General features: G+C 39.8%; 1 protein-coding gene and 1 pseudogene across 1 annotated transcript; both read right to left on the bottom strand.

The window, feature by feature from the left end:
• Positions 1–18042: 18042 nt before the first annotated feature.
• Positions 18043–18764, bottom strand: LOC130882411 (peptidyl-prolyl cis-trans isomerase A-like). The gene has a single exon (XM_057782446.1). It carries the CDS (start codon positions 18735–18737, stop codon positions 18243–18245), a length of 495 nt encoding a protein of 164 aa, XP_057638429.1. The 5' UTR covers positions 18738–18764; the 3' UTR covers positions 18043–18242.
• Positions 18765–20096: 1332 nt separating this feature from the next.
• On the bottom strand, positions 20097–23184 carry LOC130882412 (antigen-presenting glycoprotein CD1d-like; annotated as a pseudogene).
• Positions 23185–72089: the final 48905 nt, after the last annotated feature.

The following is a 72089-nucleotide window of genomic DNA, read 5'->3' on the forward strand; positions in this document are numbered from 1 at the left end:
CTATAGTAAAATCCTATTTCTCTTTATTCAGACTTCACAATTAGCCTAATTGGCAAAAAAAAAAAATCAGACTCCCTACTCTCATTTGTAGAGAGTTAACAGTTAACTAAGAGTGACTTGAGTCCATCCATTTGTGTTGATCTTTCTTGGCTCCTTCTATCTTCTATCTAACTTGATGGGTCTCAAATATTGTTAGGATTTGCATACAAAGCCATGTGTCTAGTACTAGGTAAGTGTGTTAGCTTTTTCTGGAAATATGTGAACAAACATCTAGTCATCCTAGATCAGGGACTAGTGACAGACCAAAGTCTACCCAAGTCCAGCTTGTCGAACAATGAGTTACTGGTCTTATTTATGAGAGCATGGGTGAGGGGTTCTTTACAGAAGTTTGGGTGACTACAAAGAGTCAAAACACACAAGAGATATTTGTCTTAAGTGTCATTTTTTCATCTTAGGGGAAGGTATGAAAAGAAGGGGTTCAAGGGAGGAAGAAGAAGAAACAAAGTTAGGAACTTTTGTTGTTCCTGCTTGCCTACTCATAGAATAAGAACATCTGAAGTGCTGGTCCTGTATTGTCACTGTTATTTCTTGATGGAAAATTCTGCTGATCTGAAGTTCAACACGCAGTTTAGAAGCAGTTGCCTTTAATATAAACCTATCATTTGGTTAAACTTTAAAATTATTCCTGATTCCACCCAGCAGACAAAACTTGGAACAATCTTTATTTTTTTATTTTTATTTTTTATTTTTTATGATTTATTTATCTTTATTTTATGTGCATTGGTGTGAAGGTGTCAGATCCCCTGGAACTGGATTTTCAGACAGTTGTGAGCTGCCATGTGGGTGCTAGGAATGAACCTGGGTCCTCTGGAAGAGCAGTCAGTGCTCTTAACTGCTGAGTCATTTCTCCAGCCCCTGGAACAATCTTTATAGATTAATAAATGTAATGGTCTAATATATATTTTCCCAATGCTGAATGAATATATAACTATCTGAATCTATTAATCATTGACTACAGGCTGTCCAGGTCAGGAAAAGGAATGCAGATGGTGTGATCTCTGAGGTGGGAAATTCCCATCAGCCTGAGGACACCAACAGCACTAACCACCAGGGACTTGAAGAACCACATATCTATATTAAAGTGAAACAACTAGGGACTGGAGAGGTGGGTCCGTGTGTAAGAGCACATAACACTTTTGCAGAGGATTGGAGTTTCATCCTAACACTCATATCATGCAACTCCTCACAACCATCCATGACTCCAACTTCAGAAGAATTTGATACCTCTGGCTTTCACAAGCTCCTGGATTCATATGCACAGGCCTACATACATAAATAATTTAAAAATAAACAAATAACATTTTAACTTAAAAATAAAGGAATTGTTATCATTCAGTCCAATGGGTTGATATTTGAAGCCATGGGCTACTGGAACTACCTACCTTCTGAATAGTGGTTTCCTAAGTATTCAGGGCTGGCTCAGTTACTTGAGAGCCCAAGACAAAAGCAGCAGGAGTGCCTGCCATCTTGGTCCTGTGTTGTAATAAGAGCGGCAGGGCTGCGTCCCCGGCACCCAGCCGCCCGCATGGCTAGCTTATGCCCCGAAATAATTACACGGAAACTGTATTCTTTTAATCACTGCCTTGCCCATTAGTTCCAGCCTCTTATTGGCTAGCTCTTACATATTGATCTAACCCATTTCTAATATTCTGTGTAGTACCACGAGCTGGCTTACCAGGAAAGATCTTAACCTGCGTCTGTCTGGAATGGGAGAATCATGGCGACTCCTCACTCGGCTTCTTTCTCCCAGCATTCTGTCTGTTTACTCCACCCACCTAAGGGCTGGCCTATAAATGGGCCAAGGCAGTTTCTTTATTAAATGAAAGTAACTCCTCCATCAGTCCTGAAAATCTCCTTGTGGGTCACAGTACACAACTTATGTACTAAATGGAGCTCAGAAATTCTGCATCCTCAGCTACCTGGAGATGGGTTGGTTTCTTGTTTATTTGTTGTGGTATTACTGAATCAATCATATAAAATGTTTGTCTATATACCTGAGACTACTCAGCCAAAAGTAAAGGAAAATCTACTACTCCTTGAATCAACAAAAGGCAATGGGACTCAAAGTCTCAGAAACCCTGACTGCTCAGAAAATGTGGACATCTGCCCAATTTCTATTTCCTGCTACCTTTAGAATTAGAAAGGAAAGTCATTTGGTTTCAGTCTTTGAAGGGAATTACTATAAAACCTACTGGTCTGCTTAACTACCTTAGACACTACCAGAGAATAAACATAACTGATTCTTTTGGTAAGGATAAAAATCTCCTTAAGGCCTCAACATGGTACACTGAGGCCCAGTCACACTGCCTTAGCACATAGGAAGGGGTACAGAACTTTGAACAAATTGTACACCAATCTGCATTTTAAACCACTTAAAATCAAAATGATAGATTCTTTTGTGGAATTATTTTTGTGCTTTTCCCCCATAAAGACGCGTTTCTTAAAAGCTTTTCAGTGGGCTTCCTCCCCATAGATCAGCTGCCAAATAAGCTCAAAGGTTGTCTGAGCAACATACCTGTTGAAAACCCCAAGGCCATCACGTCCACCCCTTAAAGAAAAGGATGTGTAGGAAGGAAGTTAGATGCAAGCCTGATGTTAGGGGCACAGTTTTTCCATGTATTGTTTATTTAAAGCACCTTGTTTGGATCTCTGGGAAATGCATTGTTTTCTAATTGAGTTCTAGTATAAGATAATTTTTAGTTGCTTAGCACTATTCTAAGTTTTGTGAAATGAATTCTCTACAGGCCCATGGAAATTACATAGAGGAAATTTTGCTCAGCTCTAGGCCATGTGAGATGTATGACCTTTCAACTGACTTTACCAATTCCAGGGCCTCTGGGCAGAGAAACTGTTCTCCCTAACACTAGCAATGCTGCCTCTTCAGCCCAGGTCAAACTTATTGTTCCCATGCTCTGGCAATAATGAAATGCTCAAGGTTATATCACCAAAGTGGGTGTGAGTAAGAAAACTAAGAGCTCAGAAGTCGTAAGAAGTTTAAATCTGAAAACAAGGAAAATTTCAACATAATTCAGACTGACAAGTATGGTGAGTTGAACTTACTCCTGTAGCTACTTGTTGAAGGAGCTGCGGGCTGTGTTCCTGCAGCCCCAGCTCCTGGTCGCCTGGCTAGCTTATGCCCCGAAATAACAACACACAAACTGTATTCATATAAACACTGCTTGGCCCATTAGCTCTAGCCCTTACTGGCTAATCTCATATCCCGATTAACCCATCTCTAATAATCTGTGTAGCACCAGTCTTACCAGGAAAGATTCAGCATGTCTGACCTGGCGGCTTGCTTCATCGCATCTGGCTCAGAGAGGAGAGCTATGGAGTCTTAGCTCACTTCCTCTTCCTCCCAGCATTCTGTTCTGTTTACTCCACCCACCTATGTTCTAACCTATGAGGGCCAAGCAGTTTATTTTTTAACCAATGACCTTACTCCATCAGCTACTAGTCTAAGTAACTTCTGTGTGACTTACACCTCTCACCAGTTGTCTAAGAAAGAGACACAGAGCTAAGCATGTTGTTCAGAAGCTGCACATCCAGACAGACCTGTGGATCACCCACTATGAGACCCCATTGTGTAATCCATTGGCCATGACTGCCTCTTTGAAGATGTGATGCATTTTGTTAGGAATCATAAGTCTCCTGCTGCTCTTCTGGGCAGATCTGGGACAAGTTTATTTATATATGGAATTGATCTAACATCACTGAGCTATAGTATTAAACAAGACTTTTTATTTCTTTTAAGGCATTAAAGCAAGCTACTCAAAATTAAACTGATTATACAGACCTCTTACAGGGTTGGTTTTCTTTGGCAGACTCTATCTGAAATATTTATTGGAACCATCAGTAATTTTACTCAGCATAATTTATTTAGGAGCTACAGTAGTAAAGACACTATTTGTGATAATAGAGACAGCATTAACTAAAGTCCTTGTTAAGCTTAAATTCTAACTTTGGGGATGGTAGTTGATCTGTATAATATAATCACAAATACTGATACAGATTTAGGAAACAGGGCTGATGATGAAGTTAGTGGTAGGGTGCTTGCCTAGCATGGACAAAACTCTGTATTTAAGTCTCAGTGCAACCCCCCCCCATATAACTACACACACACACACACACAAGATTTAGGAAGTGTATATAATAAGGTGAAGTATGGAGTGTGGCAGAAGGCCATGGGGTGGATAGGTGTCATCATTTTAGACAGGCTCTTTAAGGGGTTGCCCTTTAAATGGGAATATGAAAGAAGGATGAGCAAGAGAAAGGAGCGAAATTGAGGTGGAGATCAACTTGTGCCAAGACTCTACAGTAGGAAGACTCTATATTGGAGAAGAGCAAGAATCAAATGTGACTAGAGATCAGTGAACAAAGCTATGGCTGATGAGAATAAAGGCAAAGCAGCCTGTGATGGAAACAGAAGACCCTAATGCCCAGTTTACATGCAAACATGGTGCTTATATGAATATCTGGTATGAGTCAGCAAAACTATGACTGACAGTAGACATGGGCAGGGTGTGACCGGATAGGGAAATCTGTAAATCAGCACAACATGACTGATACCTGATATCTGGATGCTGTGGGACAATGGTCTGTACCCTGTCACTTGTATTTTAAATAAACGCTGACTGGCCAGTAGGCAGGCAGGAAGTATAGGCTGGGCAACCAGGCGGGAAGTAGAGGTGTGGCAGCGAAAATTTAGGGAAGAGGAAACAGTCATTCTGCAGTCCTCATCCAGACACAGAGGAAGCCAGACACAGAGCAAGCAAGATGTGACTGCCTTTCTGAATAAGCTACCAAGCCATGTGGCTAGCATAGACAAGAATTTGTGTGATTCTACATGAATATGGTCTTGCTATTGGAGGCCAGAGCCTTTCCCTTTGCCAGCCTGCCTATGTGAGTTTGTCTGTATGCCTGTAAGTCTGCTACTGTGGAGCCTGTGAGTCACTGGCCCTGTGCAGCCCATATGAACTGGCATGTATCTGGATGCTTGCCAGTGGCCTTCTATCTGGCAGCCTTGATCTGGAGTGGATAAAGTCTCCTTGAGCTCTCTTCAACCTTCTAGCCATTGATGACTCTATTTCTTTCCTAGCATCTGAGCATGGATTTCATACCACAGTCAGACCATGCCTGGGCCTGGAAACCACAGTTGGAACATACCATCAATGTTCAGTATCCACCTAAGAGCAGTGTGTTTTCTGGTACAGAGGGTTGCAGGAAACAGTCACTTCCTGGAGGCTTTATGGAAATCTGAGTTTTCCCAGTGCTAGTCAGCAGCTGAGAAGTCTATCAATGGGTGCTTTGGAAATCTTGTGGAGCAATTGGGGAATTTAAGAAAAGCCACAACTGGACACATTCATTAAGCAAGCCTAAATGGCAGGCCTGCCTCTTAGCCTGTCTGGATACCTGGCCTAAACAATAATCCTTCTAGTTGACTAATAAGGACCTTTAGGACTGCAGGACAGGAGACTGAGCTCCACTGCTGTGTGATGAACAAATGCTTTTCCTAAGTTTACAAGAGTGTCATAATGATGTTTTAGAAGCTTTCCCACCAAATAAAACTATAAAATCTGAGAGGAAAAGAATAATCGAGGCAGATAAACCTGGACCTAAGTAGTTCATTGATTTCTTGCCAAATATCCTTTTTATCATCTAAGGAAAATGATTCTAACCCAAAAAGAATACTTCAGAATGTCTGCCTCTTAAATAAGAATTTGAGTATTATTTTTCATGTTTATGATTTTTTTGTTCATATTTTACTTTGCTATTGTATTTAAGAACCTATAGATGGAAAAAGTAATATCCTGTTATTTCCTCTGCTTTTTTTACTTTTTAGCCAGATTGAAAGATTAAATGGAGTGGGGGATAGCTTGTTTTTCAAATCAGCTCAGAGTCTTCATTTTTTATTTTAATGATGTTTTCCAGAAGAAACAGAACAGTTTGTCTTGTGGCTCCTAAGCCACACAACCAAGAATGGGATTAGAAGTTTCAGGTCAGAAAGAGAAAAGATATCTGAAAACAGTATTCCTTTCTAGTTTTTCACTTGTTCATATTTTAGTAAGATTCCTTTTTCCTTATGTGGCTTCAGTGATGTCACAGCAAAAGGTTATCCACCCAAACTGGGAAGCTTTGTCTAGGAACAAACTGTGTTTTCATATTAAAAAAAATTTCCTTCAGAGAAATTACAGTGTATTTCAAACATATTACTCAGAATGCTTCACTCTTTCCATGCAGAAGAAAATAATTCTGAATACTTTTATTTTTGTTAAAAAATAAAAGAACATTTATGAAGTATTGGTAATTTGAGCCTGATATGGAACATACTGGTTCCATAGGACAGGGCTGAGAATGAGCACAGCACTGCTTCCTAGTCAGCAGAAGACAGATGGAACAGTGTGCTTCTTTCTGAAAGCCAAAGATTAAAATAAATTTTGAGATGGAAGGAAAATTGGCTGCAGACTGAAACACTTTCCTTCCTGGATTCATGGCCTTCTCTGTTTACAAACAATAGTGATGTTGAGTCTACACTGGTCCTAGCCTTCTGTCTTTATTAGTGTGACCTTAAGTGTCAAACACAGGAAGGTAGCCTTCTCATCCGACCACCCTCGAGGTTCTCATAGCCCTGACATGCCTCCTTCCACAAGGAACTTCTCTGTTGCTGCTTCCTCACTCTGTTCAACACTGGTTCATTTTCTTTGACTACCATTCACCACATCTGCGTGGTGCTTTGGGCTCCAGCATATCTGTTCCCTTTGGCTTTATATATATACTTCCTTTAGAACACCCTAATTAGAGCAATTTGGGGGGTAATCATACCACATGACATGGACTAGGGCATGTATACCACAAAGCTTCTTTCTACAACATACACATTACAAATATGAATGGTGTCTGCTGAATGCCATCTCATTTAGCAGGTCCTCCTGCATTCCAGTTCTTACCTCTGTTTATTCTGCCACAAACCCACCTTCACTGTTGAATAGTGTCATTTTTGCCTAATACTGATTCTGTCCCACGTGTTCAGAATTTATTCTACTTCTCACAACAGGAATGCCTCTCTGGTAGGGCTGATTGCACAGGAGGCAGAATCTCCACAACATACATTAGAGAAGGGAAGCAGATCTCGCCTAGTGGGGAGGTCTCAAGAACCATCTGAAGCAGGGCTGTGAAGTGAAACTTTCCCAAGCTACCCACTTGGAGCTCTAATTACCAGTCATTCACAGCAGACTAGTCTCTGTTGCCCATAATTATGAAGCCCAGGGTAGCTGTAACCCTAGGTTGGAGGAGCCACTGAACAGTGAAAATATGACTGATACATAGAGGTGCACGATGAGTGTGTGGTATGGGAAGTCCTTCTGTATATGTGTTGTACTTATTGGTTAATGGATAAAGAAGTTGGATTGGCACACAATAGAGCACAGTGTAGCTAGGTGGGAAAAATTAACCTGAATGCTGGGAGAAAGAAGGTAGAGTTGCAAAAAGGCATGAGGCTACTAGAGGAGAAGGACACAGGTTAATAGCAAGAAAACCATAAAAATAAGAGGAGAGTTATAGTTAGTGGGTAATGGTTACAAAGGTAAGGGGTTAGAGATAGGCTTAGTGTTACAGAGTTAGGTGTTTGGATAGGCCAAATTTCAGATCAAATTTCCCTCTCATAATGCTTTTCATAATCTTAAAAATAGTTTTCATTGTACAAAAATATGTCACAGTCATTATACAATGTATGTGTCTAAAACTTCTGTTTTCACAAACCCAAAGAATTCTTGTGAGTTCCAGGGAGCCGAATGAAAGGATCCACCTTAAACAGATCAGATACATCCCCCTCAATATCCTGGTCCTAAAAAAAATGTTTTTCCTTAATTTAACTTTGTCTTTGGGTGGCCAAGTGTATGGAGGGGAGATAGGGCAGCAAGGGAGCCCATGCAGACACAAAAACCACGCGTTTGTCCTCTGGGAGCCTACTTAAATACCCTGTGGGAGTGGTCCTGAACGCCCCCTCCCCATCAGAACTTGGCATGCTGGGATTTGGAGTCCAGAACAAAGCAACTCCCATGTCAGGGAGGCTGGAAAAGAAGCCAGGGGCTGGGGTTACGCTCCCAACTTAACAGTACCATCATTTAAAGACAACAAAATATATACTTCCTCCAATGAAGTGCAAAGATAATCACTAAATATACAAGAGTTGTAAAAATTTAGAAACATTAACTCAATTAAATTAAGATTTATTTTATTTCAAATTATGCATATACGTGGAGTTGGGAAGTGGTGGTCTCTGTGCACTTGCGTACTAACTATTTTGAAGCAGGAGGGGCTGTGATCCCCTGGACCTGGAGTTATAGTGTGAGCAATCTGATATGGGAGCTAGGAACTGAGCCCCATTTCTCCGCAGCACCAGTGTGTGCTTTAAACCACTTCTCCAGAACCCCCCTAGATCTACCTTCAGTGTCTTTGGAAGAAAAGAAAGTACTACGGTAAGGAAAACAAAAGCTATAAAGTATGAGTTTTAATTGTTTATTAAATCTATGATTCTGAGACTGTAAAGTAACTATTTTGGACAAAATTTTTAAAATAGTAACTATGCTACTTTCCAGTCACTTGTCTGTAAGAATAAAATCATGTGAACTTATTTCTTGGGAACAGTATTTTTTTTTTTAATCTTATTTACCAATTTTGGTTTTTTTCAAGGTAAGGTTTCTCTGTGTTGCTCTGACTGTCCTGGAACTCACTCTGTATATCAATCTTTTCTTAAACTCAGAGATCCACCTGTCTCTGCCTTCTAAGCACTGGGATTAAAGCCATATGTCACCAACACCCTGCTAAAGCAAGGGCTATTTTATTTCTTTCTTTTTTTAAAAAAAAATTCTCTGGTAACATTAAAAACAGAAAATTAACACAATAAAATGGTGTCACATGAAGGGATTTGATGAAATTACAAATAACCACATTGCCTCCCTATTATAATCTTTCAAATGGGCAGTAAAATATCCCATGAGGTCCTCTATTCAGTTTTTATAAATGAAAAGAGCGGAACACTATATTTCACATGGCACTACAATGAAATTTTTAAAGAAGATGGGTTTTTTTTTCACAAATGAAGATTAATGTTAATTAACCTATCTATTTAGAGCTAAAGCTATAAAAATTTAGATAGAGTTTTAAGATAATTTTTAAAAATATCAATAGATATCTAACTGAGGATGTAATTTGTTTGTTAGTTTTGTTTTTTGAGAGAGGGTTTCTCTGTTTAACAGTTCTGGCTGTTCCAGAACTCACTCTGTAGACCAGGCTGTCTCTTTCTCATGAGTACTGGTATTACAGGCATTTGCCACTATGCCCCAATTTAACATGGAACTTTTGTAATTTTTATAATATTAACCTGAGCTAAACAAGTTAGAAAAGTGTGTTCCAAAAACTCAATTGCCAAATCAAATGAACTGTCCATTTTCAAAGTATTTTAAAATAAAATGTATATTGCTTATTACATTAATATCATATAATTTCTTTTTTATCACAAATAACTGTTAATCCCACTAAATGAGAGTAAAGACCAATACCCAAATTCTTTTGTCAAATTATGCAAGTTTTATTTTCTGTCAGACAAGGCTATCTCTCTAAAGACTATGGAATTTTCAAGGGTTGTGAAATTTCCAGAGGAATTTTAGTTGTGAGGGAACTTGATTGAACATCTTAAAATTATTTGGCAGAATATCTTATCAGGGTGGGGGTATAGGGTATGAAAATATCAAATTCCTGAATATGGGTCAAGACTTGACCAAACCCAAGTTTTACCCAAGAAAACAGGAATGAACTTATTTTGATCTTGTAATGAGACGGCTCTTAATCTTAGGATGGAGTCAGGCTGGTTCATCAATAACTTGTAATTCTTTTTTAGGAACTCAGAACCTTTGCTATACTATAATATCAAAAGATCTTTCAATTAAAAAGGTACCAGCTCTGGGTCTTAATATTCCTAATATTTCAATAAATTTTAGTCTACAAGAGCAATAACATTTCATCTTTGATTTTTTAAAATGTCATATAGCATATGATAGCATATGGGTGTCTCTTTCCTATGTTCCTTACCCTCTCTTCTTTGTGGGACTTTTGTTTATTTGTTTTTCCATATGAGGAAAAACTCGAGATCTCTAGAGAGGGTTTCATTTTGAAGATTTAATATCATAGAAATTATTTTTTCACAAGTTTTTAGAAAATCACCTCTAGTGGCAATTCCTAACATATTATATTTTTATAAAACTAACATATGCATGGTTTTAAATGCAATGAGTGAGTATTTAATAGCTAGCGCTTTCTGTCGCTCTTGGACATTATTTTATGTTGTTGTAAGAAAACACTCTGACAAAAAGCAATTTGGGTGAAGGAGTTTATTTTGTCATAAATGTTACAGCTCCTCATCAAGTTAGGCCAGGACTTCAAGCAGCATCTTGAAGCAGAAACCATGGAGGAGTGTGTCTTGCTGGCTTGCTCGGTTTTATATTTAGGTAGCTTCCTTACACAGCCCAGGATAACTTACTCAGAGGATGCTGGCTGACACTCCTATATCAGTTAACAATCAAGACAATCCTCAATAGATATCCCCACAGGCTGTTCTAATTTGGGTAACCCCTGAATTGAGAACCCCCTTCTGAGTTGATGTGATGGCTAATCTTGGTTGTCAACTTGACTACATTAAGCAGCTGGGCATAACTGTGAGACATTTCTTGATTGGATCATTTATGGTGGAAGAGCCACTCTAAACATGGGCCATATCTGCTTGCCCTCACGCTCACGGCAAATTCACTCATCCTGTTTCTGAGACATTATTTTGCTTATATTTGAACCTACTTTTGGGGGGATTCCCTCAAAGATTAAAGGCCAGCAGCTCTCTAGGAAACCTCCAGGACTCCAGCACCAGATTAGAGCGACTGAGATACCCACTCTCATGAACTAACAACTACCAGATTCTTGGGCTTTCCACCAGGTGACAGCCATTGTTGGCCTACCCAGACCATAGCCTGTAAACTATTCTAACAAATCCCTCTTTAATATTTATTCTATCAGTTCTTTTTCTTTAGAGAATCCTGACTAATAAAGTGACTCTGGGCTATGTCAAATTGACTATTAAAGCTAACCAGGACAGCCACTGGGAACGTATATTTATAACCCAACAGAAAGAAGCTTTTTCCTGCATGGGTAGGTAATGTGGCTTCCAGAACTCATAGGTTATTAATCTAAAGTCGTAATACCAGTTGTAGAATATCTCCCAACGAGTTGTTAGCTACGAAGTCCCTGCCCCAAAACAATACAGAGCATTGTTACTTCTCTTTGCTTCCTAGCAGAAGTAGGCAGTAAGACCCTATTACTGAAGACAACAAGCATTTTGAATACAGAATATATAAAGCAAGGTGGAACTGAGCAGGAGTCTTCTGCCCTGAGTATGCATAGTATAGAAGATGCTATGCAAACTCCTGGGGGAGTGAGTGTCTAATCCAGTGGTGGACCCTGTATGCTACAATACTGACAAGCTAAACAAAATGTGCACATGGGTAGAATAATGCCATAACTGTCTTAGAAATAACAAACTGCATTTTGGTTTAATCTGAAGTCCAATCCATGACAGACAATGTAGATTCTAGTATTGTAAACCTGGTAAAAACTGGTGACTAGAGAGGTCATAAATCATATGAAAGAATTTACTACTGGTGTTTGCTTAAGGAACATGTAGTTACACTGCTTTCTGAATTCTTATGTAATGCATATAGAATAGTGCATTTCTCAGTCTTAATCAAAAAATCTAATGGTGTAGAACTCTAGGACAACTCTGAGGCCATTTCTGAGGCTTCTCAGCCTTAGTGCCCCCCTCCCAGGAACCTAGCAACTACACATACACGTACTGGAATGTTGGGGACTTTCCATCTCCCTGTGTCCTTGTGGATGTTCTCCAAATAGAGCTCCATTCTTGGAATTGGGACAAGATAACCCACAGATGTCCACAGATGTTTTGACTCAGTCCCTGGAAAGGGGGTCAAAGTAACCCTCAGATGTTTCCTCTTACCTTGCCTGATATGGCAACCGCTCTCCAGCCCTGACTCAGACCAATTATTGTTAGTAGCCCTTTGAATAAGCCAACCCTAATAGTTGAAAAACAACCCCCAACTTCCCCCCTTGTTTCTATGGCTTTTTACTTTAAAAGTAGCTTGTGACAGTCATTTGGGGTCTTTTGACTTCTCGAATGCTGAAGAACACTGTCGGGACAGAATTAAATCCTCTTGCTTTTACATCAACTGCAGTGTGAGAGTGGTCTCTTTTTTTTGTTTGTTTGTTTTTCGAGATAGGGTTTCTCTGTGGCTTTGGAGCCTGTCCTGGAACTAGCTCAGTAGACCAGGCTGGTCTTGAACTCACTGAGATCCACCTACCTCTGCCTCCTGAGAGAGTGGTCTCTTGGGGCAACTCCTCCTCAGTAATTTAGGGTTCAACATCTGAGATAACACAGACCCCAAAAGCAGAGAATCACAACTTGACCAAGTGCTGATAATAATGGACTGCACAGGGCTTGGTCCTAAGCAAGACATCTATACCATCCACTCTGAGGTTCAGAGGACATGACAATAGAGGGAAAGACTGAGAGACTGGAGAAGAACACCATATAGTGCTGTCATTTGAGGATCCAATGGCTGCTGCAGTAAAGAATACACAGCTTCTGTGACCACCTACAGAAGACAAGGAGGCAGGAGTTGAGGTACCAGGGAGAAGGAGGTTGGCAAAAACCTTCAGTACTTAAGCCAGGACAACAGATGAGAAATGAAATGGATCAGACTCATTTTCTGCTAATTTACCTTTTCCTACTTAAGGTCATGTTCATCCTCCTTAGCAATCAGGGAAATGCAAATCAAAACAACTTTGAGATACCATCTTACACCTGTCAGAATGGCTAAAATCAAAAACACCAAAGATAGCCTATGCTGGAGAAGATGTGGAGCAACGGGAACTCTCATCCATTGCTGGTGGGAATGCAAACGTGTGCAACCACTTTAGAAATTATTGTGGCGGTTTCTCAGGAAATTGGGAATCAATATACCTCAGGATCCAGCAATACCACTCTTGGGAATATACCCAAGAGATGCCCAATCATACTACAAAAGAATTTGTTCAACTATGTTCATAGCAGCGTTATTTGTAATTGCCAGATCCTGGAAACAACCTAGATGCCCCTCAATGGAAGAATGGATAAAGAAAGTGTGGAATATATACTCATTAGAGTACTACTCAGCGGTAAAAAATAATGACATTTTGAATTTTGCATGCAAATGGATGGAAATAGAAAACACTATCCTGAGTGAGATAACACAGACCCCAAAAGATGAATATGGTATGTACTCACTCATTAGTGGACTCTAGCCATAAACAAAGGACATTAAGCCTACAGTTCACAAGCCTAGAGAAGCCAAATAACAAAGTGAACCCAAAGAAAAATATATATAGATCCTCTTGGAAATTGGAAGCAAATAAGATTGCCAGGCAAAAGTTGGGAGCATGGGAGTGGGGTGGGGGAAGGGGAGAGGGGGAGAGAGAAGGGAAAGGAGAAAGACTGGAGAGTGCTTGGGGGAGTGGGAGGGTGGAGATGGAGGAAGGACAGATGTAGGAGTAGGGAAGAAGATATCTACATTAAGGGAGCCATTTTAGGGTTGGCAAAAGACTTGGCTCTAGAGGGGATCCCAGGTGCCCATGCGGATGTCCCCAGCTAGGTCCTTGGGCAGCAGAGTAGAGGGTGCCTGAACTAGCCTTGCCCCACTATCACACTGATGATTATCTCGAATATCACCATAGAGTCTTCGTCCGGTGACGGATGGAGATAGAGATATGAAAAGACAAACCCTTTCCACCTTCACTTCTCATAAGAATAGTTTACCAGACAATATATAGAGACTGAGAGTTCTTGGGATACTCAGCTGTAAGAAGAGTGCCTCTATAGAATGCCTCCTCTCAGAGCTCAGAGAACCAACTCTATGGAAAGCAAAGCAGAAAGAGTATAAGAGCCACAGGGGATAGAGGACACCAAGAAAACCAGGCCTCTAAATCAACAAGATCCACAGATATAAGAACTCACTCATAGAGACTAAGGCAAGATGCACCCATGCATTGGTCTACACCAGATGATATCCTAAAGGTAAAAAAAGAAGTGGACACATGTCCTCATCCCTAATCTAAAAGCTATCTTTAATATATACCCAGAAATGAATGTTTTTTTTTCTCCAAGGGAATCTCACTGGGAAAACAAAATATTTTTTTGCTTATTTGTTTATTCTTCTCTCATACAATATATCTGGAACTCAAGTTCCCCACCCTCTGTAGTAAGGAGGCTGTTTGTTTGTTTCCCGGCATCACAGACTTACAAAATAATCACACAGAAACCACATGATTTAAATCACTGCATGGCTCATTAGCTCTAGCTTCTTACTAGCTAACTCATATCTTAATCTAGCCCATTTCTAGTAATCTGCATATTGCCACGAGGCTGTGGCTTACCAGATAGAGTTCCAGCATCTGTGTCCAGCAGGGCTACATGGCTTCTTAATGACTCTACTACTTCCAGCATTCAGTTTAATTTTCCCCACCTAGCTCTACTCTACCCTATCACAGGCCTAAGACAGTTTCTTAGGACTGAGCCCACAAGGTTCAATTGAAAAGCAGAAGGAGGGAGATGAGCAAGGAAGTCTGGACCACGAGGGGTTGGTCCACCCACTGAGACAGTGTACCTGTTCTAAAGGGAGCTCACCAAATCCAGCTGGACCGGATCTGAATGAGGATGCAATCAAACAGGACTCTCTGAATGTGGCTAAAAATGGGGGTTGACTGAGAAGCCATTGATAAAGAAAGGCACAGGGACTTGTTTCTACTGCATGTACTGGTTTTTTGGGACCCCAGTCTATTTGGATGCAAAGCTTCCTAGGCCTGGATCTGGGGTGGGGGGGGGGGGCTTGGACTTCCCACAGGGCAGGTTTCCCTGCCCTCTCTTAAGGAGAGAGGGGAAGGAAGGAGGGTGAGTGAGGAAACTGGAGGGAAATGGGAGGAGGGGATGAAGTGTAAATATTTGAATGAAAAAATAAATAAAAAACAAAAAACAAAACAAAAAAAGAAAAGAAAAACTCTATGTATCTTATCAGATCACCATGGCTTAAAATTAGAATTCAACAGCAAAACAAATTTCAGAAAGCCCACAAACACACGAAAATTAAACACTTGAGTCATCAATAGGTCAAGGAAGAAATTAAAGACTTTCTAAAAATCAACAAAATAGAAATAAAAAAACAATACAAAGAATCAATGAGACCAAGCATTGGTTCTTCAAGAAAATCAACAAAATAGACAAACCATTATCCAAACTAACCAAAAGGCAGAGAAAGACTATCCAAATTAACAAAATCAGAAATGAAAAAGGGGACATAACAACAGATGTGGAGGAAATACAGAGAATCATCAAGTCATATTTCGAAAACCTGTACTCCACAAAATTGGAAAACTTAAAGGAAATGGACAATTTTCTGGATAAATATCACTTACCAAAATTAAATCAAGACCAGATAAGCAAATTAAACAGACCTATAAGTGCTGAAGAAATAGAAACAGTCATCAAAAGTCTCCCAATCAAAAAAAAAGAAAAGCCCAGGACCAGATGGTTTAAGCTCAGAATTCTACAAGATTTTCAAAGAAGAACTAATACCAATACTCCTCAAATTGTGCCACAAAATTGAAATAGAAGGAACAATGCCAAACTCTTTTCATGAGGCTACAATTACCCTGATACCCAAACCACATAAAGACATTACTAAGAAAGAAAATTACAGACCAATCTCATTCATGAACATTGATGCAAAAATACTCAATAGAATGCTGGCAAACCAAATCCAAGACACATCAGAAAAATCATCCACCATGACCAAGGAGGCCTCATCCCAGAGATGCAGAGATAGTTCAATATATGAAAATATGTCAATGTAATCCACTATGTAAACAAACTGAAAAAGAAAACACATGATCATCTCGTTAGATGTTGAAAAAAACTTCAACAAAATACGATATCCCTTCATGATAAAGGTTTTGGAGTGAGAAAGAATACAAGGAACATACCTAAACATAATAAAGCAATATACAGCTAGTCAACAGCCAACATCAGACTAAATGGAGAAAAACTCAAAGAAATCCAACTGAAATCAGGAACAAGACAAGGTTGTCCACTCTCTCCATATCTATTCAACAAAGTACTTGAGGTTCTAGCCAGAACAATAGGAAAAAAATGAAAAGGAAATCATGGGGATTCAAATTGGAAAAAAAGAAATCAAACTCTCACTATTTGCTAATGATATGACAGTTTACATAAGTGACCCCCAAAATTCTACCAAGAAACTTTTACAAGACATAAACACCTTCAGTAATGTAGCAGGATACAAGATTAACTCAAAAAGAATCAGTAGCCTTCCTTTATACAGATGATAAATGGACTGAGAAAGAAATTAGAGAAACATCATCTTTCACAATAGCCACAAATAACATAAAATATCTTGGTGTAACTCTAACCAAACAAGTGAAAAACTTGTAAGACTTGAACTTTAAGTCTGTGAAGAAAGAAATTGAAGAAGACACCAGAAAATGGAAAAATCCCCCCTGCTCTTGCATAGGTAGAATTAACACAGTAAAAATGGCAATCTTACCAAAAGCAATCTACAAATTTAATGCAAAGCCCATCAAAATCCCAGAAAAATCTTCACAGACCTTGAAAGAACAATACTCAATTTCTTATGTAAAATAAAAAAAATCCAGGATAGCCAAAACAGTCCTATACAATAAAGCAACTTCTAGAGGCATCACAATCCCTGACTTCAAACTCTACTACAGAGCTTCAGTACTGAATACAGGTTGGTATTGACATAAAAACTGACAAGAGGACAGATGGAACTGAATTGAAGACCAGATATCAATCTACACACCTACAAACACCTGATTTTTGACAATGAAGCAATAAATAAATAAATAAAATGGATAAAAGAAAGCATATCCAACAAATGGTCCTGACATAACTATTTCAACAAGTAGAAGAATGAAAGTAGATCAGTATCTATCACCATGCACAAAACTCAAGTGCAAATGATCAAAGACTTCAACATAAAACCAATCACACTGAACCTCACAGAAGAGAAAGTGGGAAGTATACTTGCATGCATTGGCACAGGAGACCACTTCCTAAATATAACTGCAGAAGTACCAACCCTGAGAGCAACAATTAATAAATGGGACCTCGTGAAATTGAGAAACTTTTGCAAAGCAAAGGACATGGTCAACAAGACAAAACAGCAGCTTATAGCGTGGGAAAAGATCTTCACCAAAGCCGGGCGGTGGTGGCGCATGCCTTTAATCCCAGCACTTGGGAGGCAGAGGCAGGCGGATCTCTGTGAGTTCGAGACCAGCCTGGTCTACAAGAGCTAGTTCCAGGACAGGCTCCAAAACCACAGAGAAACCCTGTCTCGAAAAACCGAAAACCCAAAAAAAAAAGATCTTCACCAAACCCACATCAGACAGAGGACTGATCACCAAAACATACAATGAACTCAAGAAAATTAACTTCAAAAGAACAAATAATCTAACAAAAAATGGGGTACACATCTAAACAGAGTACTCTCAAGAGAGGAATATAAAATGTCTGAAAGACACTTAAGGGAATGCTCAACAATCTTAGCCAATGGCACGGGGTTTTGATCCTACTTCATGTTCTGGCTTTGTGGGAGCCTAGACAGTTTGGATGTTCACCTTCCTAGACCTGGATGGAGTGGGGAGGACCTTGGTCTTTCCACAGGGCAGGGAACCCTGACTGCTCTTGGGGCTGGAGAAGGAGGAGAAGAGGAGTGGGGGGAGGGGGAGAGGGGTGGGAGGAGGGGGAGGGAAATGGGAGGCGGGGAGGAGGCAGAAATTTTTTTTTTTAACAGTTCTTACTTAGTTTTTATTCATAATCATAAACTTAACTCTGCAATCCAGCTAGACTTGAAGGGGAATGAGGAAAATATGGAACCCAAAGAACGTCAGTGAGAGCAGAGATTACAGGGTACTGCGAGCAGATGGGGCTGGGGTGCTCTCCTGAGCTACAGAAGGAATGGTCTGGTGGGTAAGAAGCCCGCAAGTCAAAAGTATTAGAGTTGTCCACAGTCGGAAATGGTGATCTTCTTGCTGGTCTTGCCATTCCTGGACCCAAAATGCTCCATGGCTTCCACAATGTTCATGCCTTCTTTCACCTTCCCAAAGACCACATGTTTGCCGTCCAGCCACTCAGTCTTGGTGGTGCAGATAAAAAACTGGGAACCGTTTGTGTTTGGTCCAGCATTTGCCATGGACAAGATGCCAGGACCTGTATGCTTCAGGATGAAGTTCTCATCCTCAAATTTTTCTCCGTAGATGGATCTGCCGCCAGTGCCATTATGGCGTGTGAAGTCACCACCCTGGCACATGAATCCTGGAATAATCCTGTGAAAGGAAGAACCCTTATATCCAAATCCTTTTTCTCCAGTGCTCAGAGCACGAAAGTTTTCTGCTGTCTTTGGAACTTTGTCTGCAAACAGCTCGAAGGAGACGCGGCCCAAGGGCTCGCCATCGGCCGCGATGTCGAAGAACACGGTGGGGTTGACCATGTCTGCAGAAAGCGGTGAGAAGGGACAGCAGCGTCTGCAAAGCCAGAAATTTTTTTTTCAATAAAAAAATTAAAAAAAAATAATAAAAGAAAAAAAAGAAAAAAAAACAATCTTAGCCATAAGAGAAATGCAATCAAAATAACTTTGAGATTCCATTTTATACCTGTAAGAATGGCCAAGATCAAAAACTCTGATGACAGTTTTATGCTGGAGAGGATGTGGGGTAAAGGGAACACTACTCCATTGCTAGTGGAAGTGCAAACTTGTACAGCTGCTTTGGAAATCAGTATGATGTTTTTCAGAAAATTAGAAAACAACCTACCTCAAAATCAGCAATACCACTTTTGACTATATACCCAAAGGATGTTTTATTATACCAAAAAGAAATGTACTAAACTACGTTCATAGCAGCATTATTTGTCATAGGTAGAACCTGGAAACAACCTAAATGCCCCTTAACTGAAGAATGAATAAAGAATATGTGGTACTTTTACATAATGGAATACTATACATTGGAAAAAATGATGACATCTTGAAAATTGCGGACAAATGGATGGATCAAGCAACACAGACCAAGAAAAACAAAGATAACATGTAGTCACAAGTAGCTTTTATATATAAAGCAAAGTCTGCCCTACTGTTTTTTTGTTTTTTTCAGAAAGAAAAAAAAAGAAAATGAAAAAAAAAGCCTTGAGTTGCCTTCTAAATCTATGAATTACATTACTGCAAAAGGGACTTTGTGTCCCACTATGACTGTATGAACTCATTATGTCAACTCCTTTCTACTGGGCCTCACCTGCTAATGTAAGTACTACTTCCGGATAGTGCCATGGGCTGGTAACTTGACCTTCAATAAATGGGGTGTCAGGATACATTTCAAATGAAATTATAGCAGTGTTTGAGGGAAATATCTCAGGGTAAGAATGTATATACTATGACTTCTTTTTAAAATACAGTGATTCCAAGTAAAACCCCAGGAGACCTTCTAAATTTTATTTTAAAGAGAACACACCCTTTAGTCCTGAATGCATGTTTACAATAGAGACTCTGTCCTAAGATTGTCATTTAGGACTAATATTTTCTTTTAAAGAGCCACAAACTGGAAGTCCTTAGGTTGTCATTAGATGGACATCCATCAGGTGTGGATCTAAGATATCAAACAGTGCTGATATTTGCAAATATTTGAGTTTACTTTAAAAATCTGTATGTCACCTCTCCTCTCAAATAAGTACTTCTAGGTTTCTTGGAACCTGCAGAGTTAAGCCATGTTGGCATTGGACTTTACACTTTTCAACAAACTTGAAACCATCGGTTTGGGCAGGATCTGTGCTTTCCAGTTCAATGCAAATCCCATAAAATACTGCCCACAGCTCGTTCTTGGCAGGTATGTATATTTGCAATTGTGTTTGTTCCAAACCACCTGGGCTTTTATAAACTTGTAATACAATGAAAAAGAAATTAATTTTTAAAATAAATATTGAAAGGATGTGCTGGTTGCTCTTCACTTTCTTCAAGGTTGTTTTATTCTCCTCAGTTCCTCAGCAACCGGGAATGAAGTCCTAGAAGCCGGAAGGTCTGAGTCTCAGGAAAGGCAGGAGTAAGGTAAACCTACAGGATGTCTCGATAGGAGCTGAGAGAAAAGAGAGAGGCCATTAGGAAAGAAAAGGAGGTAACAAAGCAGAGATGTTGAGAAAGGAACACATGAGAGTGGAGACTTACCGGCGCTTCTTGGTGTAGACCACATAACAGATTCCAGCACCTACTAGTACTACTAGTACTGCCGCGATGATGACGCCCACGGGTGAATGTTTGCCATCTGCTCTAGAAGAATACAAGGTATCACTAAACAGAGAACCCAGACCTACTTCAAGTTCCCTGTTCTAAGCACATATGAGGAAGCCATGCCATTGTTTTTTCTTTATTTAAACTCTATCCTTTTAGTCTTCGAGAGTTTAGACTGACCATCTACTGTCAGGACTTGACTGTACGCTATCCAGACAGATGTGAATCTGTCTACCCCCAGCTCTTGAATTTTCTGAATGACTTTACCTTATCCTAGCACTGACCTCTTTATCTATAAAGTCAGAATCACAGTATTTGCTTCAAAGCTAAGTGATGAACTGATATGTTGGTAACAGAGTGGTCAGTGCTCACACAGGAGGCATCAATAACCTACAGCTATGCCTCAGGCCCTGGATCCTCTATCCTGGAGAATGTATCCTCCTGAACTTCTTTATTTGCCCTTTGCCTCTGGGTCTTCTGAGTTTCTTGGTCTACATTCCTTTTATATATAAAACATCTTAACTCAAATTTACTGGGATTGATTTCGGTATCTAGAATTCCCCTCTTCTCTCTCTCCTATAATAGTCAGGGGTTTCATATCTGAAACTCAGTGTGTTTAGTTCTTACTCCAAGCTTGAATGGTACCTCTACTTGCTCTCAACCCAGGATACAGGTTTTTTTTTTTTCTTACGTGAACGGCAGATGGTATCCTGTCCTCCTAGACTGCTATGGTTCACGCAGCAGGCCAGGCCAGTCTCCTTTCCAGCCTCCACATCCAGGGTTGCTTGGAGATACCATGTCTCATCAGCATTGGGCAGGTAGTCACTTCTCTGAGTACTATTTTGCTTCTGCTCACCCTGCATCCACATCACCCACACAGGCTTTGGGTAGAAGCCAGAGACATGACACAGCAACTGTAGATGACCATGTTTAGGACTGAGGCCACTGGACAACCAGACCTCAGGCTTCTCTGTACCCAGAAAGAGAATAAAAATATTTTAAAGCAAGAACATTTATATTAGAGGCTCCAGAATTCCTATTAAGTTTACACTTTCCACAGTTCCCCTTCTGGAGATGGTGTTGCCTATTAGTTTAAATCCATTTGTATCACTGTGACTAGGGAAACAATCTGTGATACTTTTACCCCTTCCCCGATGCAAGTGTTCCATGAATAGTCCTCCCCTGTACTCTAGAACACCCTGAGTTCAGCTGATATAGCATGTCTCAAATATCACCTGGCTCAGTTCTGATCCCCAGTGTTTATTTAACTGAATTTATAGAATCCAGAGTGAGTGCCAGTGACCAAAATAAAACCCACATGCCTTACTCACCTCCTCATAGGACTTGTTCTTTCTCTAAAGCTAACAGAGATGAAAAAACATAGGGAGAGCTGGGGTGAGGCTAGCAGGCTGACCTTGTTTCTCTAGCTCTGCCTTCCCTCCCTCTAGGAGGCCATGGGCAAACTGGGGCCCAGGTATCATTCAGAAGTTGTTGCACTGTTTCCATTGTCCCTTGATCACCGTGGAGCACTTTAATGACCAAATCTGTCCAAGGTGGGGCATCTGGGGCCTTCTGAAAGGAAGTTCCCTGAAAACTCAGGATATATGCTCCTTGATATGCTGCATATAAAAAGCTTTCCGAAACATTCTTAGAGTACACGTCACACCCCATATACAACTGCATCTCAATGGAATCTGTAAAGGAGAGCATGAGAAGATCCAAGAATGATTATAGTTTGGAAGAAAGGAAAAGAAATTGGCATGGAGATAATAGTTATGTCGCAGTTGAGGGAAATGATTGTGGGGTCCTGGCACAGAGACAGGAATTATTTTCAAAAGAGACAAGGATCTCTCTAGACAGAAGTGAAAATCTTAAGGGTGGAGAAAAAAGAGAATCTCATCAAGTAGGCCCACAGTTATCCAGTTGGGGTCTGGGGTTCTCTCTCACCCACTAGGTACATTTTCAGGGCTCCATCCCTCCACTCACAATGTACATTAGGGCACCATTTTGACAAATTCCTGTACGTCCCTGGTAAAGCTGAATCGATAAATTTGAAGTATACGCTGCAATTGCTCCCACTGTTGGTCACTGAATTTGCCCTGGGACCAGGGCTTCAGGAAGTCAATGGTGTCAGAGGCATTACTCCACCGGTGCGTTTGCAGGTCCCCCAGCCAGGCCAAGCCCTCGGTAGTTGCACAACTACTGTTTGGGAAGGAAGAGATCTGCAGGATGCTGAAGCGGAAATTCTTTTGCTGAGCTGAAAACAATGAAAACAAAATAAGCGTCCAAGACAGCAAGAAAGGTTGTTATGAAAAAGCCTTAGCTGGGCTCGCAAAGGGAGAGTAGGGTTCAGAACTGCATTTAGCTCTGAGCTGGATCAGCATATGTTCCGCCCACCGATGTGCTTCAAACCCAGCAAAGTCCACTTCTACCCACCCAGAACAGCAGCACTTCTAGCCCAGCACTCTCTTTTGTCTTCTCCAGCCCATTCTGTGCCCTCTTCTACTCACCTTCAGATTGTACCCAGACCCACGGGAACACCCAAAACAACAGGCATGGTAGGTACCACATGGTGAGAGAGGTTTACACAGCCCTAGGCTCTGACTTCTCCACTTTCTCTTTGCAGTGCCTCAGGACAACAGCTCTGGGCTTTGTGCAAAGAGCCTGCAAATCCGGAAGCACAGGATCTGGCAAAGGAATTACTCTTTTACAAAGTCGCCCCCTTGTGGTTGAGTGTTGGAATGCAGCTTTAATGAGCACCTCGCAGAGCAATCAACTTTTCTCAACCTTCTTTCCCTTACACTAAAGAAAGAGGTTGAGATCGGTTTGCCATCTAAATGTTTAAAGTGAGCCAAAATGTTGTGTTTGTGTTACAACTCCGATGATATTAAAAATGCAAGAAAGAAAAGGAGAAAAGTTTCGACCTGGCTAGCAGTGGCTATCTGCAGACGCTACTTTGTTTTACACTTCTGACTCCTTCCAAATCTCCACACGTTTAGAATAAATAAGGATAGACATGATTCTCACATCGGTACACTGAGAGGTTAAGACCGAGTGGGCTAAGTTCCTTCACAGCATTCGTATTCCCAAAGTCTCCTGTATCAGGGGTCCCCAGACACTTTCCCCCTAACCTGATCTGTTCTCTGCTTGCCTTGTCTCTCTGTCTTCCCTGGCTCCCTTTCGGGAGAAAACAGGCGTGTTTTATTTTATTGCACTATATCATGATTTGTGCAAATGAAGACTTGCGGCAATCTGATGTGAAGAAAAGCTAAGAGTGACAAGATGTGCACACTCTTTGGGTCATAGCACAGGGGAAGGAGCTGCCTTATCTGCATAGAGGAATCTTTACTTCAGGTTACCCGCCCTCTGGCCAACCTTGCCTACTGGCTTCTTCCTCTGCCTTCCCACCCACTCTCAATCATCTCAAGTTTGTGAAAATGGAGGTAGCATTACAAGGTGTGCCCGTGATTCGGCCAATCCCTATTTCTCATGATGGAAAGAAGCAGTGACAAAACAGTTACTCAGAACTGTGAGTTACCCCAAGAAAGAAGTCATCACCGGTAAAGCAGACTACCTCAGCCACCGGATAAACATCTTTCTTGTTCCTTTTTACTCTCTCCTTCATCAGCTTGCTCTGTCTATTAGTCCTGTCTCTTAATGGGTTCTCTTCTCTATATCTCCACCTTCATCGTCACCCTAAGCTTCTGTTTCGTCTGTATGGAAACAGCCTTCCTGGGAAGAAAAAGTCATCATCAGGATGGCCTAGAGGAGCATTCTGGCCCTGCTCTGGTCTGCCTTTGACTGTCAACTGGGACCTACTCTCAGCCTCACATGATCCAGTGCCTTAGATACAGCTTCTTCCTGACTAAGGTCTCTGCACAAATAGGTACCTTAGGGAACTCATGCTTCCGAGCCCATGCCTAGCTGTTTCCACTAGACCAAACCCCAATGCTGTTTTCTCAGAAGAGCCTCCTCAAGCTACCCAGGTGGTGTGAGCGAAGGCAGGAGAGCTAGATAGCCCCATCTCCACACCCTGCACAGAGGCTAGCTTTATGGGCCTTTCTTCCTAACACATAGGCCTTGTAATTACAGAAGTGTTTGTTCATCTGCTTCTTTGTTCTTTCTATAATCACCTGTGGGGATATCAGAACGTAAGAGTGACTTCTGACCACGACTCCTTCCATTCTGCCTTCATTAATGTTACTCCTTCTATGTCCCATTGTTGTAGAGTCCTGAAGGATAGGTTTTCCCTTCTAGGCCGGGATCTTGGGGGTGGCTCTAATCAACTAGACCTTATTTTTACTGGATATTGCTCCCAAAACAGTCTGAAATGACACTGAAAAGTTTTGTTAACAAATAGAACGTTACTTGGGTGTGGTGGTACATGCTTGTAATCCCAGCACTTGAGAGGTGGAAACAGGCAACTCTCTGCTGCAGTTCCTGCTCCCTTAGTGATGTAAATTTAAACAAGCCCTTTCCTCTCTAAGCTTCTTTTGACCATGGTGCTTTAATCTCAGAAGTGGAAACTTTAAGACAGCTTGTCATAGTCCCTTTTCACCTTCCTAGTTTGTGCGGTTATTCTGGAGTTTGGGAGCTTTGAAATAGAGGAGCAAGACCATGCAGTCTTTTGGGATCTGATTTACCTCACTGAATACAATGCTTTCTATGTCCATCCCTTTACCTGCAAATGTCACGATTTTGTTTTTTTATAGTTGAGTAGCATTGTATAGTGTTTATGTCCCACATCTCCATTATCCCTTGTCAGATGAAAAACATTTAGGCTGTTTCCATCTCATAATTATTATGAAGAGCAACAAACAGGGCAGAGGAAATATCAGTGGGGTAGGATGTCACAACCTCTGATCATATTTCAAGCAGTGGCATAGTTGGGCTGTGTGCTGCATTTATTTGTAGCTTCTTGAGAATTCTCCAAACTGTTTCCTAGAGTGAATGCACCAGTTTACAAACTCGCCAGGAGTGAATGAGGGCTCCCATTCACCACATTTTCTCCACCTTTGTGTGTGTGTGTGATCTTTTTGTTGTTGTTGTTGTTGTTTGGTTTTTCGAGACAGGGTTTCTCTGTGGTTTTGGAGCCTGTCCTGGAAGTAGCTCTTGTAGACCAGGCTGGTCTCGAACTCACAGAGATCTGCCTGCCTCTGCTCTCGAGTGCTGGGATTAAAGGCGTGCGCCACCACCGCCAGGCTGTATGTGTGAGATCTTTGCCTTTAGACTTGGGCGAGATGAAATCTCAAAGTTGTTTCTATTTGCATTCCCCTAATTGCTAAGGATGATGAACATTTGCCAGAATATTAACCATTCTTATTTCTCTGTCTGAGAATTCTTCTTCTGGGTCTTTAATAGTTTGACTCTTCTTTTTGTATTCTCTTGCTGTTATCGCTCTATCAAATGAATAGCTGGAAAGATTCTCCCCCACTCTACTGGCCTCCTCTTTACTCAATTGTTTTTTTTTTTTTTGTTTTTGGTTTTTTGTTTTTTTTCTTTTTTTGGTTTTTCGAGACAGGGTTTCTCTGTGGTTTTGGATCCTGTCCTGGAACTAGCTCTTGTAGACCAGGCTGGTCTCGAACTCACAGAGATCCGCATGCCTCTGCCTCCCAAGTGCTGGGATTAAAGGCGTGCGCCACCATCGCCCGGCTTCAATCGTTTTTTTTGATTGGGCAAAAGCGTTTTGGTTTTATAAGAATCCCACTGGTCATTGTTGGTTAATTCCTGGGCATTGGAGCTCTATTTAGAAGGCCCTTTCCTACACCTCCATCCTGTAGTCTTGCCTTTGTAGTCTTCCAGCAGTTTCAGTGTTTCAGGTTTTACCCTGAGGTCTTTGGTGCATTTGGAGTTAGCTTTTGTGCAAGACGGTAGACATGGGTCTTATTTCATTCTTCTACATGTAGACATTCAGATTTTCCAGAATTGTTGAGGGTGCTGTCCTTTCTCCAGTGTGTGTTTCTGGCATCTTTGTCAATTATCAGAAGACTGTAGTTTGTGTCTACTCATATTTGGTCTTCTATTTTGTTTAATTGATATATATGCCTATTTCTGTGCCAGTTCCATTCTGTTTTATTACTTTGGCTCTGTAATATGTTTTGTAATCTGGAATGATAATTGCTCCAGCAGTTTTGGTTTTGCTGTTGTATTGTTTTGTTTTTGTCAAAAATTACTTTGGTTATCGGGGTTTTTTTTTTTGTGGTTCCATATGAATTTCAGTTTCTTTGGGGAAATGAGATGGGAATTTTTATGCAGATGGCATTGGAACTTAATAGGTTTGGGTAGGGTGGTCATTTTAATAGCACTAGGCCTATTGATCCTTGAGCATGAGATATGATGCTCCAGTGTCCCAGCCAATGTGTTTCTCAATCTCTTTCTCCAGAGTTTTTATTACAGACACCTTTTATCTTATTACTTAGGTTTATTCATAAATATTTCATTGCCTTTGAGACTATTGTGAATTGGAGTGTGTCTGTGATATCTTTCTCAGTAAGTTAATTGTTGGCATATAGAAAAGCTATTAATTTTTATAAGTTTATTTTGTATTTTGCCACCTTGCTGAAATTGTTGATCATTTCTAGAAGGTGCTTTTTGGTGGAATTTTGGAATATCATATCATCTGCAAACAGGGATAGTTTTACTTCTTTTCGTATTTCTACCCCTTTACTTTCCTTCTCTTGCCTTATTGCTCCAGCTTTGTGCTTCAGATACTGTATTGAAGAGGAGTGTGGATGTGTACAGCATTGTCTCATTACTGATCTTAATGGCATTGCTTTGAATTTTCCCCCTTTAGGATGTGGAGTGTGGGTATGTCATATTTAGTTTTTATGATATTGAGGTATATTCCGTCCTGCTGTCTCTAGCCCTTTATCATGTACGCATGTTGAATTTTGTCAAAAACATTTTATGCATCTATTGAAATGACCATGTGATTTTTGTCTTTAAATCCATTTGTGTGGCTTATTACACTGACAGTGATTTTCATGTGTGAACTTTCTCTGAATGTCTGTGATAAATTCAACTTGGGCTTGGTAGATAATATTTCTTTTATTTGCCTGTATTCAGTTTGCAACGATTTTATTAAGGATAGCTAGGGCTATTACACAGAGAAACCTTGTCTGAAAAATCAAAATAAAATAATAATAATTTAAGTAGAATTGGATATAGATCTTCTATGTAAGTCTATCAGAATTATGCTATGAATCTACCTTGACATGGTATTTTCTCTTTTATTTGGAAGGCTTTTTATTGTTGTTTCAATCTCCTCATTTATTATGGGTCTGTTTAGGTTATTAAGCTTTTTATGATTTAATTTTGCCGGTTTGGATGAATGTAGAAATATATCCATTTATTTTTGATTTTCCAAACTAATGGAGTGCATGGTGTTAAAGTATTCCCACGTATATTCTGAATTTCTTTTATGCCATTTTGTCTTGGTTTATTTCTGATTCTGCTAATTTGGATCGTCTTTTTCTTTGGACTAGTTGGGCCAAGGTTCTGTGGATTTTCTTGTTTATCATCTCGAGGATCTACTCTTAGATCCACTGATTCTTTTATTGTTCTCTTTTTCTATATCTGCTTTGATATTTATTTCTTGCTATCTAATGTACTATGGATTGGTTTATTCTTATTTTTCCAGGTTTTTGGGTTGTGTCAGTAAGTCTTTTTTTTTGCTTTTTCTGATTTTTTTTTAAATAGAACAGAGGTTTTTTTGTTTTTGTTTTTGTTTTTGCTGTATTTTCATTTTTGTTTAGTTCCAGGATATTTTTCTTTTCTTATTTCTTCTATTTTCTATTCATCATTCAGTGATGCATTGTTTAATCTCCATTAATTTGTATGCTTATTAGAGATTTCTTTGCTGTCCAATTTACCTTTTATTGCATATGATGCCATTTATTTGTTATTTTTCATTCAGATGACCTTTGTGTGCATTAGAGAAAGTGGGGGTATTACAATCAATTATTATTAATGGGTTGACATTAAGCTATGTCTTTTATTTATTATGTATACAATATTCTGCCTGTGTGTATGGCTGCAGGCCAGAAGAGGGCACCAGACCCCATTACAGATAGTTGTTAGCCACCATGTCGTTGCTGGGAATTGAACTCAGGACCTTTGGAAGAGCAGGCAGCACTCTTAACCAGTGAGCTATCTCTCCATCCCTAAGCTATGTCTTTAATCCAGTAGAAGACCCTTTATGAAACTGAGTGCTCCATATGTTTGGTACATATGTTCTTAGGGCTATACATCATGCCTTCTTTGTTAATTGTTCCCTTAATTAGAATGAAATAGCATTCTTTGTCTCCTCTGGTTAGTTTTAGTTTGAAGTCTATTTTGCTCGGTATTAGGAAAGAGACCCCTGCTTGCTTCCTGATCCCATTTAATTGATTGGAATGATTTTTCCAAGCTTTCATGTGGCATCTCTTTTTCATTCTAAGATGAGTTTTTGTTAATCATCAGAAAATGGATCGTTTATATTCTATTTTATGTGCATGCTGTGAAGGTGTCAAATCCCCTGAGACTACGTAGACCTGGGACCCTAAGGGAAAACAAGATTCTACTATGATGATTAAGTTACACAGCGATAAAATGACTCCTAATGATATTCTTCTTTACTCATAGGTCAGTGTCTTGCACAGTCATCATCAGAGAAACTTCGGTCTGCAGTAGATGGGAACAAACAGAGACCCACAAATGGACAATGTGCAGAGAGTGACAGACATTGGAAAACTCAGTCCTAAATGGAATGTTCCCTCGGGGCTTAGGGAACTCTGTGTAAGTGAAGGCAGAAAGATTACAAAAGTTAGAGGAGCTGGAGAACAACAAGGCTTAAATACAGTAGGACTGATGCACATATAAACTCACAGAAACTGAGACACAGTAGATTTTCACTATATTTTTTGCCCTCTGCTCTGGTCTCTCCAGACTTACTCATAGTCCTGTAGCACTCTGTCTGCAGAAACCCTGCATTCACCTCCCATTCCCTGGATACTCCACTTCTCGGTGCAGACCCAGGATCCTCATAGCTCGTTACTGTGGATTTCTGTTCTAGCCTATCTCCATTCTTTACGTCACTGGCTGACAGGAAGAAACTGAAACCACACAAAAATCCAACAAAGAGAAAAAAATTACAGACCTATGACTCTAAATTCGATAGTTCACAATAAAATACTTGAAAACCAAATCAAAGGACCCATCAAAAAGATTATCTACCATGTTCAAGTAAGCTTCAGGCCAGAGATGGGGGGACGGCTTAGTTTACATAAATCGATAAACATAATCTGTGGAGACACAGAACTGGCTTAGAGTGCAGGCTCCTCCTGGAACAAATGAGACAAAGTTGGGAAACAGTTGCTTGGCAAACCAAGCATAGATGAAAGCAAACTTTCTCTGCCCATTTCTCAAACGTTCTGTCAGAATCTGTACCCTGGATAGGGAAGTGGCCTCTGAGCTCAGTTCTTCACGCTCTACCAGTTACAAAGGAGTGCTTTGCTTCTGTATATATTTTGCCTTGTTTCTATGTACTTCTTTTCATTTTCATTACTGTTATTAATTGAGGTATTGTTTCTTGCAAGGTGAGGCAAGAGTTTCTCATGATCATGTACATGAATAAAGGGAGGTTTTGGAGATGAGGTAAGGCTTTTTAGTCTGTATAAAAAGCCATACAAAATAAAGCTTATTATGTAGTTGTTCACACTCTGCATCCCCTGTGTTCTGATTTGCGCGAGACCCTTACCCAGGGACCCCAATGCACTAGACGTTGACAATAATCTGCCATAAAACTAACTAAAAGATAAAAATTAGGCCGGGCGGTGGTGGCGCACGCCTTTAATCCCAGCACTTGGGAGGCAGAGGCAGGCGGATCTCTGTGAGTTTGAGACCAGCCTGGTCTACAAGAGCTAGTTCCAGGACAGGCTCCAAAACCACAGAGAAACCCTGTCTCGAAAAACCAAAAAAAAAAAAAAAAAAAAAAAAAGAAAGAAAAAAAGAAAAAAAAAGAAAAAAAAAGCTAAAAATTAGATGATCATCTCATTAGATGCAGTAAAAGCCTTTGACAAAATCAACCTCCCTTTTTGATAAAAGTTCTGGAGAAACTGGAGATACAAAGGACATACCTCAACATAATAAAGGAAGTTTACAGCAAGTCCACAGCCAACATCAACCTAAACAGAAACTCAAAGTATTTCCACTAAAACCAGAAAAATCTACTTTCTCCAGACCTGTTGAATATAGAGAATATAGACAGGGAAAGAAGAAGTCATAATATCTTTATTTGCAGTTATGAATTTATATATAAGACTTCCTACAGGAAACTTCTACAGCTGATAAACACTTTCAGCGGAGTAGCACAATAAAAATTTGTATTAAAAAAAAGCAGTAACCTTCCCATATATTAATGACAGATGGAAAAAGAAATCAGGACAACAACATCTTTCACAACAGCCTCAGTAAAAATAAAATATCTTGTGATAACTCTAACTTATGATGTGAAAGACTTGCATAGTAAAAATTTTAAGACAGTAAATAAAGAAACTGAAGACACAAGATGAAAGATTTCTTATTCTCATGGATCGGAAGGATTGATATAGTGAATATGGAATCCTATCTAAAGCAATCCATAGATTCAACACAATCACCATCACAATTCCAAACAATTCTTTACAGAAATTAAAAAGACAATTTTCAGCTTCATATGCAAACACACACACACACACACACACACACACACACACACACTCACCAGGATAGCTAAAACAAATCTGAATTGTAAAAGAAATTCTGGGGATATCACATCTCCGATTTCAAGTTGTACCACAAAGCTAAAGTAATAATAAAAAGGCATAGTATTTATTGGCATAAAAACAGACACATTGATGGAATGGAATCTAAGACACAGACATCAGTCCACATACCTATGAATACCTGAATTTTGAAAAAAAAAAGCTGAAAATAAACACTGAAAAAAAGACAACATCCTCAACAAATGGTGCTGGTCAGATTGGATAGCTACATGTAGAAGGAGGTAAAAAGATCCATATTTATTACCTGGCCCCAAATTTAACTTTATATGCATCAAGGACCTCAACATAAGGACAGATACTCTGAATTTCATCGAAGAGAAAGTGGGGAATAGTCTTGAACTCATAGCACAAAAATAGTCTTTATGAACAGCATACCAATCATACCAATAGCACAGTAACTAAAAACAGAAATTAATAAATCAACCTCATGAAGCTGAAAATTTTCTGTATGGTAAGGGACACCTTTAAGCAAAGTGGGAGCCTGAAAAATGGTAAAAGATCTTTAATCCCACAGAGAAACCCTGTCTCTAAAAAACCAAAAAAAAAAAAAAAAAGATCTTTAACAGACACACATGTGATAGAAGGTTAATATCGAGAATATATAAAGAATTTCTAAAAACCTAGACATCAAGAAGACCAGTACCCAATTGAAAATAGCCATATGTGCTGGGCGGTGGTGGCGCACGCCTTTAATGCCAGTACTCGGGAGGCAGAGGCAGGCGGATCTCTGTGAGTTCGAGGCCAGACTGGTCTACAAGAGCTAGTTCCAGGACAGGAACCAAAAAGCTACGGAGAAACCCTGTCTCGAAATTAAAAAAAAAAATAAAAAATAAAAAAAAGAAAGAAAAAGAAAAAAAGAAAAGAAAAGAAAATAGCCATATGCAGCATAGCAAATGTTAAAACTTGGAGTTTCTGGAAGAGAGAAGTGTATAAGTAGTAATGACATGACCACTCCATGGTATGGTTAAGGGGACGGTTTTAATGCAGATATGAGGGAGAGAACATCCAGGGACATCTGGAAGAGTCCACAGCAGAGAGAGAGAGAAAGTAGTAGACTGAACATGGCCATCATCATGGACCTGGCCAGGAGAGAAGCAGGAGTTGAATAGAGAGGGTGGGGGTGGAATTGAGAAATGAAGACAAAGAAATAGTTGAAATAGCAGGGTTATAGGCAGAAGTGAGTGGCTGAAGGGAGGGAAGCCCATGAGCTAGAGAAGTTTAGGTGGTAAGGAGAACTAGGTACTTGTAATACTGAGGGAGCATGGAGCCCAGCATGTGCTTTGGTGTGCTATTATTAGGAACCATTTGTCCCTTCTGCTAGTGATAAGGGAATGGATCCTTTTGTAAAAGGGAACTTTTTCCCCAAGTTCCCAAGTTCCCAAGGAATGCTGGCTTCTGTCTAACTGCCAGAAATAGGAGAGATGGAGTTCCTTTAGACCTGATAAAGCTCAATAGCCCTAAAAGGCAGAGAGTCACATAGGCGGCCAGGGTTTCTTTTACTGAAAAAAGGGAACAAGTTAATTTTACAAGTTTAGTTTATTTAAAGGAAAGAGTTGTGTAACTGGGAGTTCCAGGCCATGCCCTGAACTTCAAAGGTCATAATGGCTGGGAACTACCTCCTGAATATACTTCCCGAAAACGCTCATCTAAATGCATTTCCTCCTGGCTATCAGATCACCCTGCAGTATTCCACAGAGATGAGTGAAAGCCAAGGAGAGGATTAGCTGAATCACAGATTGCCTTTGATGACAACTTTGCACACAGAGCTAAATAGAAAGTTCTCAAATGATGAAACACAAATGACCGAAAAACACTTAAAAGAAATGTTCAAAATCCTTAGTCATCAGAGGAAATGCAAATAAAAACTCCTTTGAGATTTCAACTTGCAAAAGTTGAATGGTTTTAAAAAAGGACAGCTCATGCTGTCAAGGATGTGGGCAAAGGGGAATACTTTAATTCATTGTTATAGACAGAAGTTTCTGTCCCACCCAATTCCACAGACATTCAGTCCCAAATAAACATACAAAGGCTTATATTAATTGTAACTATTTGGCCTATTGTTCAGGCTTATTACTAACTAGCTTTTACAACTTAAACTCACCCATAATTCTTTTCTATGTTTAGTCGTGTGGCTTGGTACCTTTCCTCCGTAAGGCATTCTCGTCTTGCTTCCTCTGTATCTGACTGGTGACTGTGTCTCTGCCTTTCCTCTTCCTAGAATTCTCCTAGTCTGGTAGCCCCACCATATTTTGTGCCTGGCTACTGACCAATCAGAATTTTATTAAACTAATATGAGTGATAATTTTTTTTTTGGTTTCTCAAGACAGGGTTTCTCTATAGCTTTGGAGCCTGTCCTGGAACTAGCTCTTGTAGACCAGGCTGGCCTCGAACTCCCAGAGATCCACCTGCCTCTGCCTCCCAAGTGCTGGGATTAAAGGCATGCGCCACCACCGCCCGGCTTGAGTGATAAATCTTTACAGAGTACAAGAACATTATCCCACAACATTTCTGAATCTAATTTCCTTTATTTAATTTTTTCCCCCTGGTTATTATCCATAAAAACTTGAAACCAACACATTAAACAAGACAAACATCCATAATCCATATTTGGGAATGTGGGCATAGTTTTCTAGGCTACTTCCTGCTGACTGGGAGCACTGATAATCTTATGGGGACCCAAAACATAATTAGGATTATGTTAAATGCTAACTGGAATATTCTGTGATTATCTCAGCCAGCAGTCTTGAGGCTGTTCTGGATGTAAACTGCACAGAGGTGTTCTGAAACATTAGATCATCTGGCCATCAAACCTTATTTTTCTTAACCAAGAAAGAATCCACATCCTCCCATTTCCTGTGGAAACAAAAGTAAAACCTCTTCTCCAAAGTAACATATCATTTGACTTAAATTTTAAGTCAAACCATTTTCAAAATATATAGGTTGGATTAACCCAGCAGCATTTATAATCAAATGTATTGCTTCCTTCCTCAGCAAACAATTCAAAGAGGACACAATATCATACATATCTAGACTCTTTGTGTATCTTCCATCTTTATGTGGCTTTTTTCTCTATTTCTTTTATTTTTAATTTTTGGTTTTCTGAGACAGGGTTTCTCTGTGTGTCTTTGGCTGTCCGGGAACTCACTCGGTAGATCAGGCTGGCCTCAAACTCACAATGATCCTTTTGCCTCTGCCTCCCAAGGGCTGGGATTAAAGGCATGAGCCACCATGCCTGACTATTCTATTTCTTTTTTTTAAAGACTTATTTATTTATAATGTACATAGTGTTCAGCCTCCATATATGCCTGTAAGCCAGAAGAGGGCACCAGACCCCATTACAGATGGTTCTGAGCCACCATGTAGTTGCTGGGAATTGAACTCAGGACCTTTGGAAGAGCAGGCAATGCTGTTAACCTCTGAGCAATCTCTCCAGCCCCCTCTATTTCTTTTTTTAAAGGACATTCTCTATTCTTTTTCTTTTCTCTCCGAAGCCTATGCATATTTTAAAACACACTGTAAGCCATTTAGAGATTTTTTTATTTGAATCTGTCATCACTGTATATGTCTATCTTTTTCTGACCACATGAGTTTTTAATCTACTAAGCAATATGGCTAGGATTAAAGTTGTGGCTTTGGTGTCTGGCTCCACCCCATTCCTTATCTTTTTGAGAGTGAAGATACTGGTGGGAGCCATATTTATTGTCAAAACTCTGGAGATTCTAGATCCATGCTACCACCACAAAGACTGATGCCAGCTGCTCATGAACACCATTTAAGAGTTTGGTGGCAAAGCTTCTTTAAAAAAAACTATGAGGTTTTTGCTGCTAATGCTGAGTTAGGAAGCCTCTCTTGAAGTAGCCATGCCTCTGCTCACCACCAGCAACAGAATCTACTGAAGAAAAGACCAAGAAACTTCACTTGACTCTGTTCTTGTCTGTATAGAATCCCACTCCCCCCCTTTTTTAAAGTTTTCTCAGGCTTTATGTGGAAATTCTTACCAAATGTTCCCTTTTGGCCTGGTGCCTCTTGGGAGACTTCCCTTTCTTGGCCCCCATTATGTTATGGATGAATAGATAACAGCCTGAGCCAGGCATTCATTTTTTTTTTCTGCTTCACCCATGAGAAATAGGCTGACATTTCTAACTTCTACCAGAGTATGGTTAAATGTAAATAGCACGTGGGCAACCATAGCTACCACCATTTTCTTTGAACTTAAAAAAGGAAGGAGTCACAGACTCATGAGATTCTGCCCCTAGCTGAAGAGTGCCAGTGGCAGGTTTTCCATATGAGGTCCTACCCCCAGCCAAACAGTGCAGGTAGCTTGCTAACAGGCTACTATAGTACATCTCCTCCCCTGCAACAGCTCTGCTTTCCCATTAGAAAAGCCAGCTTTCTCTCGCTCACTTTTTATTTAACTTTGTGTAACTAAATTCAACTGTGTGTAAATGTACATATGCTTACTGTTAAATGTTTTAAATAGTCTGTTCTTTGAATCTCATCCCAGACTAAGAAAACATAAACCTCATATTTTAAATTGGTATGTAGTTTTAAATCTCTTACAAAAATACTGTATATGTGATCCAACCCTGATTTAAAATATATTAAGCTGTTGTAAGCCTCTATTGTGAACAGTTTTTTCTTCTTTGTCTTTCACAACTATAAATCTCATCTGTCAAGTTAAAAACCAGTACAGTCAGGCTTGGACTCAGCTCTCCAGGCAGATCCTATACCATAATTATAACTTATCTATACCCAATTAACAGCCCTCAACTGTTTAGAGATCTGGGAATATTGCATTCAAATGTTCAATTTTTAAAAGACTCTTCATAACAGAGAGACAGGTTGGCCCCTAGCATCAGCACTCTATTTCCTCCAAAGCAAACAGAGGACAGATGAGCATAGAACAATGTTCATTTGTAATTTGTTTCATCAAGTGAAAGCACTAACCACTGGGAAAAACTGCCTTTCATCTAAACTAAAGATCTCCAGGTGTGGAGAAAGAATCAAATGGAATTGACTTAGCTTCTCAGATCAAGGTAGGTGTATATTCCTACAGATTTCCTAACCCACAGGATCTTCTAAAACATGGCAGGCCCTGCACTAAACAGCAGAAGGCAGATGCAGGGGTAGCTGATTACTTTAATCCTGTCCAGGATTTGTGATGTGGAACAGTCCAGTGTCTCTTGGACCTGGCGAGGTGTTGGTAGAGAAGAGGACAAAGTTAAGTTTAGGAAGAAAAAAAATTTCAGGACCAGGGAATATAGAGAGACATCTAAATTAATATAATTAGAGATGAAAAGTGGGGGCCGGGCAGTGGTGGCGCACGCCTTTAATCCCAGCACTCGGGAGGCAGAGACAGGTGGATCTCTGTGAGTTCGAGACCAGCCTGGTCTACAAGAGCTAGTTCCAGGACAGGCTCCAAAACCACAGAGAAACCCTGTCTCAAAAAACAAAAAAACAAAACAACAACAAAAAAAAACTGTTTAAAAAAAAGAAAAGTGGGTCCTTTCAATAGACATAGGAAATCCAGAGAATTATAAGGACATACTTTAAAAGTCTTTACTCTTTCTCAACCAAAATCAGTCTGGGACCAGATGGATTCAGCTCAGAATTTTACCAGACCAGATTTTACCAGATTTTAATTTTTTAGAAGAAAAATTAACTCCAATACTCCTCAGCTTTATTCCACAAAATAGAAAATGAAAAAACATTTCCTAATTCTTCTTATCAAGCCACTGTTACCCTGATATCAAAACCCACAAGAAGAATCAACAAAAAAGAAAATTGTAGATCAATGTCTATTATGGATGCAAATAGTCTCAATAAAATATTTACAAACTGAATTCTAGAATACATCAAAAAGAGTATTTGTCATCATCAGGTTGGCTTCATGACAAAGAAGCATGGCTGGCTCAACATAAATATATCAATAAACATAATCCAACACATAAAAAGAATGAAAAATAAAAATCGTATGATCATCTCATTGGATGTGAAAAAGTCCTTTGACAAAATTAAATATCTATTTATGATAAAAAGTCCTGGAAAGACTAGAGATACAAGTAACATACCTTAATATAATAAAGACAATTGACAGTAGGCCAACAGCTGTCATCTACCTAACCAAAGAAAATCAAAGCATTTTCTCTAATGACCAAGACAAAGATGTCTGCTCACTCCATGCCTACTCAAAGTTGAAGTTCTACTTGAAGTTCTTAGCTAGAGCAATAAAAAATCCAGAAGAATAGCAAGGGGATACAAAAAGCAAAGGAAGAAGCCGGGCGGTGGTGGCGCACGCCTTTAATCCCAGCACTCGGGAGGCAGAGGCAGGCGGATCTCTGTGAGTTCGAGACCAGCCTGGTCTACAAGAGCTAGTTCCAGGATAGGCTCCAAAACCACAGAGAAACCCTGTCTCGAAAAATAAACAAACAAACAAAAAAAAAGATGCCAGCAATAAGACATGTCTATTAAGGAAAGCTTCCGGTACTGAGTAGACATAGCTGGAGAGAGAACATATGTGTTGTGGGTGGTAGAGTCTTAGGGACAGTCTTGCCCGGGTCTCCTGGAGCTTACACACCCTGTGAGATTGATTTCCGTGTATCAAGAATCCATTGATGGCTACATTATTGCTTTACTCCATCTTCCCCTTGAAATGAGCATGCTTTCTGTGAGGCCTTATAGCTTGAAATAAGTGATTGTTTTTCCCATTTCACAGGATCTCATAGTTAAGATTATGGAAGAGTCTTTTGACTTTGGAGCCTTATTTGATGTGTAAGAAGATTCCAGAGATTGAACTAAAAAACTAAATTTTGGCTGGGCGTTGGTGGCACACGCCTTTAATCCCAGCACTCATGAGGCAGAGGCAGGCGAATCTCTGTGAGTTCAAGTCCAGCCTGGTCTACAAGAGCTAGTTCCAGGACAGGCTCCAAAACCACAGAGAAACCCTTCTCAAAAAAAAAAAAACTAAATTTTGTCTTATGAGGCTTTGAGGTGTTGAGGCTGTGAGGGGCCAGGCATAAAATGTCACAGACTGGACCTGAATGTGTTCCATAGATTCATGTTTATAATAGTTGTTTCCCAGTTGGTGGCATGGCTTGAAGGAGAAAGAAATTGTATGATGTAGATCAGTCACTGTGGACAGGTTTTTGATGTCTATACCTCCTGGTTCATGTCTTTCTCTCCTTTTTGGTGCAGCAGGACATCAACAGCTGTCACTTACGCTGTTTCTGTCATGGATGAGGCTGCTCTGCCATGCCTGACTCCCCTGTGATGGACTGAAACTCTCTGCAGCTATGAATCAAGATGAAACATCCCTCCCTTCAGTTGCTGTTGTCAAGCATTTTGTCACAGCAGCACGTAGGTAACTCCTCCAGGTCCAGGCACTTGCTTAGGAATCCCCAAATTGTAAGCATTATAAGAGTTAACAATTTTGTAATTACAATGGATTCTAAGAGAGACAGATAAATTCAGATTTATTTTTGCATTTTTAAGAGTTATTTTTAGCTTTTGATTATAGGTGTATATTATATGTGCACATGTGGCAGGTGTGCATATGCATGCTTGCAGCTGCCCACAGAGGCCAGAAGAGGATATTGGATACCACTGGAACCAGTGTTGTTACAGGTGGCTGTAAACACCCTGATGTAGATGCTCAGAAGCGATTTCACATCTTCTGCAAGAGCAGCTCTCAACCACTCAGCTATTTATCCCGTCCTTTAGTTGGTTTTCCTATGATAACATCCCCTTTTCATTCTAATGATGTTTACTTTAAATTTAAAATGCTTACTTTGATAATCGGAATCGCTTTGATCTTGTTTTCTATTTTGTCTTGTGAATGTAAGTACTTTTGAGTTTTTTCTAACTCAGCCCTGTCCAATATACCTTCTCACACTTGTTTCTCAGTTGAGATTTTTTTTTTTTGGTTTTTCAAGACAGGGTTTCTCTGTGATTTTGGAGCCTGTCCTGGAACTAACTCTTGTAGACCAGGTTGGTCTCGAACTCACAGAGATCCACTTGCCTCTGCCTCCCAAGTGCTGGGATTAAAGGCGTGCACCACCACTGCCTGGCTTCAGTTGTGATTTTGAACTTTGCAACTTTAGCTTTCTCTTTTCTTTTTTCTTTTCTTTTTTTTTTTGTTTTGTTTTTTCGAGACAGGGTTTCTCTGTGGTTTTGGAGCCTGTCCTGGAACTAGCTCTTGTAGACCAGGCTAGTCTCGAACTCACAGAGACCCGCCTGCCTCTGCCTCCCAAGTGCTGAGATTAAAGGCGTGCACCACCACCACCCGGCCTTTTCTCTTTTCTTATTGAGAATGAAAAACTGTCTTGAAATTCTTAATCATAATCAAGAAACACTACTTTTGATCTCAATACAGTTATATTTTCAACCAAAATGTTCTCCTTATAATTTGATTCTTATTTCAATCAGTTTGAAGTAGATCTGGAAGGTTAATAGTTTACAAAGAACACAACAGGATAGCATAGTTTGAAGCCATCATATAACAAGGCACTCCTTTCTCTTGCCATTGGTGTTGTGTAGCAGTTTCCACTGAGACTGAAACATTGCATTCTGCAGGGAAGCTTCTTAATCAGGTAGATAAACAACTCAAAATAGCTTCAGGAAGTCCCTGAAACCACCCAGATTCTCTGAGTCCCTCCATGTTAGAGAAAGTAATAAAAAGTGGTAGTTTTTCTCAAACTGAACAGATCTAAGCTATAAGGAAGAATCTCAAACCACATCAGCTCTCAAGAAGCAGAAATCAGCAGAGCAGTCCAGAAAAGGTTTAGACAAACTGAAGCACCTGGAAAGGATGCTTTGCAACCTGTTGAGCTGCCTGCAGGCTGAGCAGTGTGCTCCAGGTCCCCAGCTTCACGAGCTGTCACCCACACTTGTGTGGGTAACCCTTCACCCATACTCCTGAAAGTAACCCCAGTAAAACTAATGGGTTCACCAAGTTGGTTTTTTATGTTATCTGTATTTTGGTCTGTTGTGGGTTCTGATGTGGGGTGAGTAGACATGTGTGTTGTATCTCCCTAGGAAAGGTTTTATTTCACACACTTACAAAAGGATGGGAATTTCTTAGAAACATAATTTTTAGGGGCCTCATGAGATGACTCGGTGGGAAAGGTTACTTGCTGCCTGTCCAGTTTGATGGATGCTCCAGCAAGGGAGTGCACACACATAAATAAATGTAGAACAAATAGAAAGAAAGAGAAAGGCTGAAATGCTTTTCTTTAGGATGCTGCAGTATTCTCTCCATTTTATTTTGTGCTTTTGAGTTCCACCAATATAAAATCATGGCTGGATTTTTTTAATACAGATGTTGTTGGTTTGATTCCTAGAAGTTTATATAATTCTACTTGGAGTTTATACTTTTTCTAGGCCTTGTGTACAAGTGTGTGTGTATTTTCTTGTTACTGGAGGTTTAATTGAGTTCTTAAGCACCTTAGAACTAAAAATTAGGCCATTCAGATTCAACCCAACTGAAATTTCTGAATATGGTTTCAGTTTTTTGTTAAACTGAAGCATGATAAATACTCTGATTATAAGGAAACTTTTATAGATTTAAGAATCATGTTCCAGGACAGGCACCAAAAACTACAGAGAAACCCTGTCTCGAAAAATCCAAAAAAAAAAAAGAATCATGTTTCTTTTTTATCTCTCCTGCTACTTCTACTTAAGTGTTTACTGTTCATAATTGGAACTTTGAAAATCTTACTTTTATGCATTTATCCCCTTTATTCTTTTTTTTTTACTTTTAAGTTATTCTTTTTTTTTTTTTTTGTTTTTGAGACAGGGTTTCTCTGTGGTTTTGGAGCCTGTCCTGGAACTAGCTCTGTAGACCAGGCTGGTCTTGAACTCACAGAGATCCACCTGCCTCTGCCTCCCGAGTGCTGGGATTAAAGGCGTGCGCCACCACCGCCTGGCTCTTTTAAGTTATTCTTGTAAAATTTTATGAAATTCTATTCACAGCACTTAATTTTTGATCAAGAAGAGTCTGTGGGAAGCAAGTTTCCTTATCATCACAGAGTGTTTTTTTCTGATGGGTCCCTTTCTTTGCTCAATGTGGGTTCTCTTCACACACACTATGATGGGAATGAAATAGATTTTACTACTTTTTTAATATTTATTTATTTATTATGTATACAATATTCTGTCTGTGTGTATGCCTGCAGGCCAGAAGAGGACACTAGACCCCATTATAGATGGTTGTGAGCCACCATGTGGTTGCTGGGAATTGAACTCAGGACCTTTGGAAGAACAGGCAATGCTCTTAACCTCTGAGCCATTTCTCCAGCCCACTACTTCATACTCAGAAAAAAATGATGAAATTAGTAAATGTCCCTTATCAATTCTTTGTCTGATTTGAGATATGTAGATTTTATAACATTTAATGGTACCTGAAGATACTTAATCTCCTCATTCAGGTAAGATTGTAGTAACTGACACAAATAGCTCTCGGAGAAAGGTCTTAACTACAGTTTGAATTACCAAAGAGAGCCAGTATTGGTCAGGAAGGCCATTCTCCAGGAATTATTCTGAACATTTCAAACTGTATTTAATTGGACTGTTATAATCACCATGAGGAGAAGCCCATTTACAGATAATAAGAAGGGTTGTCCTGTCTGGCAGGGACCTATGAGTAGTATATTTTCAGTCTCAAAGTTTTTTTTTTTTTTTTGGTTTTTCGAGACAGGGTTTCTCTGTGGTTTTGGAGCCTGTCCTGGAACCAGCTCTTGTAGACCAGGCTGGTCTCAAACTCACAGAGATCCGCCTGCCTCTGCCTCCCGAGTGCTGGGATTAAAGGCGTGCGCCACCACCGCCCGGCTTCAAAGTTTTTTTTAAGTGTGTACCAAGTAAAACTGTTAGAACAAACAGCTAATATCAGATAAGATGTAGTAAGCTGACTGAGAGAGCAAACAGTAGTGACGTCATTGAGATAGACATTTGCCACATCCAACAGAAACTAGTGAGGGAATTCCACCTAAACATTCAGGCTTGGGTTCCGTACTGAGGGATGGGCAGAGCACATTGGTCCCTTCATGAACGGGCTTTTTGTTCCCACAGCAGACCCTTTGATGCTGTGAGGATGAATAATGGTGTCCTGTTTCAGAAACAGTTTACACTCTAAGGGAGGACATTTGAAATGAACATGCTGGAGGAGAGGGAAAGGAGTCTTTCCTTACTCCCAAAGTCTGCATTCAAAAACAAAACAGCACATGACAACATTATTGTAATTTATCTATGGAGAACCCAAGTATCGGGCAGCAGGTGAATAGTTGGCTAAACCAGGATTTGACTTAAGAAAAGAAGCTGAAACTTCTGGATTCTTCAGTTGAACCTATAGGAAATAAAGCCAATTTTAAAACTCTTCTCAAATTTGACTGAAATACAAAGGAAATGAAAGGTTTTCATACCTAAGTCACTTGCTGCAGTCACATCTGGTGTCTGTTTCCTGTTTTAGTGTACGAAATTTGGGGCTCTAAGTGCCACTAGGAATCATTCTATATGCCAGTTCCTTAGCTTCTAAAAGAAATCATATACAGATGTGTCCAGTCTTTTGAAATTGCACAGAGCTATCTATCCTCTACAGATTAATGTTCAAAACTACAGAGAAACCCTGTCTCGAAAAATCAAAAAAAAAAAAAAAAAGAACTACACAATTGCCAGGCGGTGGTGGCACACACCTTTAATCCCAGCACTTCGGAAGCAGAGGCAGGTGGATCTCTGTGAGTCCAAGACCAGCCTGGTCTACAAGAGCTAGTTCCAGGACAGGCTCCAAAACCACAGAGAAACCCTGTTCAAAAAAACCAAAAAAAAAAAAAAAATAGAACCACACAATTGACTCTCACACCCCTCTCCCAATTACTTAAACAATCACGAACTTTTTTGTAGGTTAGTAGTTTCATGATGGACTACGTTCACATTGTTTTGGGCCTTTATGGATCCTACAACCTGCAGGTTTAGAAGTTTTAAAGAAGAATTAAAAACTATGCTCCAAGTTTGTAGACAGCATCTTCTAGAGAGTAAGCCATGCATTAGTGGACAAATCTCATAAGATCCTTTGCAGCTACCCTTACTTGCACAGGCAAGGCGCTGCTAGTCAGCAAGCCCTTCAGATGTGTCCATTTCTTTCATTTGAGTTTGAGTTTGGCCCATTTGATGCTAACTGTCTTGAGCAAGTTGTTTAATTGCTAATGGTCTCAGCATCATCATTTGTAAAATGAAGATAACATTTGCCCCAGTAGGTTATACTAACAAACAGCACTATTGTGGCTCAACCTTAATGCATTACTTGTTGATACCTTTTTAAAGCAGATCACATGCATTTGCTATGAGTTGTCTGCACATTTACAGAGTAACTTTACTTCGAAATGGTAACAGCTTCCTGGAAGTGGTAGAATCATATGCTTAAGGAGTCTTTCTTCCTCAGCTGGAAGGAAAAGGAGTTTTCTAGGGTTTGAGTGTTACATACATTCCTGTGTTGGAAATTTCATCCCCAGCATGGCCGTGCTGAGACCTGGACAGAGGCAGAGAAGGCTGATTTGATCAAGAGAGCTCTGCCCTCAAGAATACTCTTGTGCAGGGGGTGAATTGACCAAAAAAGGAAGGAGTGTGCCCTCACTGCCTGCCTCACCTTTGACCTCTCCTGACCTTTTGCTCTGGCAGTGAGGTGATACAATACGAAGACTCTCCTTAGATGCCAGCACCATGCTTTTGAAATATCCAGTGCGAGCCTGGTCTACAAGAGCTAGTTCCAGGACAGGAACCAAAAACTACGGAGAATCCTTGTCTCAAAAAATCAAAAAAAAAAAAAAAGAAAGAAATAAAGAAAAAAGAAATATCCAGTGTGAAAAACTATGAACTAAATGGATATCTGCTCTTTATAAATTACCCAGCCGGGCGGTGGTGGCGCACACCTTTAATCCCAGCACTTGGGAGGCAGAGGCAGGCAGATCTCTGTGAGTTCGAGACCAGCCTGGACAGGCACAGGCTCCAAAACCACAGAGAAACCCTGTCTCGAAAAACCAAAAAAAAAAAATTACCCAATATGTAGTTTCCTGGTACAGCTGCCAAGAACACTCCAAGAGTACTAGGAATGGTGTAAGTAAGGTTTGCCTCTGATAGTGTTTACTGTTGTATATGTAAATAATCCTCAGGTTTGCCTTGTTTTTACAGATTTATGAAAAGTGACCTTATTATGAACTTAGAATGTTCTATATTTAGTAGCATCCTAAGAATGTGTCATCAGAAATTGATGTATTAGATCTATAAGAAAATACTCACTGTGACCCTGGTATAACCCAGAAGATTCATATGAATAGCCATTAAGTAAAAGAATATTTTAATATTTTTTCACACAGTCCTTTCCTCTATTTACAGGATATGAGATATTTTCTTAAAAAATTTCACCACCACCCTTTTATTATATTTTCAAAGACTATAATCCCTGCTTCCTATCTCTCTTCCTTAAAGGTAAATTGAAAAAAGAAGTCTCGACATTGAAACAGCATGCAATTAACTTTTCAAAGGAATAGTTTCCATCTGTCTGTAGGTGTGTGAGCTGCGTGGATTCCGTGAGTGTGAGGCTGACAAGGGTGAGGAGTCACTCTTGTTCTCCCAGTTCTCCACAGGTAAACCCAAGCAGTGGCTGTTATGTGACGGGGCTGCTTCTCCTAGTCACCTGCTGGAATCTTAATCCTGGGGCAATGGGGGGACAGTTGGAGCCATTGGGGAGGTGTTTAGATAATAGGGTGGAGACCTTGTAAATGCTGTTAGGTGCTTCATAAAATAATCACGTGAGAGGGCCATTTATGAACCAGGACTGAGGTCCTCAGGACACAGCAAATATGCAGGCATTTGTATTTTAATGATACAGCCTTCAGAGCTTTGAGAAATATGTACACACACACACCCAGTTAATGATATTTTATTAAAGCATTCCTAATGGTCTGAGAGAAAGAGAAACCAGCACCACAAAATGAGAATATTACTTTAGCCAGAACCCCAAAGCCTAAGAGCGGTTTTGAGACTGAGTTAATATGTAGATGCAGGACAAGGTTTTTATGCTATTGTGAACAGCATACCTCTCCATGGAAAGACTGCTGAGGGAAGCTCTAACTTACGCCCAAACTCATAGACAGAGAAAGGTGCAAGGAATCCATCACCTTAGAGACTGTCCAAATGCTGGAGATAAGACTGTGGGCAGAGGCCGGGTGGTGGTGGCGCACGCCTTTAATCCCAGCACTTGGGAGGCAGAGGCAGGCGGATCTCTGTGAGTTTGAGACCAGCATGGTCTACAAGCGCTAGTTCCAGGACAGGCTCCAAAACCACAGAGAAACCCTCTCTCGAAAAAACCAAAAAAAAAAAAAAAAAAAAAAAAGACTGTGGGCAGAAACATGGACGATAGAAGCCATGCATATGAGGAAGACATTACTGGGAACTGGAAAAGGTTCTGTCACACAGAGTCAATGACCTTGACTGCCTTGTTCCTGTGTTCCAATGTTTTCTGAGTATTAGCCATCAGACTTATAAAGGGTTGGATATTTGCATGAAGATGTTTCTAAAATGGTTCAGTTTTCTCCTGAACATCTATAGTAAAATACAGAAAGAGAAACAAAGACAGAGTTCTTAATTAGAATATGACATGGGTTCTTAGCTTAATAGTACAAAAAATGAGAAAAGTGTGGTCAGTCAGCTGTCCAATGCTGAGATTATTAGTAAGTGTCGGCTAGTGGCTTTTCAGAAATGACCTTACACACTTCTCAGGGATGCTCACCATTGCCACACACATCATACCTCCAGCAGCCAGGGCATGACAATTGTTTCAAAGCAAGGGGCCTGAACCTTCCTGTCCAGCCGTCCTCAATCTCATCATTGATCACTGTACTGTTATAGAGTTTCTGCATTGCTCTAGGCATAGTTCCAAGGAGCTCTGGGGGAGAGGGGATGGAAGCTTCTTCTAGCTCCTGGGGGTCAATGTAGATGCCTCCTGCTGGAAGCTTTCAGCAGATCCCCTGGTGAGCCATAGAACCCACCCAGGAGGCCACCTTGATATTTACTTAGCTTTCAGTTTAATAGATGAACAAAAATGAACTTCTACTCCAAGATGTCTGTAGGTACATGAGCAAGGAATAAAGTTTCTACTGAGCTGGGACTATGACCTGAAACTACCTTGGGAGTCAGGGCTGCCCAGTGACACCAAGGCAGCATTCCACCTAGCTTCAAAGGCAAGGCCTCTGCTCTATTAAATTCACATGGCATAGAATTGAGTCAATAAAGGTGAGTCTGCACTTGGACTTGCTCAGAGTCCATTACTGCTTCCTTCATTCGTACTGCTCCTGTGCTGGGATGTCGGGTCATGTCCATCTTGGTTTGATAACACCAGTTCCCAGTCAGTGTAATCCCAATTTATCCAAGAACAGATGATGACTGATTTAGATGGTTTTCAGATTAAACTTTAACTTTTAAGTTAGGTTGATGCTGAAACATATAAAGATTTGGGGATTGTTTCTTTTTTTATTAAAATAAATCTATTTTACAAAATGAGAGTGACATAAATTTGAGACACTTGGGCCAAAAGTATTTTGGTCTGAATACTTGTTGTCTACATGAAAATGTGTGTGATTGTGTATATTTTATTATTTATTCACATATAATTAATACCCCACTTGCCTCAAACATGAGTATTCCAACAAAGAAAACCTCACAGTAGTATAGACCTGATTGTCATTGATGGCATAGTAATAAAGTATGCTAATGAATGACCCATGGCATTTCCTTCCTCGTCAGGATGACTGAGGCCTCAAGCACTACTGAAGGTTATCCCAACCCAGATGACCCAAGGAACAGGATTATGTACATTGACCTTCAAGGAAGTCACAGAGTGAGGTAGGGTCTTTTGTGAGTGACAAGGTTTTTGGGGAAATGTCTAAATAAGAAATATTTGTACATTTAGAAAACAGGGCTTTAACTACTTAAGTTACCCAAGAACATGGCAAAAAGCTGGCCGTGTGCAACCTACGAGTAGGGAACCCTCACCAGAGACAGATGATATTGCTGATTACAGGCTTCTCCACCTCCATAACTGATCGGTGAATTTCAGTTCCTTCCAAAAAATCCAAAAAAACTAATGGCATATTTTTAAAAGGATTTTTATTTATTATGTATACATGGTTCTTCCTGCATGTATCCTACAGTACAGAAGAGGACACCAGATTTTATTACAGATGGTTGTTAGTCACCATGTGTTTTCTGGGAATTGAACTCAGAACCTTTGGGAGAGCAGCCAGTGCTCTTTGCCTCTGAGCCATCTCTCCATTCCCCCTGATTGTATATTTTGGCAGAAATTCAAATATAGTGAGATACCATGTGGTACTTAGAGGATATGCACAATACCATAATGTTTTAATAGTTGTCTATTTTAATTTATAATTGATATATATGTATATATATATGTATATATGCAAGAGTGTATGTTTGTGTGTGTAGGTACAGGTTTGCTATGGTTTGCATATGACCACACCAAGTTAATAGGTTTTCTGTACCCAATAATTGATTTCTTCCCCAAAGCATTAAGAGAGATTAAGTCAAATTAAAAAGTAAAATACCAGATTTTTGCTCAGCAAAGCAACTCCCTAGTGACTCCTTCAGCTCCCAAAAATTGTTCCCAATTATGGTACCCTTTAGTCAGTGTCTTGGGATGTTGGCAACTTCACACTTTGGGGGAGGAGCCAAAAACATTGAGAATGCAGAAGTGAGCTTTTGACATCTTCCTTTGGAACAAGGTCTCTTTCTCTGAGATAGTGGGGTTTGGGCAGAGAGAGAGAGAGAGAGAGAGAGAGAGAGAGAGAGAGAGAGAGAGAGAGAGAGAGCTGAACATTAAGGACTTCTCAGGAGTCTGTTCTTTCCTTCCACCTTGTTTGGAGGCAGGGTGTCTCTTGTGCTTTCTGGCTGATGTTCTGTATACAGCAGGTTAACACATTTTTTTGCTCCTGGGTCTTTTTTTTTTTTTTTTGGTTTTTTCAAGACAGGGTTTCTCTGTGGTTTTGGAGCCTGTCCTGGAACAAGCTCTTGTAGACCAGGCTGGCCTTGAACTCACAGAGATTTGCCTGCCTGTGCCTCCCGAGTGCTGGGATTAAAGGCATGTGCCACCACTGCCCGGCGCTCCTGGGTCTTTCTGTCTCTATCTGCTTTCCCTCACCACGGCACTGAGATTGCATCACTCCATATCTGTCTTTCTATGTGTATTCTGAGGATCAAACTCTCTGACTTATCTTCCCAGCCCATGTCTAACATGTTTAAACCACAATTTCATGGATATTAAGCATTTGTGTACATTTTTCTTAAGGAACATAACTAAAAGAGACTGTCAACAATACTAGACAAATACTACCATTAGTATGAAAATTTGCATAATGGTTCAGTTATTGACTAGATTTTTGAGACTGTACCCTCTACATAGGGATGAATGCCTGTCACAGTAAATAAAGACCAAAAAGCACATTGGCAGGTGTGAGTCACATCTAGACTCTTGTTCTTTACACCTTGGTTAATCCAATGAAATGCCTGCAGCTAAGATCTTGCTTCAGCTGTTCTGCTGGAACTGGAGATGATGAGAGGCACAGCGATGGGAGTAGATACCTTTTGTGTTTTCAGAGTCTGTCAGCTTCTATCCTTCCAGATGGTGAGCTGGAGGACACTCAATAGCCCCTCCGGCATAAGCTCCCTCTTCAATAACGTGATCATAGCAAAATATGCAGGATCATTTGGTGTCAATATTGTCAGTGTGTGAGCAGAGACTGTGACCATCGTTCATACTAAAGACAGGTAAAGGCCGGGCGGTGGTGGCGCACGCCTTTAATCCCAGCACTCGGGAGGCAGAGGCAGGCGGATCTCTGTGAGTTCGAGGCCAGCCTGGTCTACAAGAGCTAGTTCCAGGACAGGCACCAAAGCTACAGAGAAACCCTGTCTCGAAAAACCAAAAAAAAAAAAAAAAAAGACAGGTAAAGGCATTGTGTTCTTATAATTTTGACTATAGTAAACGATCTATAAATTGTCTGAATTATGATCACCATAGGATGGGGTGGGAGAAACACCTGAGCAGCTAAGTTTTTTATGAAAACTGAATAATTGAAACCTCTCTCCAGGACTATTCCCTTGGACAGTGACTGTGTTTATGACTGTGGACTCATCAGACCCAGAGTAAAACATTTAGAAGTTCCAATTCTTCAGAGACAAACATTTTGGTTACTTTTTAATGTATAATTTATATCCCACCTGGCTCAAAACATGTGTTACAACAAAGAAAAAGTTACAATAATCTATTCTTGATTGGTACTGAAGGCACAAGAATACGCTATGTTAATGACTGGTGTATAGTATTTCCTTTCCCTTCAAGTTGACTGATGACTCAAAGACCATTCCAGGTTCTTCCTTCTGAGGCTCCTCCAGGCATACAAAGATAGAACAAAAACACTTAGAAAACACCAACAAAGCCTTTCAGGATCTGATGAATCCAGTTCGATTTCTGTATAGATACACTTAATGATTCCAAGTATTCAATGCCTTCCTATTTCAAACCATTTATAGATAAGCACATTAGCAATGCAAAGGGTTAAGGAAAGATGTTTCTTTTTTTTCTGGACGAGGTAGGTATGTGTAAGAATGGTACGAGTATTTCTTTTTTTTTTTTTTTTTTTGGTTTTCCGAGACAGGGTTTCTCTGTGGTTTTGGAGCCTGTCCTGGAACTAGCTCTGTAGACCAGGCTGGTCTCGAACTCACAGAGATCCACCTGCCTCTGCCTCTCAAGTGCTGGGATTAAAGGCGTGCGCCACCACCGCCCGGCTGGTACGAGTATTTCTGCAAGACATCAGAAGTAGCCGGGCGGTGGTGGCGCATGCCTTTAATCCCAGCACTTGGGAGGCAGAGGCAGGCAGATCTCTGTGAGTTCGAGACCAGCCTGGTCTACAAGAGCTAGTTCCAGGACAGGCTCCAAAACCACAGAGAAACCCTGTCTCGGAAAACCAAAAAAAAAAAAAAAAGACATCAGAAGTAGCCACTATTAGAGCTGTTGTCTGATTTCTCACTGTAGAATAACCTACTTAGGAAAATAAAATGAGACACAGCTGCTCCTGTTGTAAAACACGAGGTTAGGTTCTTTTTTTTTTTTTTTTTTTGATTTTTTTCGAGACAGGGTTTCTCTGTGGTTTTTGGAGCTTATCCTAGAACTAACTCTTGTAGACCAGGCTGGTCTTGAACTCACAGAGATCCACCTGCCTCTGCTTCCCGAGTGCTGGGATTAAAGGCGTGCGCCACCACCGCCCGGCTAGGTTCTTAATTCTCATCACTCTGTACAGAAATCCATTTCTCTCTTTGCTATCCTCTTCAAAAAAACTTTGTCTAATAATGTTCAGTAAATTAGGCTTCCATAGGCTTGGCTTTACCCCATCCAGCCAGTTGACTTGCTTTGTTGCTGTTTTACTGGGTCTGTGTGTGTTGTGTGTGTGTGTGTGTGTGTGTGTGTTTCCCCCCCCAAGTTTTTAAAATTGCGGCTCAGAGTCCTTGATTTGAAATGTTAATTAAGATGTACCTAGCCTCCTGTTACAGATTGTATCTCTTTTTACATGCAAAAGGGTATGCTAATTAGGCTACTTTTCACCCAGGGTCCAAGAGAAAGGCAGTCAGATTCACTGAAGTCCTGGCAGATCCCAGATCTACTGTTCTGCTCCCAAGGTAAGACAGATGCTGAAATGAGTTCTCCACATAGGAGCATGTGGGGTTAATGTCTAGTCACCCTTTCCTTTTCTAATCTCACGGTGTTGTTTACACAAAACTATCATAGAGAGGAATTGATTTAATTACCATTCATAAAGTCCATATACTCAAACAATCCCTTTTTTTTTTTTGGTTTTTCGAGACAGGGTTTCTCTGTAGCTTTGGTGCCCGTCCCGGAACTAGCTCTTGTAGACCAGGCTGGCCTCGAACTCACAGAGATCCGCCTGCCTCTGCCTCCCAAGTGCTGGGATTAAAGGCGTGCGCCACCACCGCCCGGCCAAACAATCCCTTTTTACTGATTCATGCAGTCAGACTACCTTGAGTATTTTTGAAGCTTGGATGATGGTCTGAAGGGGATTTTTTAGTGGGGTGTTTACTTTCAGTCTTTTGGTAACTTTTTTTTTTTTGATTTTTCTTTTTCCTTTTCGAGACACGGTTTCTCTGTGGTTTTGGAGCCTGTCCTGGAACTAGCTCTTGTAGACCAGGCTGGACTCGAACTCACAGAGATCCGCCTGCCTCTGCCTCCGAAGTGCTGGGATTATAGGCGTGCGCCACCACTGCCCGGCTCTTTTGGTAACTTTTAAACATAGAGATGTTATTAGTCATACTGAAGTACTGTTGCCGATGTCCTGTGCTCTTTGTGTGGTGTGGGTAAAAATGGAAGGTGGCTGAAAATAGTGTGCATGAGGTTGTAAATGCTCTCACTACACAGCCCTACTGACAAGCAAGATTTAGAAAGGCAAATATCTATATTTGAAAGCAAGGGCATCCTAGATGTTAGCTTTAAATTATGTAAGACGGGGCACAAAGAAATTTATATTGTTGTGGAGAAGCCTCTAGAGACAGAAATTGCAAAATAAATGCAAAAGTTATACCTTTAATTACTGCCGTGGAACCTTTGAGATTTTGAAACATGATTTTGTAGAAATAATACTGGAAAGTATTCGCAGACTCTTTTGGTTATAATGTTGGAGATGAGGACTGTAAATTTCATTATTCTCATACTTGAGATATTTAAAGTTTTCCCTTTTATTAACGTGAACATATTGCTTCTGGAGTTGATAATCATTCAGCCATACACAATGGTATTGAGTAAGGAACATCTTTTCCCGGGAGACTCAGCTCTATCGTTCTTTTCCTCATGGTGAGGTGGTATTCCTTTCAAGCCAGAGTTTATTGTTTTGCACTTGAGTCTGCCACATGGCTGTGACACCTTAGTACCATTCAGACTTTCGATATGCTTTTAAGGATTCACACTTCAGCCTCTCCCTGTTTTGGAACTGACTAGTTAGGCTGTTCATACAAAGTCAGGAAGGAGAAAACTTTTGAGTGGGTAGAAATATATGAGTCAAAGGTATGAATAAAGTAAATGGAGTAAAAAAACAGCAATGGGAAACTTGTACTTTATAAAGGGCTACTCCTAAGAATTATCTGGAAATAAATGAATAAATGGATGAGAGGTGTGGATAGGTGTCCCCAAAGAGGGATGGGGGAGAACAGGCTGCTCATAATATTGGCAGTATGAACATGTCATAGTGGTCTCTGTTGGAGGGCTCAGAAACATATTCGTTGCACCAAATCCCCTTTCAGAGCTGCCAAAGCCTCTGGGGCCTCCCCTGCCCAGTTCTGGTTGTCCTTAACTCTGATTGGTTCCCTGTGATTGGGACCTGTATTGATGTCTGTGACTGTGACTTTTCTCTTTGGGAATTTGGCCTTTTTTCATTTGGTTGGAGTCTCAGACTCAGCTTTGTCACAGATTGTTGGGGAGATAAGTCTTTGTTGTGATATAAAACACATACAGACCAAAGTGTGAAGAACTGAAATGACAAGGTGTCACGGTTGTTTCTTACTGTTGGTCAAATGTTCATACATAGGAAGGAAGGTATGCCCTGGCTCCTTTGCACACTGAAGCGAACCTGCTTCTAGTGTTCCCAGAGTGAAGGGATACATGGTAAAACCAGGTGTCGGCGACAAACAATACTAGAGTGTACTGGTCTTTAAGGTGGATGGGACACATTTACCTGTTTGAATTTGCTGTGATAGGAAAGAGAGATGCTGGTGTATAGGAAAGAGGGCTAAGCGCTCTAGTGAATGTTGTTAAAGCTGTTGCTTCAGCTGGGCGGTGGTGGTGCACGCCTTTAATCCCAGCACTTGGGAGGCAGTGGCAGGTGGTTCTCTGTGAGTTCGAGACCAGCCTGGTCTACAAGAGCTAGTTCCAGGACAGGCTCCAAAGCCACAGAGAAACCCTGTCTCTAAAAACCAAAAAAAAAAAAAAAAAAAAAAAAAGAAAAAAAGCTGTTGCTTCAATGATTCGTGTGCCTGTTCCATAAGCTAGAAACAATTCAGCTTCTTCCAGTCCTCCGCTAACAAGGTGGGTGGCTTATGTGCCTTACTGCTAATATCTGATAAGCTGTTTTGTTTTTCTGTGACACAGACAATATTCTGATTTCATTCAAATCAGACTTTGATGTGTTTAGGCTTTGGGTTTTATAGTTTTGAGATTTACATGAAATGAAGTCTGTTAAACACGAACAACCATACCTCCCCATCCCCAGAAATCCACCAATTACTGAAAGTAGTCAGAATTGAGAGAGAATCCCTTCATGCTGGTGTCGGCTTGGTATAGAGGGTTTTAGAAAGAGGAACTCCTTAGTAATGTACTCTGCCTTTTAGATACATTGGAGAGATATGTGGTTGAATGATTTTTACTTTCTTCTTTAATATAATTTGAATGCTATTTATTGTGGTTCCAGCATTTTAACAATTAAGTGTATCAATGTTTTTAAGTACTGTGGATGGTACACTTTGTTTTAGTATGTGATGGGAAAGAGAGATGCTGGTGTATAGTAAACAGGGTTAAGGGCTCCAGGGAACTTTGTTAAAGCTGTTGCTTCAGTGATTTGTGCACATGTTCCATAAGCTGGAAACAGTTCAGTGTCTTCGGGTCCTCCCCGAACAAGGGGGGTGGTGTATTTTATGTGTTAAAATGCTTTTAACACATAAGGCTAATTTGTAAAAACTAATTCTCCTGTAAAATCTGGAATTTTTTAAATAGAGAAATATAAATGAAAACAGAGTATAGCTATGTTTAAGTAAACCTCGAAATCGAAAAGCATGAGTTTACTTACATTCAAACTGTCTCTTTTCTAATAGTACAAATAGCCAGCCTGCCTGTGACACCAAAAAATAAGTAAAATACCTATGTATTCTTACTCCAATGATTCTCAGCAACAGAGTCTCACAGTTAAAGTCATTCTTTTCCTTTTGGGAAACTGATTATGTGAGCCTGGGAAGGTGAATTACATTAGGGAGAGATCACAAGATTCAAGGAATCAGAGGAAGTCACTTCTAAGTGTTCCCCTCTTCTGCATTGAAAGATGAACCTTCAACTTCTAGACACTTTTCTAGTTCTCATGTTCTTTCCCACATTCTTTCACTTTATTTGTTTTTTTTTTTTTTTGAATTTTCTTCCACAGCCTAGAGCAGGATTTTGGAGTCTTGTCAATTTTATTCCTAGTCTGAGGATTCCCCCATATTTCAAAAACATAGGTAGCTTCTTACTTACACAACTAATAATAAAAAAATCCCACTTATTTTGTTACCAGATAATTTCAGATTGGTCCAAATTCGAAAGCTTCAAACCGATTAAATTTCATGTCAAGAACAAAGAAATCTATTTGTGGCTTTAGTCAATCCCATTAGTTTGGTTTTATGATATGGTATCTGTTTCACAAAATACTAAAAGATTAACAAAGTTACTTTTCTGGCGTTTAAGTTGTGTATTTTAACTACAACTGAAAATAAATCCCATCAGATGCCCTTACATTCTCCAAATACGGCCTTTTGTTTTCTGTTTTAAAATATACTAATTACTTAGCTATGTATTTAGCATTTTAGTTTTTATTTCTCCACAGTTCTTCTAACATCAAAAAATGAATAGAAACAAATCAGAGAATAAAATGCTCTTGTTCTCGATCAAACAATCCTTTAAAAATGGAAGATTCATTGCAGAGTGTTTGAAAGGAACACATGTTTTGTATTACCTGCAATCCCAGACTCTATCTTCCCTGTTTTACTTCATTTATGAAACAAATACTTTATTATTATCAGATGAATTAAGCCAAATGTAAAAGTTCTCACCTCGCCAGGTTCTATAAACAGCAAGGGGCTCTCCAGGCCGAGGTCTGCTCTTGCCCCTGTTTATTTGCATTCATGTAGGTGGGAAAACATGTTTGTAACTATCCAGAATAGATCAGAGACCATCTTCAACAGAGGCCTGTGTGAGCTTAGGGAATCAGAGGATGCAGATCCTGTGTCTGCATTTTAACAGTGAGAGTGGGAGAGAGATTTTTTTTTAATAATTTCTTACTCAAATACACCCTTTCCAGAGAAAATCCAGCCCACTGTTAGCTGGAAGCCATTCTCACACTGCAGTTTACTTCATTTCTGACTGCATGTACAGTACTAAAGAATAGGTAACTCAGACTCTGGTGGATGATTTCTATTAAGTCCCATTTTCGTTATTTCTGATTATGCTTGCAGGCAAACTGGTACATACATAGAAATGAACAGAATTAGCAAATAACCCCATATTCCTTGAGAAGCCTCATCAGAGGCTCTCCTTCCAACATAGTCATTCCTTTAATACACATATATTGATATGCCTGCTTCTCCCTTGAAGAGCCTAGTTATTCCCAAAAGTTGATATTAAGAAAGTAGGGGAACAATTATGCAGATACTTCTTAAAAATTTGGAATAGAAATCATTTTTTTTCATCCTTAATCTATGAAGGATGCCAGTTGTCTAGGTGTATATTTTGCCACTAATCATTAAAGGGTCCACTTAATATATAAATAATTATATATATATATATATATATATGCATACATATATAAAATCTTGGCATTTTTTTTGTGGAACAGTCTCACTGGGTGTCCCAGATCAGCATCCAACCATAAATCTTTCTGCTGCATCTTCCTATGTAGCTATGAAGCAGGTACTCTGCTACCTAATTTTGTATGTCATTATGTCCTTTGACAGTGAGTACTGACTGCTCAAGTGTAGGATAACCTTTGACTCAGCTACATTTTGGAATGTTTATTACATTTGTTATCTAGTGACTGCATATTAAACTAAATCAGGAAAGAGAAGGGATCATCCTTAGTATTTCCCAGATAACAGTCATTTTAAAAGAAAGGTCTAGGACCCAAATAAACATTAAACAAAAATAAAGCTAGGACCCAGAGGTTGTTCATTCTTCAACTGACAACTGTGCTTTAAAAAAAATAAAATTGTATTTTTAGGTTATCCTTTGGTCAAATAAAGTTACCATCTGTAATATAAATCTCTTTCACATTGTTAGTGTATAGCTTATTTTCAAATTGGCTGTCAGTTACGCATCCAGCTCAGAGGAGCAGGGAGCTTATCCTTTTCAATATCTTTCTTAAGATTTTATTATGTTATTGTCCATTGATGAAATGGGTGAATGGTGTGAGGGAGATTAGTCTCAATATGTGCACATGTGTGTAAGGTTCCAAACTGGTCAGAATTTGTAACCAAACATTTCTTCCAGATTTTGAGAATGTTAAATAATTGTATGTTTGCTTTGTTAAGGGTTGCACATTTACCCAATGTATATCAATGGGATTCTTCAAAATCAAAAGTGATAAGAGATTATAGTATGAGACTTACAATTTTCCACTAGACAGATGAGATTGTAGTTGAATTCAAAGTATATTGAATTCTTTAAATTTAAGGAATGTAGTTCCTATTATTACTTGATTCATCAAAAACAGTAAATAATATGTACAAAGTTGAAATCCATAGGTAGTTAAATTTTCCACAGTAATTAATTCATATACAAGATTATAGAGAATAGCCTGGCGGTGGTGGCGCATGCCTTTAATCCCAGCACTCGGGAGGCAGAGGCAGGCGGATCTCTGTGAGTTCGAGACCAGCCTGGTCTACAAGAGCTAGTTCCGGGACGGGCACCAAAACCACAGAGAAACCCTGTCTCGAAAAAAACAAACAAACAAACAAACAAAAAAAGATTATAGAGAATAAAGTGAAAGGATTTTTTGATCGGTCGTAAGATTTATACAGCAAATATATGCATGAAAAATATTTGACAAATAAAATATTAATTATGAAACTTGGTTGTAATAGCTGCAAGTTAATTATTGTGACATGAAATGGATATCAGCAGGAGAAGGGAAATTGATGCCAGGTGAACGTGGAAACTCCTTGGGATGCACTTGATCCCAAACGAAGTGCCTGGAAAAGCAAAAGGGCTATTGTCATGTGGGCACACATCCCCTGAAGAAGCCCAATTAATTCTAAAAGTTCATAATTAAGTCAGTGGGGGGAAAAGTCCACACCTATCCTTTCACAAGAGTTTGATTAGATTAGCCTTTTCCCCATCTTTAACGTAGGAAGAATGCTGTTTGTCTAGGAGAATATTTTGCCACTATTCATTAAAGGGTTCACTGAGCCTTGCATCCCACTACCTTCTTCCTCCTGCAATTGTTTCAGGTCCGATGATACTGAGTGTAATTTGTTCTTTTTTTATTGTCTTCTCTTTATATGAAAGCAGAAGCATGTGGCTTTTAGATTCTTTTGTTTCATTACATGGAAAATTAGGGATCCTTCCACTAGCCTGCTTTTGACATTTCATTAATTCTAGGCTGAGCAATGAGAGGAAGAAAGCACTGACAATACCTGGCAAAGCAACATTTCTTTATTACTCTTTCTTCTTTCAACATTAGGTGTAGAGGGGCTGAGAATCTCCGCTGATGGAAGCTGAAGATGTTTTAGCTGTTTATTAAGCCTGTGCTATCTGTAAAATCTGTATTGGTTTACTGTCAGCTTTTGTTCCTAAACTTAGAATTTTAGGAGACAAACGGGAAAAGTATACACATCTATATTTCACACAATTCCCAACAGTTGCCTTAATATTTAGAATTAAGGATCTAGAAATTGAAGAGAAGGGTCAGGGGTTGGGAGCTCTACTGGTCTCTCAAGGCTGGAGTTCTATTCCTAGCACCTGGGATGGGCAACTTACAGCTCCAGCTTCAGAGACTTGGTGCCTCTGGCCTCCAAGGACACCTCCACTCACATGTAAAGTCTCTGCTCTACATATGCATAATTAAAAATTAATAAGCAAGGAAATCTTTAAGAGAAAGAATTGAGGGTTCCAAATGGACACCAGGAGGATGTTCTACCTCCCTCCTGGTTTGACTTGGCAGATCCAGTATACACACTGTCCAGGTATGCACATTAGCCTCTTTAGTCTTTGACAGTGCTGCATGCAGAGTGTTAAATGCAGCTCTAGTATTAATCAGAATTAAAGAAAACCTGTATCTAACATACCACCTTTGCCATAGAAAGAGAAACAGTCAAATGCGTGTTTATCATGATTCCAATTTTGTAAAGCTATCTCCTGGGATACCATCAATGGATTTACCCCTCTCAGATCTTAGCCCTCAATGAATTAAGCTTACTTTTTATTTTCACACCCATCCTCTTTATAGATGGTGTTGCAGATGGAGTACTAAGAAATAGTACTAGGGTACTATTTCACATATTTCAGTGTATGAGGCTGTTATTACCTAGAAAATGAGTTGACTAAATATTATTTTTTTGTGTGTATACAAGTGTATCTGAGTGTGTATTTGTGCACCATGTACAGGAGTCCACAGAGACCAGAAAAAGCATTGGGTCACCTGGAACTGGAGTTACAGCAGATTTTAATGCACACATGTGTACTGGGGACTGAATGTGGGTCCCCTGCAAGAGCAGCAAGTGCTCTTCTGGCTTGAGCATGCTCTCCAGCCCTAGGTGACTGAATCTTACAGGATGTTCCCTCCTTCCCAGCTGTCCTTGCTGACATCTCAACTCCAATTACAACACCCTGCAATTGTACCCCACATTATTTTGTACTGTTTTGTTTTGAATACCATTAGATTTTCATAGATATCATAACAGGTATTTCAATGTGGGTGCTTAGCAAAATATTGCTAATTCTAGATGTTACAGTAGATAGTGTTTTCTCATAAATGAAGTTGGTTTTGATAGTCTGAAATTATTTCACAAGGGCCCAAGTCTCTTCTAAGGAACAGAATATGTGCTCATACATACGTACAGCTATATGCAGCTGTGTCATCTCTGGTTTTCACTCATGTCCTTGTACTTGCTAACTAAAAGATTCCATGACAATCTGTCGTCCTTTTCCTTACAAGCTCCTGTCCTCAGAAAAACCCTTAAATAGCTGCTGGGATTCTGTGAGTTAGCACCCTCTTCCTCCGTTATGAAGCCCTACATTGTCCATAGCTTGTCAGTTTTCTACATAGCTGTGTCTGCTTTGGAAAAGAAACATTTTGGCGGGTGGGGTGTTATCTAGTGTATTAACATGTATGTTCATGTTACAGTCCTTACATTTCAAAATTTAACTTTGGGAAAAGCAATACATCGTAATATGAAATAAATCTACCAAATGAATATGGCTTATTCCAACATATAATAAAGCTTCACTTGCCCTATTTGGTGGGATGAAGTGAGTTCCATATGGAACATTTCAAGATTATAAAGGCATACTCATGGTCCCATTTTCGACAGCTACATTTTCATTAAAAATGGCTCTTAAATGTATGGAATGTTTTCATATCATAGCAAAATATGGCCAATAGGAGTTAACATTTTCTTAATGACTTTAGGGTCTTTATCATAAAAATCAATTGTTCTGCTCTCTGTTACCCTTAGGACTTCTGACCTCTGCTCCTCTAGAAAGTACTAGAAAGGTGAGGTTGCACTATGATTTTCATATTAGTATTCATGTTTTTCTTTGTTAGAATACAGTTTTCACTTGGCTCACAACACAGTTTTAGGAAGACTAGAGACACTGTGAATGAGTTAGAATCAGAGATCACCCTGGGAGTCCCATTCCCAGACATATTTGAGTTACTGCTTCATCATCAGCTTTTGAATCATTTTTGTCAGACTTCTCTACTTTTGTACTATTCAAGGGCATAGCATGGGGACGGGGAGCAGTGTTTGTGTACTGTCCTCAAGAATTGACTAAAAAGGGCTTTCAGGGATGGGACAAAAGTGGCCTTTGTAGCAAGGATCTGCAAGCTTGTTTGGCAGTTGTGGAAAAGGGATCATGTCTTGGAAGCTCTGGGGAATGCCTCCCATTACAGCGGTCAGCCCTGATGGAATGTAGTCCCAGGGGCCAAGGCTCTGTAACTTTTCTTGGTACCAGGTATTTGGGTCTGACTGGGCAGCAGTTAGAAGGTAAAGGGTAGGAAAAGAAATAAGAGAAGGTGGTAAAGGGCAGACTGATAACCTTTCCTCAGGTGAGAGGGAGCCTGTGCTGTCACTGCCTAGACAAGCCACCAAGTTACAACAGACACACTTCCTGCATTTCAGTTAAGGGGGGGGAACATCAAGGTCACTTTCTGAATTTGAACAGATGAAAAAAATAAGTACCTCTATAAAATATGGATAAAGCATCAATCAAAGCTGCTTTTTCCCCCTGTGTATGCTATGGTAATACCAGCTATATGGCTCAGTTGCTTTTTATTAATGTTATTTATTTATTTATTATTTGTTTTTTGAGACAGGGTTTCTCTGTAGCTTTGGAGCCTGTCCTGGAACTACCTTTGTAGACCAGGCTGGCCTCGAACTCACAGAGATCCACCTGCTTCTGCCTCCCGAGTGCTGGGATTAAAGGCGTGCAGCACCACCACCAAGCCTAGTTGCCTTTTATTTTTAAACACAATGAGAACTAGTACATTGGCAGCTCTTCTACCCTTTTTTTTCTTCTTCTTCAACCCCCAACTTTAAAAAAGACAGAGCCTTCAAACTATTTTCATTGCCAGGCTTGGAAATCCTGCCAGGTTAAAAAAAATATTTTTGAAAACCTTTCTCCCCTTATAGGCTCATTTTGACAGGAAATCTTTTAGAGGCAGTGGCAGTGAGGTGCCCAGAGATTTCATCTCTTTTCTTTTGCTTTAGGAGATGCTGAGCACAAGGCTTCCTATTAGGCAAATAGAAAGAGCAGCAAATCTAAACCCCACCCCAACAGTCATCTTCCCCCGGTGCCTGGGCTGACAGCCTTCTGTGCCCTGGACTGCCAGACAGAGCTGGCACTGAGGAGCCTAGCATAAAGATGCATGTTAAAGTTTCTGGCAGTGTCTCACAAAAGAATATCTTTTTGTCTCTATTTAGAGACTATTTGGTGCTATAAATTTTGTATGGGCTAATCAGAATAAAATCTATGATCCCCAAAAGGCGTTCCTTTGCAGGGTCTCTGTTTCTGTTCTGCAGAGTTTTGACTCAGGCTTCCTGTCTGGGTCTGTCCCTCTGACACTGTGTATGATTGGTTGAATTTCATGAGCCATTAGCAGCGACTTTGTAATATCCGATAAGAGGATACTGTTGTCTTCAGAGGTATTTTTTTTTTTCCGAGACAGGGTTTCTCTGTGGTTTTGGAGCTTCTCCTGGAACTAGCTCTTGTAGACCAGGCTGGTCTCGAACTCACAGAGATCCGCCTGCCTCTGCCTCCTGAGTGCTGGGATTAAAGGCGTGTGCCACCACCGCCCGGCCTTGTCTTTTTTTTTCGTTTTGTTTTTCACGGGTAGAAGTCAAGTTTAAATTTCAGACAAACACATCAAAATACAAAATGCCAGCTTATGGAAATGTTGCAAAAATATAAGCAGATACACTTTAGAAAATAATTAGACTGTATAAAACTCATAGTGGGGTTTCAGAGGAGTCTCATGATTTCAGGCATACTTATTTATGTTAGTTTGTGTTTTTCTTTTCAAAATATGCCTAAACTTGTAAGTGTAAAATTGTGAATAATTTTAACAAAAATGTGATAGAATACAGGATATATAATATACTATGTGTGAAATTAATCATACTGTAGATCCAAATATAGACTAAACAGCCTGTGTCCCAGGAAGCAAAAGCAAGGCAAATGTGGATATAGTATTTCTTTTTTTTTTTTTTTTTTTTTGGTTTTTCGAGACAGGGTTTCTCTGCGGCTTTGGAGCCTGTCCTGGAACTAGCTCTGTAGACCAGGCTGGTCTCGAACTCACAGAGATCCGCCTGCCTCTGCCTCCCAAGTGCTGGGATTAAAGGCGTGCGCCACCATCGCCCGGCTGGATATAGTATTTCTAACAGTCCAAAGTAGCAGAATTGCTTATATCTGTGAACAGAAAACAATTCCAAATAGGCTGATTGTCATCCCCTCTTTCTTTTCTTTACAGTGTATTAAAATTAATTTGTGTCATCTAGATTCCTATGTTTGCCATTAGTACTGAGCCAAAGTAATGAGAACAATAGATGCAGAGAAATTAAGTACAGGATCTGAGGGTAAGGTATGCAGGGGCACCCTGGTGCTTCTCAGTCCTGCCTGAGCTGAGCAGGTCCTGTCACCAAGCAAGGGCATCTGGGTACTTTTTAGTTCTTCCTGGGCTTAGCAGGTCCTGCCAGCAAGCAGCTGCAAGGTGATAGTCTTCCAAGTTGAAAGTACAGTGTCACACTTCATTACTGAAATTTTTTAGCAAGTTTTGATGTGGAGATATCCAGGTCCCTCTTGATCATCCTGCCCTGTATCTAAGGTCACCGTCTTAACATAAACATTTTCACTATCGTGACTGATCCTGTGATGTTAGCTAAATACTTTCTGTGATGCAGCAGCCTGAATACATCACCATTAATTAATTAGTTGCTCCGGGTGGTGGTGGCACATGCCTTTAATTCCAGCAATCAGGAGGCAGAGGCAGGCTGATCTCTGGTAGTTCGAGGCCAGCCTGGTCTACAAGACCTAGTTCTGGGATGGCCACCAAAGCTACAGAGAAACCCTGTCTCGAAAAACCAAAAAGAAAAACAAAAGAAAAAAATCAATTATTTGCTATAAATAGGTGGAAGATAAATGAATATTTTGGTTACCTCTTCAGCATTCCTTTTCCCAGCACCTCTTTTGATGTTTTGTTGTTTTGGGGTGTGTGTGTGTGTGTTCAGGTCCCCATCTGGACTTGTGAGGTAGGGGCATCTCTCATCGGCCCAGTCTACAGAGGCCAGCTTTCAGATTGTATAAGCCAATCAGAGCACACTGCACCTCTTTTAGTTCAGTAAAGGGTCTGTGTGAGGGGAGATTTTCGGGCAACTTCTCAAAGTGTTCCAAGGAATAAATAATTCTGTTGCTCTTAGTAACCCAATTCTAGTTACTAATTTTGTTTGGCAACCACGCCAAACCATTTGGTGAGATGACTTTCGATGTATTGTTGTTTAAGTATTTTAATGGTTAGGTTCATGCTAGAATCATGCATTTTACAGGATTTTGTATAACAAACCACTAGAGAATTTTCAAGATTACATGCAGAATGTTCCCACAGAAAGGCTCAGTGTCCAGGGTCACAGGTGATTATGGTGTATTATATGTAAATATTTAAATGTCAAACTGTGCCCTTATGAACAATTATTATGTGCCAGTTAAAATTAAAGACATTTTAAAAATAATGCCTGGAGAGTCAAAAAGACATCAAATCATCAATTCTAATAAAGGATACGAAATGTCCTAATGTAGAATGTACTAGCAATAAACTTCAGGAAGTGAATGCAGTCTGAGTATGGATTCTTTTCATTTTCTCTCGGGTTTAGTATGTGGTAGGATGACATCAGTAAAGGATGTTTAAAAGATGATGCCCTATCATAAGAGATGGAACATGTAGACAGTCAGGAAATTATTTGAATTTTCACTATTTTGAAGGAAGGCGAGTGATGGGAAATAAGAACTGATCAAGCAGAGCACTATGGGAGCCTGCTCCACGTACTCCCTGTGGGTGTTAAATCCGACTTCAGGGAACATGGTTCACTAGTGTCCTTTCCCTGTAGAGAGGGTTGCCTCCCCTACAGTCAGCAGGAGGTCAGGTTAGGATTGAGGTAGAGCAGATCTTCACACTGCAGCACCCGCCGCACCAGCCGATAAACCTCACCAATGTGGAGAGCGTTTTACATCTGCCTCAGCACATAGACTTAAAAACTTATAAGCCTTATGTGTGTCAGGGGTACACACCTCTACAGACATGTGGAGGTCAAAGAACAATTTGCAGAAGTCTACCTCTTTTTCCACTACAGGGGTTTTGAGGATTGAACTCAGGCCTCAAGGGTCAGATAACTGTTTATTGAATTGAGGAACTCATTTGTCATTTGAAGAAAGCTTACAAGGAGAGAGATGTAAATAAAAACAAGGAAAAAATGGGAAAAAATTTTGCCCAAGAGAAATAGAATTTTCTCCTGTGAAAATTCTCTCAAAAAGGAAAGTTAAAAAATGTGTAGAATAACCTGAAAATATCAAGTGATTAAAAATATACATGAGATAATATGGAGACACAAAATATAAGGGACTGAGAAATCAAAATGGTGTCTGCTAATTTTTTTTAAAAAAACAATAAACCATAATGCAATGGTGCTACAAGAGTTAAAAAGAGGGACCAGGCAATCCTAGCACTTGGGAGGCAAAGGCAGGCGGATCTCTGAATTTGAGGGCAGCCTGATCTACAAGAGCTAGTTCCAGAATAGGCTCCAAAGCTACAGAAAAATTCTTTCTCAAAAAAAACCAAAAAAAAAGTTTAAAAAAATGGTGAGAAAGAATAGATACATTTATTCTACCTGGCAAGTCCTGTTCCCAATATTAAGAATGCCAAAATTGGATGAAAAATAAAAGAGAATATTAGTCTCCGTATAAATGCTTAATGAAAGTATCCCAAAATGGAAATAACACATAGTTACAGAGAATGTTGAACAAGCGCCAGTGGAAATTTGTAATAAATAATTAGTGTTATGATTTTTTAAAAAATCTGTTGCAAGATCCCTGGTGGCAGCAGAAATGCTGTGGGTCCCCAAATGGTGGAACCAGGCCATGTGGCAAGCCACGCCCACTCCCTCCCCCATCCACTGAGGCAGGCTGATGTTCAGTTTCTGGCCTGAGTTCGCGCTTTTCCCGCTCTTTTTCGAGTTCCCACCCTTCCCGCGCTTTTCTCAGTACCCGCCCTTCCCGCGCTTTTCTCAGTACCCGCCCTTCCCGCACTTTTCTCAGTTCCTGCCCTTCCCGCTCTTTTCCAGCTGCCTCCTGGAGGGGCAGCTTCGCTTCTGCCTCCCAGAGAGGCAGACGTGTCTCCCTGCCTGGAACCAGACATTGCTCTGGGGAACTGCAGCATCTCTGGCTGGGACTGGCTGCTCCGAGGGCCTGCTGCCTGCCGCCACATGACCTGCTACCACCGTTGGTAAGTACAAATTAAATATTTTATATATCATTATGAAATGTTAGAACACTACAAATGTGGAAACCTCAACAATTTCAGAAAGAAAGACGAGGAAGAGAAAGATGTCAGGAGGAAGGGAAGAAAAAGAAAATTCCTTATTTAAAACTAAAGGCCAAACAATTATTGATATCTGTTAGGAGCTGGGGGACTTCAGCTCCAGGTTCTTTTCGAGTAATATCTATGAGGACTTTGTGCCCTTCTCCCCAGAGAGTGATGAGTAACCAGACTGTAATGAGCATGGAAACAGATTCCTCTGAATGAATAAATAAAGGGAAATCTGTAGTGTAGATAGATCAGGAAATTTATAGAGTAAGAATGAATGTAACTTGGTGTAATGAAAAAGCATTTCTTCTTGTGTGTGATGTGGAAAATTACTAAGGTGAAATATTAAGAGAACATTTGCCCGCTTGAAGGCTGCCACACATCCCCACGGCCAGATTGGGAGGCTGCACCCAACAACCGTGGTAACGAAATAATGTTGCAACACAAGAGGGACTGCCACCCTTCTGTGGCCAGTTGATACTGATAACCTAGGACACCTGGTTATTGGAAGGATCAAAAGAGGGGCAGTTTCGAACTAACTTAAAAGAGGTGGCTGAAGAAGGACGGTTATCTCACTTCTCACAATGACTCTGGCATCAGGCCTCCGTGGAAAGAGAGATCCTCCTAGCCTGCCTCCCGAAAGGCAGAAATATTAAATGTCTTGCCTAAACATTTAATGTGCTGTCTCCCAAGTACAGAGCTTCGTCTCCTGAAAACAGATATTTGAAGCCTTGTATCCCGAATGCAAATCCTCATTCCCTGAGAGTGGACATTGAAGGTCTGTCTCCTGAGAACAGACTAGATACTCTGCCTTTCAGAATGTATCGACTGGCCACACAAGGGTGGGGGTCCTTCTTGTGTGGCAAGATTATTTCGTTACTATGGTTGCTGGGTGCAGCCCCCACATCTGGCAGGGCCAGATGGGTGTGGCATCTTTCAAGCAGGCAAATGTTCTTTTAATATTTCACCTTAGTAATTTTCCACACCACACTCAAGAAGAAATGCTTTTACATTACACCAAGTTACATTCATTCTTATTCTATAAATTTCCTGCTCTAGCTACACTACAGATTCCCCTTTTTTATTCATTCAGAGGAATCTGCTTCCATGCTCATTACATTCCATCCCCTGACTTCTGACATGTTATCAACATTAAAGGAGTCACTATGAGGCTTGCAGGCCTGAGGATTTACATAGGCTATCAGTCCTCTTCTATATGCTATGTAGGCCATCTGGTCATTTACTGATCTTAAATTCCAATCTCCAGGTGTGCATGCTGGTATACTCTGTAGGGTGCATCCTTTATGACAGTTTTGTGCACATTTAATGGGCATGAAGCTAATAACCCTGCAATTCCTACTCTTCCATGTTTTATATCTATCATACCAGTCCAAATAAGCGCAGTATTCAAAAAGCATATCTTCTAAAAATATTTTTGATATTGCTCTGATGCAATAACTTTCTAAGCTCTTAGGTGTATGAATTCTATCCAATTTACTCATTTCACTATACCAGTCTCATTCTAGCAATGCAAATGCTCCCCATCTATCGTGTCTTATCAGACTTCTGATTAATTCATAATGTGTATAACTTGCTTTCCTAAGAAAGCAACTGACTAAACTAGCTAAGAAGCATATGATCAAATGGGTGTTTATGCCCTCTTTCTTTTACTACATGTTTCATGTGCCAAACTATATGATTAATTAAGCATGCCATCAAATCTTGTTTAATACTCATAGTTCCTAAAAAATCATATTATATTTATTCTTACAAAAATGGCATCTATCTCTATCTGTCCCTCTGTCTATTCTCATTCTATCAAACAAGTCCACAAGTGCATTCCAGTGTTCATTGTAATAATGCCAAATTACCCTTCTAATACCTCCTTTAGCTAGTAGGTCCAAATTCCTTTTAGAGGGTCCATTTCTTCCCATTGTGGCACCTTAAAAAGAGTAATGCTATCCTTACTTTTTGTAATCTTGTTTTGGTTGTACTGTTGGTGCTGGCTCTAATTATTTGCCAACAAAATGCCACCAACAAAAGTAATTAAATCTTTTGCGTATACTGTTTTGCTTCCTTTATTTCTATTGAATGAATGTATATATTCAAACATAATTCTCCTTTTAGAGTTACATCAATTATTGGTATCACCAGGTACATGCTGATTAGGCACAGTGCCAGGCACACGTAAAGTGCCCTGCACTGTGTTTTTCATGAGGGCCATTTGCATCCCATTCCTCATGCAAGATTTTCTTTCTTTTTTTTTTTTTTTCAAGACAGGGTTTCTCTGTGGTTTTGGAGCCTGTCCTGAAGCTAGCACTTGTATACCAGGCTGGTCTTGAACTCACAGAGATCCGCCTGCCTCTGCCTCCCGAGTGCTGGGATTAAAGTCTTGTGCCACCACCGCCTGGCCTTCATGCAAGATTTTCTAACCTTACCAATTTAAGTCACCTTTACCTTGTGATATCCACACATTATTTGCATGCCCTTCTGTTATTATTTCTGCAAGGGATATTTCCTGGTTTTTCGGGTTCCTGTAAATGGCGTGATTAGGTCTAATTAGTTATCTCGTACTTCTGGATATTCTATTCTTATATTTTTATGAATGGCTTCCTGTATTGGTGACTGTCTGTTTAGCCTTGGTCTTTGATTTAATTCTATTACTGCTAAATGTAAGGCTTTCCATAGTGGTTGCTCTTTATTCAACAGTTGTGCTTTTAATAAGCCATTAAATCTTTCTATACTTCCTGCTGCTGTGGGTGTATAGGCTTGATGAAATTCCCATAGTAGCCGGGCGGTGGTGGCGCACGCCTTTAATCCCAGCACTCGGGAGGCAGAGGCAGGCGGATCTCTGTGAGTTCGAGACCATCCTGGTCCACAAGAACTAGTTCCAGGACAGGCTCCAAAACCACGGAGAAACCCTGTCTCAAAAAACCAAAAAAAAAAAAAAAAAAGAAAGAAATTCCTATAATATTCCTAATTGTTTGGCCAATCACGTTAATTTTCCTGTAAAATGTGTGCCTTGATCATGCTGTATCATATCTGGCTGTCCATATGCTGCTGTCTATATATAATATTGTAATATTGTTATTATGCATGTTTTCTAATCTGGTTTATGCCCGTCTTTTGCCATCCCCAGACCTGTACAATTATCTACAATTGTACATGCATTTCTGTTCCTAAATTTTGCTAGTGGGCCTATAAAATCTATTTGTACTATTTTATTAAAGTGCCATCTAGGTCCCACTGTACCTCTACAAATATGTGTAAATATTTTACTTTGTGATGGACAATTATTGCAAAATTTTATTACTGATTTGATTTGGGACCAACTTGATTTTATATTTTGTTGTTCAAACCATTGTTTTAGTGCATGTGTTCCTATGTATCCCAATTCTTCATGTAATTTTAGAATTTCTTGTTGCTGTACCTCTTTACTTAGGTCTGGGTTTGAGATTTTAATCCAATCTCGTTTTGTGTTTATTTTGTTTCCTTCCTGGGGTATTGTTTTTTAAATTGCCTTTAATTTAATTGCCGCTGCTGCCAGATTATCTTCAGTGTCATTATATTTATGCATTTCATCTGTTTTACCTGTATGTGCATCTTCATGGAACACTATGATTTTCATCGTTTTTGCTGCTTCTGCCATTTATATCCATGCTTCTTTGGACCAGATATCTTTGCCTGCTATTTTTTTTTTTTTTTTTTGGTTTTTCAAGACAGGGTTTCTCTGTGGTTTTGGAGCCTGTCCTGGAACTAGCTCTTGTAGACCAGGCTGGTCTCGAACTCATAGAGATCCGCCTGCCTCTGCCTCCCGAGTGCTGGGATTAAAGGCGTGCACCACCACCGCCCGGCTGCCTGCTATTTTCCAATTATTTTGTTTCCATTTTCCTGACCAAATCACTATACCATTGGATACACACCAAGAATCAGTAAATATATGTATAATATTCTATTTTTCTCTTTGAGAGTGTGCTATAGCTAGAGCTGCAGCTGTAACTTCTGCATGTTGTGCTGACTTGCTCATACCACTATTTGTTAATATTGTGCCATCTTTGGGTCCATATGCTGCTTCTTTCTAATGTATAGTATGATTTTTTTTTGAGATTGAGGATCCATCTGTAAACCACACATTTATCATCTCTGGATTATATTCTTCTGTCCCCCACAGCCCTATTGGCTTTGGTGTATCAGGGGTTTTGGTTATTTCTGGCAATTTTAATGTTGGTTTTTGTAAAACTTGTTCTGAAATGTTAGGTATGTTTCCTTTTTGGGGTATCTGGTTATTTTTCAAAAATTCTTGTAAATACCATTTCCATTGTAGGACTTTACCATCCACTGGTAATCCTGACCATGCTTCTCCTGGTGCCTTATTCCAGTCCATTATTGCTGTGATTGTTCTGATGATTATTGCATTATTTCATAATAATGAATGTATTGTTCTTAATGCCTCATATACTGTCCAAATAGTTTTTTTAAATAAACTAAATTTATTTTCAGACCAGGGAAAGTATCTACTATAAAAACCTACTGGTGGTGGCTGGAGAGATGGCTCAGAGGAATAGAGCACTGGCTGCTCTTCCAGAGGTCCTGAGTTCAATTCCCAGCAACCACGTGGTGTCTCACAACCATCTGTAATAAGATCCTCTTCTGTACTGCAGGATACATGGAGGAAGAAACCTATATACATAATAAATAAAAATCTTAAAAAAAAACCTACTGGTGTAATAGTTTTATCTGTTTTTGTAAAAATATTCCAATTGCCATATCCTTGATAATATAAAATATCCAATATTACTGTATTTTCTGGTTGTATAAATGTTAATTTACTAAATTCCTTAACATATTCCTGGCATGTTTTTAATGCCTCTTCCTGTTCTTTTTGCCTCACAAAGTCCTCTGATTTTCTTATTATTTTATATAAAAGTTGTAAAATAAGATGTAAATAAGGAATGTGTTGTCTCAAATACTCAAAGATTCCTATAATATGTTGTACCTCAGTTTTATTTTTTGGTGGTTCTAGGGATTGTATCTTATCAATAGCATTGTCTGGTATTTTAGGTCCATCAGTGCTCCAATGGACTCTCAAAAATTTCACTTGTTGCCGGGCGTTGGTGGCTTACGCCTTTAATCCCAGCACTTGGGAGGCAGAGGCAGGCGGATCTCTGTGAGTTCGAGGCCAGCCTGGTCTACAAAGGGTGTTCCAGGACAGGTTCCAAAGCTACAGAGAAACCCTGTCTCGAAAAAAACAAAAAAAAATTTACTTGTTGTGCTGGACCTTGTATCTTATCCACATTGATTGTCCATCCATTATCTCTTAAATGTTGGACTAAAATTCTTAATGTTTCTGTAGCATCTTCCTTTAGTTGTGATATAATTAAATATGTCATCTGCATATGATAATATTTTACCTTTAACTTCTGGTAATGTTTTTAATGTTGTCATCAGTGTTGCATGTGGTATAATTGGACTATTTAAATATCCTTGTGGCAATCTTTTAAATCCATACTTTTTATTTTGCCATGTATATGTTGTAATTTCCTGACTTTCTGGATGCAGCGATATCCCAAAGAACATATTAGTCAAGTCTATTGTTGCTAGCCACTTGGTGCATATTGTCTTATTTGTAGAAAAATATCTTCTACGTATGGTAGATTACCTGGCATTCTGGGGGATTTTTCATTAATCCTCCTGTAATCTACTGTAAATCTATATTTTCCATTTGGCTTCAGTATTGGCCACACTGGTGAGTTGTAATTAAAAGATTGTGCTTGTTCTATAATGCCGTCTTTTAAAAGAGTCTGGACCATATCTGAAATTTCAGCCATACCTCCTTTTATGGTTGTGCTGTAAAAGTTGGAGGAATTCTTGGTAATTTTACTGGTTCAATTTTTACTTCTGCTAAATTTACATATTATTTCCTTATGGACTTGTAATTCAAGAATAATGGGAATAGTTTAGTAATTTCTCTAATTCCTAAACTATTTAGTGGTGCGGAAAAACTAGTAACTTCTATCTTATGCTTAACATTATGATATTGAATAATTATTTCTATTACTTGTGCTGTTCTTTCTGTATTTATTAACTCCTTGTATTCTAATCTTTTTTTTTACTTTTATAATTATCTGTAAATTCTGTGTAGATAATTATTTCACTTCCTGTATCTAAAAGCCATTTTGTTGGTACTATTATTCCTTTTTCAACTACTGGCAGGTGTATCATTGGTCTTAGTGGCTGCTGTTCCTGGGTTTGGCATTTTGTCTCTGCCACCTGTTTTTCCCCCTTGGTATGGGTATTGATCTGCTCCTGTCTGGTTGCCATCTGTTTTGTTGAATTTGTATGTGAGGACCAGTATTTGCTGGTGCTCTGTTGTACCCTAAAAAAGGTCTCTGTGGAAATGGTTTCCTTCTTTGTCCTACTATAGCCCTCCATGGGTTCTATGGTTGATTAGGTCTTATGGGAAGCCCTGTTCTAGCCTTTCCAAGAGGTTTAATTTTCCTTATATTTTGCAAAAATCCTCTTGGTTTCTTACTGACTGGAAATAACAGTAGTTTATCATTATCCATCTCTCTGAAGTTTTTGAAAAAATTACTGGCTTCTGCCACTGTTTGGCAATTTTGAAT

This window comes from Chionomys nivalis, chromosome 10 (assembly GCF_950005125.1).
Source record: "Chionomys nivalis chromosome 10, mChiNiv1.1, whole genome shotgun sequence".
NCBI classification, from domain to species: domain Eukaryota; kingdom Metazoa; phylum Chordata; class Mammalia; order Rodentia; family Cricetidae; genus Chionomys; species Chionomys nivalis.

Bases quoted from the DNA above. Each gene is read 5' to 3' on its own strand.
- LOC130882411 (XM_057782446.1), bottom strand. From the start codon at position 18,737: ATGGTCAACCCCACCGTGTTCTTCGACATCGCGGCCGATGGCGAGCCC.